The following is a 72,089-nucleotide window of genomic DNA, read 5'->3' as shown; positions in this document are numbered from 1 at the left end:
TTAGTGATATTTGACAAATGGGGAGTTGCAAATGAACATTTCTCCCCCGCTAGCAGTTTAATTGTTGACACCAGTACCTGAACAACATCTGGGCCATCTGGAGGGTCCAGTGGATGTGGTCCTTGGGGTCAGTTTTGAAAAGCAGAGGGTTAATTTCTGGTATGAAATTTTATTTAGCTGTGATAGTGTTGTTAAGCTTAATGATTAATTATTTTTTACGGGGTTCCAAATTGGCAGAAAAGTTGATAATTGGGATGTGAATAGTGGCGCTGGGAAAAGTGATGTGGCTAGTTCTCCATAACTGCTGTAAGTTCTTGTAAGTGGTTGTCGGCTGATGTTCCGATTAACAATTGTTCAAGCTGACTGAGAGAATGAGCTGTTTAACTTGTGTGTGGGGAGTGAGTTTCTTGAAGATTTCTGTGATATGTGGAAGGTGGCTCCAGGATAACTATCAATTTGGATGTTTGGGTCTGTGAATGGTGGGATGCGGGAGAGATTAGAGTCACCGATGATCAGGGTCTCCTTCCGCACCTCCAGCGACCATTCTTGCAATTTCCTGAATGTGCGTGGGTGTCTGTGTGGTTGTTGTAGTTTGTGTTTGGAGCCAGGCACCGCTGCAGAGGCCCTGTGGAAATTGGAGGTGGAAGGCTCAGATGTTGTGGCTGAAGATAGTTCATGACTGTTCATATTCAACACTCTCTTCACAGCCTTTTTCTCCACCTCCGTATATGGTGTAGAGTCACAGGGCTCTGCAGCCAGCAGCTCTGACTCCCTCTGGTGGTGAAATGATGTATCTGTGGGTGGGGAAATAGAAATAGTGCTACTGCATGGTAGGATGACATTGTTGAAATATGTTTGGGTGCTGTCTGTTGGTGGGTGAGTTGGAAATGAAGGGGATGATGTAGGGGGACTGGAGGAAGAAGGGGAGGGGCGGGCCGATCGCAGGCGGCTCAGTTCGGTTTGGGGGATCGGGTGGATCTCAACCCTCACTTGGCGTCTGGGGTTCCATTTTGGAAGTTGAATTGGGGGCTGAGCCGCCTCCCTGGTTTCCCCAGTCACCAGTCCCCCCAATGGTGTACAGAGGTCTGAGGGGATTGAGGAATGGGGAGGGGAAGGAGGAGGGGGAGGAGGAGAAAGAGGGGGGGATCTGTGGAAAGAGATTAGGGATGAGGGGAGGTTGGGATTAGGGGAGGGAGGGAGGGGGTTAGGGTTATGAAAAGAGGGGAGGGGGGGTTTGGCCTGAAAAAAGGGACGGGGAGATGGTTAGGTTTAGATAAGGGCGCAGTGCTCTTGGGGGAGCACTCCGAGGGGCACGGGCTCTCGGGGACTCAAAGGATCTTTGATCCTTGGAAATACTTAAAAGACTGGCCCAGTGTGGTGTTGAATAAAATGTGCTTGGTGGATTGGGCCACGGTACAGGCCGGCCACGGGAACTTGTGTGTTTATCAAAGTCCCCCTTCTCTCTCCAGGGTCTCTGCTGTAACATTTAAGGCTGTCATTATTTAAAAGAGAGCAAGCTTTGTACAATATAATAAAAGAATAAATTATAATAAGTGCTAAGATGTGAATGTAAGGAGTCAGACATAAAACAAGAGGGGTTAGTAAAACATAAGTGCTAAAAACATAAAATAAGTGCTTTCAAAAAAGTGCTGTTAAAAATCACAAAATACATACAAGTGCTAAAAAATAGCCGTTAAATAAGAGAAAAACACACACACATATATACAGGGTTAAAATGAAATCATGCATAATACTATTGTTCTTTGTCTAAAACCTTACATTTGTAAAAAAAAAAAAAAAAACAATTCTAAAAGGAGCTTGCTCTTTGCTAAAAGGTGTTTTTAATGATAACAATAATAATGACACCAAATTTCCCAAGGTTTTGTAAAAGACATTTTATTAATAGCAGGGATTAATTGGGGCTCAGGCTGCGGCGAGACGCCTCTTTATGAGGAAGTAATCCTTTTGTACATTTTTTTAAAAAAGAATTGATAAGAGTAATGTATATATACACACACACACACACACATATGTACATATATAAAAAGGAAGCTTAAAATTATAAATAAGAATATGTACCTATATACATGCACACAGACACACGCACACCCCCACATATACATACATGAACACCCACCCACCCCTATATACACATATGTATGTATACACATACATACACACATCAACATGCCTACACTCACATCTATGTCTATTCACATATATATCCATACATATAAGTAGAATAAATATATCAATAATTGGTAATAAATAATTTAAGAAAGGAAGTTAAAAAGTTAGCAGAGGTAAAATGACAATAAAAGTAGGTGGAAAACAGAGGACCATTAAAAGAAGAATATTTAATTCATGGATCACCGCAGCTGGAGCCCTGTCAGAAACCTGTGGGAGAAGAGGCCCTGGAAAGTAAGGAGGTGAGCACTTCTGGTAAATGCTGTAAAAAAGATTTGTTATCGAATGGAAATGGACTCATCAGCCATACTTTTCATTTAGCCCGGTGGGATCTATGGTCTTTAGTAGATGAATCCATTTCCTCTCCTCCGCCTGTCTCTGGCCCGTGGTCCAATCCCTTCTGCTCTCCAGGCCCATGCTCTGGACATTGTGTTGGCCATGGAGTTTAAAATGTGCATACAGGACACTGGTGCCACTCCCGTTGTTCATGATGTAAAAATGCTGCTTTATTCTTGTTGCAATTGAATGTCTGGTCTGCCCCACATACATTTTGTGGCAGGCCTTGCACCTGATCATATATATGACATTGGTCGTTGAGGGTTTGAAGGCCTGCCACGGATTGATGCCTACTCTGGCCTGAGGGTTAAAAATGTGGGACAGAGAAATTGTGTCGGTTTGTTTAAGTTTGAATGGACCAATATATCTCTGAGGTTTTTGTTTCTTCGGTGGGCAGAGATCAGCCGGCAGTCCCCCAGCACATCACAGTTGGATTTAGTCCCCTCAAAATTAGTTTTGATGATGGAGAGGAGGCCCCTGGTGGTCTCCGAGTAGGTGACCACCAGGGGGACGAGGGTGGGGCCGGCTGGCTGGGGGACGATATGGTGATATTTGTCTTTAAAAGTTCGGCTGACCTCTGCCTTGACACTCCTGAGGAAGCGCCTCGAGTAACCCCTGGGCCTCAGTGCACTGAAGAGGGTGCTAACGGCTTCCTCCACATGCTCCGGGAAGGTGCAATCCTGTGGAAACGTATCAGCTGGGACTTTATCAGACCTCTGTACGTGTGCCTTGGGTGGTAGCTGGATTTATGGAGGAGTGCATGGCGGTCTGTGTCTTTGAAGTGGACTTTGGTGGCCAGTACCTTGTTTTGGTCGCTGGAGTCGCGGAAGAAGACACTTGACTCTCGTGGTAAATGGCACAATATAGCCTAGTGGATCATATTGACAGGCGAGTACTTTATAGACGTTCCTCAATGTGGGTTCAGTTCTCCCCACTGGTCTCTGTTTGTACTTTAGAGAGTCGTGGAGGCAGTCCCAACGTAACCCAAGAGTTGGCTCCTGAAGGTCCATACTGGATTGAGAAAGCCATAGCTCACTGCTCTCGGATCTGGCGTTGGGTGGAAGATCTTCAATGGCAGCTGGAACATGGCTGGCCCACTGACGTATCTCAAAGCCCCCGGTGTGGAGCAGCTGTCGCAGACCCTTGACAAGGTCCTTTGCTTCCTCTTTTGAATGGATGCTATGAAGGCAGGTATCTACATAGAATGACTGCTCAACACAATCAACGAGATCACTGTTGGATTCGCTTGTGTCCTGGACATGCTGCTGCAGGGCATAGATGGCGCAGCAAGGGCTGCACGTAGTGCCAAATGGCAGGACTTGCCATTCATAGATCTTTGGCACTTCTGTCCTCTTCATATCTCGCCAGATGAGGCGCAGAATGGGTTTGTCAACTGGCAGAAGGCGTATCTGGTGGAACAAACTTTTGATGTCACCGCTCACCGCGACTGGGTACTGCCGAAACCGAATGAGGACTCCGAGCAACGACAGACCTAGGGCAGGTCCAGGGAGGAGAAGGTTGTTGAGGGACTTCCCCTTCATGCTGGAAGGAGCAGTTAAAGACAATCCTGTCCTTGTCATTGTGCCGCACCATATGATGAGGTATAAACCAGGATTCTGGGGTTGATGTAGCTACCTCAGGTGGCACCACTGCTATGTAGCCCATCTTCTCTAATTTCTGGATCTCCTGGCAATATGCCTCAGAGCGTTGTGGGTCTTTGGCAAGTCTCCTCTCAGTGCTACGAAGACTTGGCAACACTGCTTCCATAGAAGCTTGAAGAGTGGTGGAGTTGGATTGGCGAAGCAGCGGTGTGGCGTATCTTTGGACCCCGTCAACTGTGACCCTGGCAGTGGATGTCTGGAGCAGGCTTAAGGCTAGCTCATCTTGCTCCGATCGGGTCACCTGCCTCTCGCTTGTGTAAGGCAGTGTATCAATCTGCCAAAGGCGTTCAACGTTCTTGAAGAGTTCACAGGTAGGTGAGACTGTAGCTGTGAACAGGCACTGTTGCTCAGATACAGGAACTTGGTCAACACTGGTGGGGCCTTGGAGTGACCAGCCAAGCTTGGTGTGGACTGCGATGGGTCCCCCTGGTGGGCCCTGCTGCACTGGCTCTATGGGTGTCAGAAGATGATGCATGTCAGATCCGATGAGCAGCAGGGGTTGAGCGTGGTCTACAGGGGGCAAAGGTAGGTTGCGGAGGTGCTGATATCTACGTTGGAGCATTCTCAAAGGATAGGAATGTTCTGATAGTCCCAGGTTGTCAGCAGTGAATGCCTGACGTATGTGATACTTCTCTTCAGGTTTGGGCAGAGAAGACACGTAAAAGGCGACTGAAGCACCGTGAAGCTGCACGACATCTTGGTGAACAGTTCAAAGGGTAAGTGTTTCAGGCTGAGCGGTAAGGTTCAGGCGTTGCACAGCGTATGGCAGGATGATGCTTCGCTCCGAACCGTCGTCTAATACTGCATAGGTCTCCAGTACTCTATCTTGATTATGAAGTAAAACTTTCACAACCTTCAGCATCACCTTGGGAGATCTGTTTGGTCTATCCAAGTACACCTTCTCAGTAGGAGCAGTCACCATGAGCACACTTTTCTGGGTTTGCTGGACTGCATCATGCAGTACTGTCAGATGTTGCTCTTTGCAGGTATTGCAAGGCCTCTTAAGGGTGCAAACCTCGGGCTTGTGAGATCATCCGCACTTCCAACACCGCTGTCCATCCATTAACCACGTCACGTTCTGGTTTGTGTTCAGTTTATTGAACTCTGTGCAGGCATTCTGAAAATGCTCTTTATCGTTGCAGTGAGGACAGTATGGCTTGGGTTTGGATGAGGACTTCGGTTGTGCAGAGCGTCCTTTGAAGCTGTGGTCGCCACTGGCACTAAGGAGGAATGCTGTCGGCTTCTCCTTTAGTTTACTGAAAGGACGGTGGTCCCTTTTTGGTGGCTTGGGTGCTTCATAGTTATAAAGTGAAGCTGCTCTACCTGCTATGCGCTTGGCTTGGGATTTCATCTGTAGCCAGGAACTCAGATCAGGTAAAGTATCTGTACCTGTCCGAAGGATACCTTGGGTCAGGTAGTATTCAACAAACCCATCACTATAGCTTGGCGGCATCTTGCTCAGTAATCGATCAACATGAGATCCACATCTTAGTTCGTAGCCGTTCTGTCCCTCCAGGGTCCTAAGCATGCCCACTAGTGACTGAATGGACAAGGCAAATGCATTAAATGCTTCAGAGTCTCCAAACTTGAGGTTCACTTTGGACGAGCTGACGGGGTTGGCCATACTTTTCCTGCAGAGCCTGCATGGTCATTGTGTAAGGCCTTGGATCGTGCATGTAGGCCTTGGCTAGCTGGAGCGCACTCTGTAGCTTCAGGTGTCCAAGGAGCACTTGACACTTGACTTTGCTTAAAGCAAAGTCACTTTCTTTACCACTCTCGAAGAAGGGAATCATAGGTTTGGGAATGCCATAAGATGAGGCAATGAGTGGGAATGCATCTGCTGATTGTGGTTGATGTGGACCGGATTGAGGCGAAGCTGGAGCCGGGCATGATGCTGCCTGGACGGGGTAGGTGAGGGTGGAACTGGATGGGTGATGCTGAAATGGATGATCTGGATATGAGGTAGAGACTGAGTGGTAGTTCACAGGTGCTGAACTAGAAGACAGGGGTGCAGGAGGAGCATCAGAATGTAGCAGAGGAGGTGATGGATACTGTACAGAAGGCAGAGTCACATGTAGTGCTGGAGGCGAAGCCGCACAGAGTGCTGGAGGCAGTGCCACAGTCACTGGAGGTGGAGCCACACTAAGCGTCGGAGATTGAGCCACATGAGCTGGAGGCATAGCTGCACAGAACGCTGAAGATGGGGCCGCAAGATCTGGCGTCATCGGGTTCCTGTGCTTTCTCTTTAAGGAGAGAAGTAACCATCTTAGCTATCGCCAACTCCTCAAGCTCCATCTCCTTCACTCTCTCTTCTAGCTGAGCTGTTTCCAGCTCGGAGAAAACATTAGAGCGGAACCTGTTCTTGGATGCGCAAGATGACCGCATGGACCTGGAGTTGGAGCCCCTCTGAGATTAGCATGTCTTCCCACTGTGTGAGTGCTGGGATGAAGGAGCCCGTTGTGTGGTGTGGGTTTGTCCCTCAGAAGGGAGAGTTGCAACCACATAGTCACTCAGGTAGGCTGGGCGGTGTCGCTCTCTCTGCGAAGCACGTTGGGCTCCAGGTTCAGGCTGGACATCTGTGGGTTCCATATCTTGGTTGATACTCTAATCCGGCTCGAAGGACCATAAAAGGGAGAGGGGGCGTCTCCAGGAATTTAGCTCGTTTAGAGTGGCAAGGTGTAAGGAGAGTGGTGTTCCTATTTGAGAACACGGGCCCTATTCACTAAAGAAACATTATGTTGTATTAACCTTGTAAAACATTTTCTCTATTTACCAGAAATACATCCCAAAACAAAATACTGTCCCCATGCCCTGAGTTTTGTATGCACCTCAGAAATACATGGTAAATTGATATTGTCATTTTCTATTTGAGGAAATGTATATTTATATATCATATACTAATGTTTTTGATTTCTTTTCTTTCAGTGACGTGTATGTGGCAGTGCAGGCATTGTGGATGGAGATGACACGTGTGGGTGATGACAGATGAACACACACCGAGACTGGTATTACTTGATGGACAGTTGTGGCTGGAGCAGTTGTACTGGTTTTCAAGAACTTTTTCTGTGAGTGGAGCAGTCACACTTGCACGTTGGGCTCCTAAAGTTGAGATTATCTGACATTGCTTTTATAGTAAGTAATTTTTCACCATTTCTGACTTAAAAAAAAAAAAAAACAGTTCATCTGTTGATTGTAAAAATTCAGTGTTTAAAACAATAACATGCATATTTTTATAGTTATGCACACATCATATTGCATTGTTCACATTGTTTGAGGGTTGTTTTTTTACTGAGTCGCAATAATTTTGTTTGTAAAATATTCTACAAGCATTTTTGACATGGTTGAAAAAAAGGTACATGTTGAATGTTAAACTTAAATGTCAGAAGTGCACATATTTTTGCAAGACTGTAAATGTGGTTTTTGTGGTTAATCTTTTTTTGTGAAATATAAATCATCCCATAATGCTCCTTTGGTTCTGTTGAACACGCTGCTTTACTGCATGTCTTACTGATGCACCTAAATGGTCATAATCCGTGTTGTTAGTTACAGCTGTGCTTTTTGCAGCCATGACCAGTTCAGAAAAAATCATCCATCCATCCATTTTCTATACCCTTTCAGGGTTGCGGGGGTGCTGGAGCCTATCCCAGCCGTCAACGGGCGAGAGGCGGGGTTCACCCTGGACCGGTCGCCAGTTGATCGCAGGGCACAAACACACAACCATTCACACTCGAACCTAGGGGCAATTTTACAGTCACCAATTAAGTCTGTGGGAGGAAGCCGGAGTGATCGGAGAAAACCCACGCATGCACAGGAAGAACATGCAAACTTCACACAGGAGTCGAACCAGCAACCTTTTTGCTGTGAGGCATGCGTGAGCACTACCTGCTGCGCCACCGTGCAGCCCAGATAATATCAGATAAAAATAAAAATGAAAGGTGTGCTGTGCCGCGCAGGTGCTCTGCGCCGTCTGAGGTTGCCTTACATGGCCAGGTGGCTCACCTGTGCTCCCGCTGTCCAGGGGGAGGCGTCTGATTTGGATGCATTTGCACACAAGTGAGAGGAGCCCATATAACTGATGAGAAGGAGAGACCTGAAGCCACTTCCACCAGCACCTGCTAGCGTCACAGTCCAGGTGAGTCCCTGCTGTTTCTGTCTAAGCTGAAGGAGGTGAGCACGGTGAGAGTTCACTTTGTTCAGGTGCACTGGCGTCTGCAGTTTGCTTTTAACATTTCCAAAATATCCGTGCTTTAGTCTCTGCCTTGGTTAATTAACACCAGTCTTGAATTTGACATTCAAGCCTTTTAATTAGCTCCCTGATCGCGACGGGAATAAATGATTAACGGCAATTATCGAGAGTAATTGAAGCAGCTTTGCTGCCACTTATTGTGTGTTAACAAAAATGAAAAATGTTGTACTGGACTGCACTTTATTGAAATGTGTCCTCAACCTAATGTATATAAAGCACGCGGAGGAGCAAAATAAAAGTCGAGTCAGAAGTTGGGTCAAAAGTACCCGCCTTCCCTAAACCCCCAAAATGAAGTAACTTCATTGAATTTTAAACACCAAATCGACTCTGCCTGAAGAAGCAACTTGTCATTCACCACAAAGTGTGTGAATACCTGAGTTTTACCTCTTCACATGGCAGAGGACTGCATTTATTCAGGAGACGCCACTCGTTTTTTTGACGCTGTCAATTGTATTAATTTTTAATACTAAGTAATTTTGAATGCATTTTTATTTTTCCCAATAAAATAGTTTTTTGTTAAGTTCGTTGCCAGTGAACAATGTAATAAAATATACAAAACAAAACAACATAACTCAGTCAACTGATGAACACATGTAGGGCAGTGTGCAGCCTTTGCAGATACAGTTTTTCCACCTGCAGCACACAGTGTTGTGTGTGTTTTATAGTCCTTCTTTGGCGGGCAGAACTGACTCCTCTTCCTCTTACTTCCTGTCTTTACCATCGCTAATGTCAGCCAATAAAACCAATAAAATAAGCAATAAAATCGATAAAACAAACAAACAAAAACCCACGGAACATCTATGACAAAAACAAACCAAAATGCTCTGACGCTGTGATGTCACTCCATGACGCAGCAGGCCTGCGACATGAGTCCCGGGAACATCAAAGGTATCAAAGCCAGACGCGCGCATCAAAGCCCTGCGGCTCTTCAGTCCACACCGTGATGTATATAAGGACTGATCAAAGGACCCACGCATTCACAGTGTTCTGGACTCGAGGGGAAAAGTTGACAAACGGTATTTGCATTATTGTGACTTAATTTACAAACGATATTTGTATTATTTTCACTTTATAGAACTCCAACAACACAAGGAATGCCGATCTTCAGTCTTGGTCAGATCAAATCTGAACCGGAACCTGATCACATTGGTTCACTGAGCGCTCGCCCGACAGAAAGCCACGAGCCATCTCCAGATGTGCCGTCACCAGTCCGGACAGACTTCAGTCAGCTCCGCTTGCTGCATCAGAAGAACCGCACACTCTCTCTAGCCATGGAGCCTCTGGCTAGTGAACAGGGGGAGGATAACATCCCTGCATCCGCTGACTCTGTGACTTGCAGAGTTCAACGTGACAGGTGTCTTTGTCCTCTGCCTCCCCCTTACCACACGTCTCCAGCCGCGACAGGCCTGCTCGAATCTGAACCGGGACCTGATCGCACTGGTTCACCGAGCGCTCGCCCGACAGAAAGCCACGAGCTATCTCCAGATGTGCCGTCACCAGTCCGGACAGACTTCAGTCAGCTCCGCTTGCTGCATCAGAAGAACCGCACACTCTCTCTAGCCATGGAGCCTCTGGCTAGTGAACAGGGGGAGGATAACATCCCTGCATCCGCTGACTCTGTGACTCGCAGAGTTCAACGTGACAGGTGTCTTTGTCTTCTGCCTCCCCCTTTACCACACGTCTCCAGCCGCGACAGGCCTGCTCGAATCTGAACCGGGACCTGATCGCACTGGTTCACCGAGCGCTCGCCCGACAGAAAGCCACGAGCTATCTCCAGATGTGCCGTCACCAGTCTGGACAGACTTCAGTCAGCTCCGCTTGCTGCATCAGAAGAACCGACACTCTCTCTAGCCATGGAGCCTCTGGCTAGTGAACAGGGGGAGGATAACATCCCTGCATCCGCTGACTCTGTGACTCACAGAGTTCAACGTGACAGGTGTCCTTGTCTCCTGCCTCCCCCTTACCACACGTCTCCAGCTGCGGCTCACCTGCTAGAATCTGAACCGGAACCTGATCGCACTGGTTCACCGAGCGCTCGCCCGACAGAAAACCACGAGCCATCTCCAGATGTGCCGTCACTAGTCCGGACAGACTTCAGTCAGCTCCGCTTGCTGCATCAGAAGAACCGCACACTCTCTCTAGCCATGGAGCCTCTGGTTAATGAACAGGGGGAGGATAACATCCCTGCATCCGCTGACTCTGTGACTCGCAGAGTTCAACGTGACAGGTGTCTTTGTCTTCTGCCTCCCCCTTACCACATGTCTCCAGCTGCGGCTCACCTGCTAGAATCTGAACCGGGACCTGATCGCACTGGTTCACCGAGCGCTCACCCGACAGAAAGCCACGAGCCATCTCCAGATGTGCCGTCACCAGTCCGGACAGACTTCAGTCAGCTCCGCTTGCTGCATCAGAAGAACCGCACACTCTATCTTACCATGGAGCCTCTGGCTAATGAACAGGGGGAGGATAACATCTCTGCATCCGCTCACTCTGTGACTCGCAGAGTGACACCTGTTGGCAATGAGACCATAGTGTTTTCCAGAGCCAGTGGGAGCATTGCAGGAGCTCTAACCGGGCTCAGCAGAATGTCTTCCGCCGTGAAGTCAAGAATCGCAAACTTTGCCATCGTGCTAAGAAACGGGACAGCAGCAAATTAACAACAACAAAAAATATAACAAACAAACAAACAAATAACTTATTCCATTCATGTCTCAATAAAGATGAAAATGTTTCCATTCCAGCTCTTGATGTCATCTTGATGTCATTTTAGACTTTAACAAAGGACTTATTTAGCTCCTCCTGTCACAACAGCAGCCTGATCCCTGCTGAAAAAAGTCAGAGAAACCATTCGGCATATTCTAATGGTTCCTGGTGGTTTTGTAATGGTGTCTAATGGCTTTTAATGGCTACTTATGTTCTCCTAATGGTTCGGCTTGTTTTTCTAATGGAATTCTATAATCTCCTACACAAATCTACAGGACTTTAACTGGTCCCTACTAATGGTTCCTACAGAAGTCTTAATGGTTCCTACAGGCATTTCTATACCAGTCTAATGGTCACTATACAGTGGTCTAGTGGTCACTACAGGGTGTAGTGGTCTCTAATGGTTCCTAATTTGATGGAGGAACACAGATGTGATAGCCTTCTTTGGCGATCACATCTGTGATTTCCAGCGGGTCCTTGTGTAGGCTATACAGTACATTGTAAAAAAAAAAAAAAAAAAGAAATAAGAAAAAAAAGAAAAAAAGATGAAATTCTAATTTTATGATAATTGGCTGCATTTTTACAGTACTTTCTGTTTTTTTTAAATAGTACTAAACTACTAAATCTGTAAAATTACAGACAATATCTGTAACAACAGATGACAACGTGCCTGTTATTTTAAGTATTTTTACAATAATAAATACATTTATTTCTTTTTTTTTTTTACAGAAAAAATGCATACAATTTTATGTAAAATGACAGTAATTATCTGTAATTAAATATGTAGTTCGTTATATAACAGTTTATGTCCATACTAACATTCAAATGTTTTTCTCTGTAATTTTAAGATAAATCTTACTATTTTTATATTTAGGCGTAATTTTACATTCAACCTGTAATTAAACATGTAGCTCGTCACATAAAGGTTTATGACCATACTTACAATCAAACATCTTTCTCTGTCATTTTAAGACGGAAAAACACACGTACAGAGACAAAAAAATTAACAGACGACAAACGACACAACAGAAACATAACAGACAGACGACAATGGAGCCAGAGGTTTTACGACACCGGCAGCTCGTTTATCTCCGGCTGGGAGAGCGCCGTGGGGAGGTAACATTAACCGGCTATTTTAACCCATATTAATGTTCACACATTACCCGTTAATAAACGATACCGTTTAGTGACAAACGCTTGCCATATAAAATATGGACTGACATATATGTCATTTAACCATGAGTCTTGATACAGGGTTCTGTATGCTGTAATTTCAATGCTATGTTTTCAAGATCTGAAAAGTGCTTGAATAGTTAAATGTGTATGAACCCTGTAAATAACCCTGACTTAATTCAATAGCCTATGAAAATGTTGTGTTATTAAACATCAGAACCATATTGAGGAACTAAAGTGTAACAGATGGAGAAATGAAGCATTATTGGTCTAAGCTTTAACATTCATTAGAGTTGTCATATCAACTAAAATTCAGTTGCTCTTGTTTAATCCTCCTGTTCTTACCCTCCTTTTTCCATCCAGGCAAGGGCAATGTACTGCTGCATAAACATCAGTGTTCCTGTACTGCTATTATTTTTCAGTGATCATGACACCAGACAAGATTTTAGGCTGAGCAGAGAGTCCCTGGCGGTGCTGCTGGAGCTTCTCCACCAGGAAAGGCGACATGGATGGGGCGCCACAATAGAGACCTTGGTCTATCTCTTCTGGCTGGTGAGTGGGACATCCTCTAGTTGTGGTGGCAAGGGTGTTTGGGATGCCTTGCTCCACTGTTCACCACATCGTCCATCGAGTTACTGAGGAGGTGGTGGCCATTCGCCACAGGGTCATCTACCTCTCCAAGACCACAGAAGACCTGGCGGCAGTAACTCAGGGGTTTGCAGGGCTGGCAAGACACAGAGCTTTTCGAAAAGCTGCTGGAGCAATCGACGGCTGCCATGTGAGGATCAAGCCTCCAAGCGGTCCTGATGGTCACTGTTATCAGAAGAGGAAACTGTTTGCTTCAATAATCTTGCAGCACCACCAGGGACTCCTGCTCAGCCTCAATGTTCTCTGTAAATCTGCAAATCTCTGTAAATAGTAATTTCTGCTGATCTTTTGTAAATAGTTGTACATTTTAAGAATGCCCACTTGTAAATAGAAATATTCATATTGTAAATATCTGTAAATATCACAGAAAAAATAAACTAATTGTGTTGTCACTGAAAAGTAGTTCAAAAGTCTACTTATATTGTAAATAAGAAATGGAATAGATAATGTAACGAGGTTATAAGATTTTAATTTAGAACACAATATTTTTAATTAACAATTTAAATTTAACAACACAGAACATAATCAACAAAAAACATTAAAAAAAAAATCAGCACCTGTCAATCATTTCATTGTCAATCTCATTTTTTGCAGGATTGTTCTAAACATTAGTGAAGCATGACAAGATCACATTATCACAGATATGTACAGATTCACAAAAAGTGACATCAGGACAGACATAAAATTCCCACCCCCACCCAAAAACAACATTCATTTGATGTGATCCAAAGATTATATTTGTACTTTGGTCTTTGTATAGGATTTGGGTTCCTTTATGTAACTTTCACATACAAATACAGTATGTATAGAGAACAAATGGGCCATTCATTTATGCCTCAGCAGTTACCTCCATCCGAGTGTAGCCGTGTTTTTGGCCCCTAGGTGGTCGTTTTGACCACGGAATTTAATAAACTCCTCCGTCTGCTCCTTGCTAAGAAAATGACATGTAAGGCATATTTTCTGTTATGTCAACAGACAAAATTATTGTTCCACATAATAACAACAATAACAATAATAATGGTGCTGCTGGTGCTGTTGGTCCCTATTGTTAAAAAAAAACAATTCGTGTGCAACGCATCTTGGGATATGGCAGGCCACGAAGGATAGTAGCGATGCATCCTCCGAAAACAGGGAAAAGGAGGATGCATTTGTCGGCTGCTTTTGGAGGACCCTTCGAATTTGGACGAACTGGGACAGCCTTCGCGCAGAGCTATGACGTAAACGGCCTTCAAATGCATCCTCGAAGGATGCAGCCCCTGAATTGGGACACAGCCACTAATGCTCCTGCAGCTGTGTGATTCTGCATTCATTGATATTTCGCTTTGGTCTTCACAGTTGGACGTACAGGTTTAAAGGGCTCATCATGGCACACCTGCGCTGGCTGATCATGTGATTAACCTTAAAGCTAGAACATCTTGTGGCTCTAACAGGCCGTCTGAGAACTCACTGTTTGTTTTTACATGTTTACACTCATTACACACGTTTGAAAGCTAATTTTCACAATAAACACCAACAGCTGACAGAACTGTTTTTAAAACTGAGGCAACTCACCGATGATCCACAGATCAATAACACCAGACAAAAACGGCCTGGAAACATCCAGAAGATCTACACATGAAAATACTCAACAGAAAGATATTTTCTTCTTTCAAATCAAATATAAAGTGAAGGGCGTCATTTTGTGTGTCATTGCTCTGTGGAGTCTGAAATTTCAAATGGACCAATCACAATCCACCATTGGAAGCGGAGCAAACAGTAACCAATAACAGTCTGACCTGAACAGAAGGGCTTTGTTCTTTTCATGCGTGTGCAGATTGAGCCAACCGTAATCGAGTTTGCAGATGACTGACACTTTGAATAGTCAATGAAATTCTTATTTATGCCTCCAGTAAAGATATTCAGTGCTGATAGAGATATTACACACAGTTTGAAGTGATGCGCTTAGAAAATGGCCTCTATATAAAGATATATGGCCACAATAAAGGTATAGGCAGACACCTTAAATATGATTACAGATGGCCAAAATTTAGATTTCATGAATATAAATTGATATTTATGTAGATAAATATATTAGTCATTTTACCAATAATACCATTACTAACTGCAGTGTATCTTTGACTTTGCTATCTCTGGAACACAGCTGGACCAATAAATCAGTCAGACCAATGTGTTGGCTTTTTGTGGATAGTCACTGTGAAAACTATTCGAGCCCCTCAGCTACAATGCATTCTAGTGATGTGAAAACAAATGTAGTGAACATTTGGTAACAGTCTAATGAAACAAACATGAGTGATTTTTGAGACCCTCTTTGAGAATTTAAGTCCATTCCTCTGGCGCCAAAGCTTCTAGCTCGCTAGTATTCTTTGTTTTCCTTGCTGCCAAAGAGAAATGTCAGTACAGAAATGACAATATGAAGGTTATTTGTGTTACAGAATCATTACTATTGGCTCTATCAATGTACTGTATCAGCCTGTAAAACCCAGTACTAGTCAGGTTGTATATACGCTAGCAGTTTTCCCCATCTCCCCTCATTATTCTAAGCTAAGGTAAGCACCTGCATGCAGTAGTTAATTAAAAGTGAGTGGTATCGAGGTTCTCCTCTAACTCCCTGCAAGAAAGCAAATAAGTGTATTTCCCCAAATTCCCACCTGATCCTTTAAAACTGAAAGGTCTCCAGTCAGTTACAGGTACAGCCATTTGGAGGACATGAATAAACTCAGCAAAGAAATCAAGTGATCAACTTTGGATCAACTTTCGGCTGGAGTGACCTTTTAAAACAAGAGGAACTCTGTAGAATATGAGGTGCAGGCATTAGTGGAGCATCAGGGATGAAAACATTCAGAGGTGACGGTTGCTCAAGTCTGAGCCTGCAGAGCGTCTTGTTGTTTTCCTTCATATTTTTTCTTTTTATTTAAGGAAAGCTCTGCATCTAGTGTGTGTGCCAGTACATAAAATCTTCACTGAACCATCTCACCATCTAACCCTTCAACCCACCACACATCCACATCTTTGTTAACCAGATAACTGCAGTGTTCTTCAGCCTCCTGCTGAATAAAAACCTCATTTTTTTTTCCTGCACCCGAGTTGATGGAGACAGCTGGTCCTCTGCATACAGTACAGATCTGAATCACACTCATACCCAGATCTGATCTTAGCTGTCGAGTCGTTCGTGACTCCAATTTTTGGAACAGGTCCAATCTGGAGTGAGAAGCTGCAGCCCTGAAAATGGTTGTAATGTAATTCCTGCAGACAATTGTGCACCATCAAAAGAGCTTCCACTAAAATTGCTTGTTTTTGCCACTTAGAGCCTCGGATTGTTACTCTTAGTGTCTCATATCATGGGAAGGATCCCTCCAGAGGTTGTTTCTTAAACCGTAAGATCTTTTTGTTTAACCAGAAACTGCTGCTCTATCAGCCTTGCCAAAGCCACCAGATCCCATTTACAGGATGAGTCATTTTATCATCGTCAAACGCACTCCCTGCAAACTTGGCAGAAACAAAATAAAACTTACTCAAACCTTATTGGTTTGTCTTCCCGCTGTTCCAACCATCACCCGCTCTGGTTTGGTTGAAATGAGCCCTAATCAGTGAGCTGGAAACTGTTGCGGCTCTGAACGCTGTTTTCCCTGCTGCTTCTTTGATATCCGCGCTCCCTCTGGCTACAAGTCGCTCAATACCGGACCAGTTTAAAAGCCTGTTCACTCATTAGTCACTCAGACACAAGACATGAAAAAAAAAAAACAAAGTTTCCTTTCAACTGTCTTTTTAATGCTTTCCTCCTCTTATTCCTGCTCAGAGGAAATTGTTGAACATTTCTTTTCGACTTCAACTCGTCAGTAATAACCTTGTTTTTCATAGTGATCCTTCCAGGTATTAACTTTAAAACTGAAAAGATGTCATCCAACCTGCAAGCAGCTGTGGAGGGCCTCATCGCAGTGTTCCACTCCTATTCTGGAAAAGAAGGTGACAAGTACAAGCTGAGCAAAGCGGAGCTGAAGAACCTGTTACAGGGAGAACTCGCTCACCTCTTGGCAGTGAGTATCTTAGACATTTTCTACACATGGATGTTATGTTAAGAATCCAAATGTAACAAAAAGTTTTGCCTTGCCTAACAATATGTGCAGTTCAACACAAATTAGATAGCAGTAGTTTAATTTCACAGCAATGGCAACTACTAGCAACCAAGAGACAACTTTCATCACTCTTCCAGAGCTCTTTATCGAATGAAATGAAGTGTAGTGGCTAACTGGTGCAAGCATGTTCCTGTCTTGCTAAAATGTTAGCAGTTAGCTCGCCGGTCACAGCTGTTCACTAGCTTGGTGATGAGTAGTCTGGTCTATTTCCCAACATACTTTTGCTCTGTGAGGTTCGCACATACATAAATGTGCAAAGTCAGAATCACCAAACTCTCATAAATTAACTTGTTCATTGCTGGTTTCAGCCTGATGAGGGCCACCTCTTCATAAGGGGGCTTTTCCCATGAGCTTACATCATTAGCATCATCAGCTAAAAACGCCTTCCAGGCCGCCTGCTCTGCATGGTGTGTCGGCAGGTTTCATTTCAGAAAGTTAGCCAAGACTAAAAAGAACTTCAAACTGCAGAACTTCAGCCGCTGTTACGTTGGAAGGACCAAAACAATTAGAAAGTATTAATACAGCTGCCAACAAGGTGTCATCAGTGCAGCGCTGTGGCAGAAATAAAGGAATGGTTTTTAGGAGTTATGTAGGCTAAAAGCATCCTTCTGAAGGCAAGCCGTCCTTGACTGGTATGAGAAGTGATCACTGCTGGCTGCAGCAGAGGAGGATACTGGACCATGACCTCCATAAATACCCTGAGGCAGCTGTCAGAATGAGAGAGCATCTGCTGGAATACACTGGACAAATGCTGCTGTTCTGACATATGCTGAAATAAAACAGAACATCTAAAAAAACCTCTGATGATGATGATGATGATGATGATGATGATGATGATGATAATGATGATGATGGTGGTGGTGGTGGAGAGAATGTTAATTTTCTGCAAATTCCCTTAAATCCTGCATATATGCCATTCAAGAGCCAGTCTGCTGGACTGGACTGCTTGCATGCAGCTCATTGCTGAGTTCGGATGAGAACAGATTTCTTCTTCTTCTGTCGTGTTCTGGGAAAGACTATGATGATTAGCTTAGCATCCCAGAGGGTTAGGGTTAGGGTTAAGGTCTCTCTAGTTCCATTTTCATCGTGATGCTTCTGTTTTAGGCCAGCAAAGACCCCATGGTGGTCGACAAGATTATGAAGGATCTGCAATGAATTCTTCGTAGGCTACGATAAGAGCTGCAAGAAATGCAAGGACAACCCTGCTGCTAAGAAAGTCTAAATTTTCACATTAAATCAGTCACCCTGTCTTTACACAAACCTTAATCACAGTAAAAGATGCATCACTGCTGTTGTGGAAATTCTCTGCTGCTGGTGAAGAATGAAATAGAGACTTCTGCCGGCTGACAAGGTTTTATTTTCTTTGCAAAGAAAAGGTCAATCATCACACGAGCCGTAGAATGAAGACAGACCCCGAGCATGGGGAGAGCTAAACATTTATACCTTAGGAGCACCTCCCCTACCCAAAAGTATGAATACACATCTTTTGGGTCTGCTGGAGGTATCGGAGCCAACTCCCTAGGGGGTGGCTCACGCTGGAGGCTTCCTGCAGGACTTTGTATGTACTGTAGATGTAAAGGAGGTCTAGACATGAGAATTTAAAGCACAAAAGGACCTTTCCGTTTCTGGCGCTGTGTTAAGCGGCAGCCTGCAACAGTTGCTCTCTCTCTTTTCCGCACTTTTAGCTATTTTTCTTATTTATTGTTTTTGTTTAGTGTGTCTAAGTTGTGTCATGTGTGTCAGTGTGTCTCATTCTTGGGACCATTTTTCCTGACCGCGTCGCAGTCTGGGCTCAACAATGCGGCGCACCTATTGTTTACACCCGCGATCAGCTGTTGTCGCTACAACCAGCCGCGCTTTTACGGGAGAGGCCTGAAATTCCCAGAGAACTGAGGAGGAAGTACAGGGGACGTAAGGCTGGACGTAAACACCGGGAGAAGAAGCGGAGATATAAACCATCTCTCCCTTCCATCATCATGGGGAACGTGAGGTCGCTATCTAACAAGATGGATGAGCTGGCGGGCCTGGTGAGGACTCAGCGGGTGTATCGTGAGAGCAGTGTGCTGTGTTTCAGTGAGACGTGGCTACACGAGGACATCCCGGACTCTAATGTAACAGTGGACGGCTTTCAGACTGTTCAGGCGGACAGGAGTCACCGCGAGAGCGGCAAGAGGAAAGGTGCGGGACTTGATATTTTTATTAACAACAAGTGGTGTCATCCTGGTCATGTTACTCTGAAGGAGCGTGTGTGCAGCCCGGACATTGAACTGCTCGCCGTGAGTCTGAGGCCATATTACCTGCCGCGTGAGTTCTCGCATGTGATCATCCTGGTTGTTTACATTCCTCCGGCTGCTAACGCGGCGCTCGCGAGTGACGTCATCCACACCGTTGTCGCGGGGCTCCAGACACGGCACCCAGACGCATTCATCGCGATATCTGGGGACTTCAATCACGTCACTCTGGCTGCGACACTGCCCACTTTCAAGCAGTATGTGGACTGTCCCATCAGGGAAAATAAGACACTGGACCTGCTGTATGCCAATGCTAAGGAGGCCTACAGTTCCACTGCCCTTCCTCCACTTGGAAGATCAGATCACAACCTCATCCATCTGCAGCTTCTGTATAAGCCCCAAGTCCAGCTGTTTCCTGTGACCACCAGGACTGTGAGGAGATGGTCACAGGAGACTGATGAAGCTTTGCAGGGCTGCTTCGAACTGACAGACTGGGAGCTGCTCTGTGATGGAGAGGACCTTGATGATCTCACGGACTGCATAACAGGGTACATCAACTTTTGTGTGGACAGTGTTGTCCCTACAGTGACTGTACGCTGTTTTCCTAACAACAAGCCATGGGTCACCAGAGACATCAAGGTCCTGCTGAATGAGAAGAAGAAGGCCTTCAGAGGTGGGGACAAGGACCAGATGAGGTGGGTCCAGAGGGAGCTTAAGGAGAGGATCCAACAGGGGAAAGACAGCTACAGGAGGAAGCTGGAGCACAAACTCCAGCAGAACAATTCAAAGGACGTTTGGAGCGGCATGAGGAGCATCACTGGCTACAAAACATCTGGCAGCCAGACAACAAGGGGCAGTACTGAACGAGCCAATGAGCTGAATCTGTTTTTCAACAGATTTGATGAAAGGGATCCAGACTGCCCCTCCCCCAGCTCCTCAGCAACCATCCACCTCCAAACCTCCAGCCCTGCTGTCCCCCACCGACCCCCGACCCCCACCGCCACTAACACCCTCAACAACACACACAGCGCACAGACCTTCACTACAGAGCAGGTGAGGAAGGAGCTGCGCAGACTCCGCCCAGGCAAGGCAGCAGGTCCCGACAGTGTCAGCCCGAGGGTCCTCAAAACATGTGCAGCCCAGCTGAGTGGAGTCCTGCAGTACATCTTCAACCTGAGCCTGAGTCTACAGAGGGTCCCTGTGCTGTGGAAGACATCCTGCCTGGTTCCAGTACCGAAGAAGGCGTGTCCAAGCACCCCCAACGACTACAGACCGGTGGCTCTGACGTCCCACTTAATGAAGTCCTTGGAGAGGCTCGTCCTGTCACTTCTTCGGCCCCTGGTCAGCTCATCACTGGACCCTCTTCAGTTTGCCTACCAGCCGAAACTAGGAGTGGAGGACGCAATCATCTTCCTGCTCCATCGCGCCGGCGCCCACCTGGACAGACCGGGAAGCACTGTGAGAATCTTGTTCTTTGACTTCTCCAGTGCATTCAACACCATCCGGCCTGCCCTGCTGGGGAGAAAGCTGGAGGCGATGCTGGTGGACCCTCCCCTGGTTTCCTGGATTACAAACTATTTGACAGATCGACCACAGTATGTCAGACTGCAGGACTGCGTGTCTGACACTGTGGTCAGCAGCACTGGGGCTCCCCAGAGAACTGTTCTTTCGCCCTTTCTGTTCACCCTGTACACCTTGGACTTTCAGTTCCTCTCTGAGTCCTGCCACCTGCAGAAGTTTTCGGACGATTCTGCAATTGTTGGCTGTGTCAGTGAGGGGAAGGAGGAGGAGTACAGGGGCGTTGTGGACTCCTTCGTCGAGTGGTGCAAGACTAACCATCTGCATCTCAACACCACCAAGACAAAGGAGCTGGTGGTGGATTTCCACAGGAGGAAATCGGCCCCCACACCCATTTCCATCAACGGTGTGCCTGTGGATGTTGTGCAGGATTACAAATACCTCGGAGTACACCTGGACAATAAACTGGACTGGGCCAAGAACACTGAGGCTGTCTACAAGAAGGGCCAGAGTCGACTCTATTTCCTGAGGAGGCTCCAGTCATTCAACGTGTGTAACATCATGCTGAGGATGTTCTACCAGTCGGTGGTAGCCAGTGCCATCTTCTATGGTGTTGTGTGCTGGGGCAGCAGGCTGAGGGCAGCAGACACCAACAGGATCAGCAGGATCATAAGGAAGGCTGGCTCTGTCCTGGGGGTACAATTGGACTCCTTGGCAGAGGTGTCTGAGAGGAGGATGCTATGTAAACTGCATAGTATCCTGGATAACAATGCTCTCCCTCTCCACAAGGTGCTAACTACGAGCAGAAGCACCTTCAGCAACAGACTCATTCCCCCCCAATGTAACACTGAAAGCCAGAGGAAGTCTTTCATTCCTATGGCCATCAGTCTGTTCAACTCATCTACCTCTGGCCACGAGAGGGACTGTAGAGACTCTGTGTCCTGAGCCAATGTAGAGACTCTGTGTCACCTGTCACCTTACCACTGTCACTTTATTCAGAGACTGGATTCATTATTGAGAATAATGACATTCTGTCTTATTGCTGCTGTATTTTATTTTTATTTCTTATTTTTATCTACTACCATATTTATCACTGTCATCACTTTAAACAATCACTCACTCACTTTAATTCTTGCTCATCACATCACTTTATCACTTAATTTTATTCTACTGTGTTTAGACTGTACTTGTTATTTTAGACTGTACTTGTTATATTTCATTTATATTCAATTTTCATATTCCAGTTTATATTTCAATTCATGCAACTACCGTCACAGTGTGTATTGTTGTATATTATATATACCTATGTTAACTGTCTTTTGTTACATTCAGTGTTGCATTTTAGTGTGTTTAGTTACTCCGTTATTCTTCACCTTATTCATGCTATATTATTCTAATTGTGCCTTGCACTTTGTTGCATTTAGTTGTGTGTTTTATCTATCCTCTTATTCGTACTACTTCTACACTTTGTATCGCAACTGCTGCACAGCAATTTCCCTCGGGATAAATAAAGCTTCTTGAATCTTGAATCTTGAATATTCTGGTGAGGAAATGGGAGGTGGGGTGTCTCAAGCAGATCAAGCACAAGGAACTGAACCATTGCATTGCTAACAAACTCTGTTTGTCTTTGTGCTTAAACTCTTCCATCATAATAAAGATGATATCCTGTTTTCACATGTCTCTTATTTTGACCTGTTCACATGTGGACTCTCTGAGCTTACTGGTAACCTCAAGCAGCACCCAGTATCTGATGGGGTTCATTCACGTCGGCCTGCTGGTTCATCCCTTTGTCCCGGTCCAACAGTTTGCTGGTCATCCAGCAGCTCTGCTCAGGGCCGGTTCTAGAAAATGATGACTAGGGGTGCATCTCAGATCAGAGGGGGTGCACATGCCTGGCACTTTATGCAACACTAAATTATGCATTTTCCCGTCATTTCAAGCCGAATGATACTAGCCAAACAAGAATATTTAAAGTGTCTTTCAAATGCTTTATTGCAGCAATATTGTAGCAGAACAACAAAAAAGGCTACATTTAGTCTGGGCTACCTCACCCATCAGACAATCTAGCAACAGATGTTTCTTACCCTGAAAATAAAACATAGAAATTCAAACTAATTTTATCTATACAGCTCAAAACCATCACTAAACATGACAGTCATTTCAAGTGGAATGATACCAGTCAAACAAGAATATTTAAAGTGATGTATACTTCTGTAAACGCACTTGAAGTGGCTCCTCCATACCTAGGTCGTCAGGTGGGCCAGGCGCCTGCTTTGGGTCTTGCAGTAAAGGGGTGGGGGGGGGGCTGCGGCGGCAGCGGTTCGGGCAGGAGTGAGCAGCCGGACGAGGCTACTGCTTGCTCCCCAGCAGCAGCTAAGCTAACTTCACGAAGTTCAAGTTCAGATCGAGTCTCTGTCTCACGACCACTGTCTGACTTGCTGGCGTGGTTGTGCTTGAACCACTTTCGAATATCCATTGTTTACTTTGTGTTAACGGTGCAGCAGAGAGCAGCGTCTTACTGATGCAGGTAACTGCGCGCTGGACACAGATGAGTGACGTGCCCTAACGCCGGTGCACTTGTCTAAGTTTTTTTTTCCTCTTTTCAACTGAGCATGCAGACACATAAACGGAGGGTGCAATACATGCTTATGCACCCTCGTAGAACCGGGCCTGGCTCTGCTCCTTCTTCTCTGCTCTGAAAGGAAAACGCTGGAGACTCTGAAGCTCATTCATCAGACACATGATGGCTGTGCATTTCAAAGAAAAGTGTAGGGTCACTTTGACGATGCACTGCAGGCAGGAAGGCTTCATTCAATCAGGAGAGCGTTTGGAAACCATTTGAGTTCGTCTCTGAATTGGTCCCTTCTTTGTAAAGACAGGGTTGCATTATTTGTACATCAGGTGCTTGATTACTCCTGGTTTGACCTTTTCTTCCCGTGTGAAATGAGATGTTTACCAGTCAGAATAAAAACAATTCTGTGCTGTCGTAATTAATCATAGAGAAAAGCACATGCTCAGCTCTTGATCCAGCGTTTATTGACTCAGTTTAAATGATGAATGCACACAAAAACACCAGATCTACCTTATGATCAAAATATTCATGGAGCAATATTTCATTTTTAGTAACACATCACAAACTTGGTTTAAAAAGCAGCAAAAGTATTTAAACCAAAGGATCTGATCTTCAGTCAAACGCTTACAATACAAGAAACTGTCAATTCTTCAACATGTGGGTTTTTCTTTTCAGATATTAAAAGAGAAATGTGTAAATTTCAGAGCTCTTTGCTGAAGACTGAATGTATGTATGCTAATGCTAATTGAATGTGACACTGAGGATGTTTCACTCCAAAAACATGTAAATTAAAACAAAGTCACGGCAACCCTCACACACACCATGACCAAATAATCAACACCCCAACCTCCAAAGAAGCTATTTTAAATCACAACTTATCAAAATACGAAATAACAAGATAATTCTAAGCAATAAGTCAAATATAACCCAGAAAACTAATCAGTAATAATTCACAAAAGAAACAATAACACATGGAAAAGCAATAAACAGATAATTGCTCAAGGTCTGCCACGCTGATTGGACTAAAACCAGCTTCCAAGGAGGGGGAAGGCTCGGCGTCTGTGAGAGGGTCAGGACGCCCTCTCCAGGCGCACGTGGCACTGTAGGTCCCAGCTGTACCACCGCAGCTTTGGCCACGGATAAGGCGACAATCAAAGGTAAATACACAACTGACGGCCACGCACTGCAAAACAAACAAATTAACCTAATTAGAATTTGGTTGTAAAACCCTACAAAAAGTAACAAAAAAAATAACAATTTATAAAAATAATAATTCCTACCAGAGGGCAGGAGCATGAAGCCACACGCGGCATGAGGAGGACGCCCGCAGCCCAGACTCCACCAGCGACAGCTGAGAGATGACAATAATCAATACACCTCACCCGACCATCCGCAGCTTAATATAAAAGGCAGACAACCAAGCGTCTTACCCACAGAAAGCGCATCACACACACACACAGCCCCCGGGGAAACAGCCCAGCTCCCGGTAACACCACACTGTTAGAGGGAGCGAAACTGAAGTAAACACAAGGCCCATAGCACTGAATGAATCGAGCAGGCGCAAACCTGTTGTGAAACCTGACCTGGGATCCAGCGAGACGGCTGTTGGCTCCGTGAAGGAGGAAGAGGAAGCGGAAAGGGAGAAGAAGGGTCCGACCAGGCCTATTTATGGGTGATCGCCAGCTAATTGCCAGCCGCACTGCCCCTCACGGTGAGAAGTGTAGCGCTATCCTGTCACATCTACCCCCAGATTTTGCATCGTCGGCCCGACGATGAGACAAATTAAGGATGCTAACACCAGGGCCTGAAAACGGTGGTGCTGGGTTGCTCTGAGGGGGACAAGGGATAACCAGATGGTACAACGCCCCTCGATGATGGAAGTGCACGTGAGCTAACCTGAACCTCTGAATGAGTTCCAGCCGAAGAACTACTCGGACCCCCAGAGGCAAAGGTGTTTCAGGTACCAAGAGCTACAACTCACCATCACTGAGGGAGTCAGCCTCCCCCTGTGCGGATCTACAAGGTGGGTGGGCCCTAGGAGGGGCTGCTAGAGACTCAGGGCCACGGACGGCTTTCAACATGTCTCGATGGACTGTTGCAGGTTATGCACTGGAGCGACAGTGTAGACTGCTCCCTGATCTGCTGGGGCGGTTAACACCTGGTGAACAACAGGGCTCCAGATATCCTGGATTTTGTGCCGACCCCTCGCACTGTGATCTTTCAGATACACCAACCGGCCTACTGGTAAAGGCGCCTCCCGAACCCGCTGATCGTGGCGCTCCTTCCGGCGACCTGCAGCAGCCAGCAACCACTCCCGAGCACCCTCAAAGGCCACACTAAGTCTGACTTGATGCCCAGCAACCCAATCTTGTACTTCCCCACGTGCAGGATCCTGAACTCGCCCCAAGAGGAAATCAATGGGAAGACGAGGTTCTCTACCAAACATCAGGTAGAAAGGTGACTCTCCAGTACCCTGATGAGGTGTGGTATTATATGAAAACAACACTTGGGGCAGACAGGAGACCCAGTCCCGCTTCTTAGAAGCTGGGAGAGTGTGCAAGAGGTTATAGAGGGTTCGGTTAAACCGCTCGCACTGTCCATTGCCGGCTGGATGGTACGGGGTAGTGCGAGATTTAGCGACCTCGTACAAACAGCAAAGTTGGTTAATCAAGGTGCTCTCAAAGCTCCTACCCTGGTCTGAATGCAGACGGCTTGGAACACCAAATTTGTAGAACCACTCTGTAAGGAGGACCTGGGCCACAGTGGAGGCCCATTGGTCCCGCGTGGGGACAGCAACAGTGAACTTGCTGAAGACATCAGTCATAATCAGGACATTCTCAACTCCGTTGCAGGCAGGCTCAAGCAGGGTAAAATCAATGGCCACAATTTCATTGGGCTCCAAGGCAAACAAATGACCCATAAAACTGTGTGGAACTGACCCAGCGTCTTTAGCGACATGGCAACGCTCACACTCTTGGACCCACCGTTTAATGTCTGCAGACATCCCCGGCCAGTAGCAGCGCTGCCTCACCAAGTCGGTGGTCCGATCCATGCCCTGGTGGCCATGCTCCTGATGCAACCGATTTAAGGTCTCATGCTTCAGGACAGCAGGCAAAATCAGCTGGACAAATTCACTTCCACCATCAGGCTGAAATACCCGTCGGTGGAGTACACCCTCTCTTTCAACCAAGCGGTCCCACTGACGCAACAAAGCCATTGCTGGCTTTGAAACCTGTGGCCTCTCGGCGGGAGTTGGCTTAGCCTGTCCCAGCCAAAACACCGAAATTTCACTGATCAGGGGATCTGCCTCCTGCAAGGCACGAATATCAGCCGAGGAGAGAGATGGAAGAACAGATACAACACCCTGGGTTGCCACAACTCCCGGGTCTGGATGTGCTGCAAGCTGGAGGGCAGTGGGGATTGAAGTGCCTGGCACAACACCCTCAGCCAAGCCAGAACCAGACAAATACTGCCGAGCTGAGCGATTACTGCAATTACTGTGACCTGGGAGTAACCCATTTGGCAGACCAGAGTCAGGGGGCTCAAACAGCACAACCTGGCCTGAAAAATTTTATGCGCAAGGGCTGGCCACTATCTTCATTACCCCACCAGGGATGCGAAGAGCCCGCTTACCTTGCACCCTAACTGAACCAGTAGGGTTTTTGGGAACCTGGGCTGCAGCCTGGTGACATTTCTGGAGGGCCTCAATGACTGGGCCAGGGGCCTGTAGCACCGTTGGTGCCTTGAACAGAGACTGGCCATAGACCCAAAAAGATCGTGATAACAGCGCCTGATAACGTTCATCCCCAGAACTCCAGGGACTAAGGTCACAGCTTCAGGGAGGTCCTTAACGACTAAGATCCCACAACGGGACATCTCCTTATCACTAAGGGTCACATCCAGCTCTAAATAGCCAACATACGGGATGGCTAGGCCATTAGCTGCCCGGAGCCGCAGCCAATTACAGGACTGCAGGCGATCCTGGTCCCAAGATGCGAAATGCTCCTGAAAAAAACTTTCCGTGATGGTGGAAACCATTGACCCGGTATCCTCCAAACACGGCACTGAGACATTGCCCATCGACACATTTATAGTTGGACAAGAGGACATTCACTTTCCACAGAGCCTGGAGGTGCCCCCACTGAGCTGTGGCTCAAAAGCTCAGCGGGCTTCAGTTTTCCGGCCGCTGAGGGGACAAAGCAGACCTAGACAGATGGGAACTTAGTCCCGTGGCAGAGTGGGCACGAGCACAAGGTGGAACGGGCTCACCATCACACTCACAGCTTTCAAGGAAGCTACGGTGCAGGTAAGATGGTTAAGCTGCTCTTGCTGTCTCTTCAGGAGGTCCATCAGTTCCACTAAACCAGGCCCCTGGGGAACAACCACCGGGGCCGGGATGGGGCGACTCTGGACACTAAACTGCAAGCCATGAGCAGATGGAAGAGAGCAGCTATGCCCACAAGAACCCCCAGGAAGACCCTCCTTCTCCCATCTAATGGCCTCCCCACGCACCTCCAGCAATGAAGAAGAGGGCTGGCGCCAAAGCATTTGTTTGACGTTGCCGTACCAGGGGCCGAATGAGACGCAGCACGCTCCCGGAGCAGCCGCTCGTTGTCTGCCTTAAGCCGCAGCACAAGCACCTTGAGCTGCTGCACCTCCTCCTCCATACCGACACAAAACCACAACACCCAAGCCTCTGATAGGAAGGGAGAGAATAATGATTTTGGGTATAAAAAAAATAACTGTTGTGTCACTGCTGTCTTGGCTCTCTCACAAAACCTGGCTCCACAGTTTAAAACACAAACACTACAAAATTTAAAACGGGAAATCACGTCTCTGTCCTTTTTAATTGTGGATCCTGCCGACAACGCCAGATTGTAACAAGGCGAGCGGTATAGAGAGTTGCAGACAACGCCACCTGGGGGCTTCCACCCCAGGATATAAACGGGATTTCAAAGTTCCCAGCTTTCAGTTGAGACAAAGGCACACAGTTCGAAAAATCCCACAGGACAAGAGCGTGATTTGGTCATGATGACAGCGCAGCCAGTCAGCACCTCCAACACTGAGGTGTGACAGAGCCTGACAAAGGTGACCTTAAAGCCTCTGTCCTCATGAGCACATGCAGGGCACAGAAGCATTTAAGGTTAAACGCAGCCCTGATGAGGCTGCATTCATTGCAGTCTGGAGAAACTCAATACAGGCCCTTACAAAGTTGTGAAGCTTCTTTAATAATGAAACAGCAGCTTGTCTGACAGCCACTTATGCAGACAGCCAGCAGCCGGTAGACAGCACAGGTTTGTCTGCTGCACTAACAAAAGCCACCATCAGACGGCAGCAGAGAGACGCTAAGACTGCAAACTTATTATTGGCCTAAAAATGCTGATTTGGGGAATGAAAGCTTCTCCATTGGTTATAGCAGTTCTGTCAAAACCAAACCTGCTCTACCAAAGAGAGACTGTAAAGTCACTTTGACTCTCGTACAGTAATGACGCTACTGTTTTTAGCCCATCAGGTTACACCCGGCCATGAAACAGGCGCACACATCACCCACCGTAAAACCTCGACTTTCACACTTTGGTTTTTATACAAATGAAGTTAACAAGATGTAATTAATGAGCTTTAGAGGTAATGATTGGCGGATTTTGTCGCCTTGGACTGAGCCATGCTCTCCTGATTGCAGTGGTTATGCTAAGCTAAGCTAACAGGGTGCTGGCTGTAGCTTCATTTTGACAGATTTGAGAGTGGTAGCACGTTCTCATCTGACACTCAGCTAGAAAATGAGTCCTGTCCTCAGTTCAAATCTAAATTCTAATCATTGGGGTTAACACCAAAGTCTCTTCTGTGTTCTTATTCACTCAATGCTGTGAGCAATTGCATTTCACTTTAAGCTATAACCATAATAAAAGGTATAAAAGTCTTGCACTGCTTTGGCCTCTCTGACACTTTGTAGGAAGCTGTTTCAGAGTCGAGAGGCAACAACAAGGATGATCTCTGCTCTGAAGATCTCAGGGGTCAGAGGGAAAAACAACACAGGGCCTGACCTGCTTGCTGTGCTGAGGGTGCACATTTAAAATCAATCTCATAAGTGACAGAAAACTGCTGGAGAAGCTAAAACTGTGTGTTATTCCACATCTATTTATAAAGGAGTGCAGTTCACTGCATTCACACACACACACACACACACACACACACACACACACACACACCGTGAAGCTTCTTCAGTTATGTAAAGGCAGCTTGTCTGACAGCCTTTTATGCAGAAACTCCTCCAGAGATGTAAAACTGGTGGAACAATTCTGCAGCTGCTGTAAAATGCAAAGCAGAAAAATACATTTGTTCAGAGAAGAGGCTTTGCAGAGCAGCTCTGTAACCACACACCAATAGCGCCACCCAGTGTCTGCAAGCAGCTCCTTCAGGCAGATGACTCTACAGGAACATTTTTAGTGATTATATTTTAACAGTTTGATTCAGTTCAAATTCAAATTGTAAATGTTTTCTCCTGTATTTTATGTGGTTGGTTTATTGACCTTTAAGCACTTTGGGACTGTTGTAAAGTGATATGAGCCTCAATTGTTCATATTTATATCAATGTGCAGTCATATCAATGTGCAATATCAGTACTGTTTGTTCATATTCATTATTCCTTGTCCATATTGTTTATATTGTTTGGTTTGATATTTAATGTCCTTTTTACTGATGCCCTCTATGTTTGTGATCCACTTTTGCTGCTGTAATACCTGAAATTTCCCCACTGTGGGACTAATAATGGTAAATCTTATTTCTCTCAATGCAAAACAGCAAAAAAACAAAGGAAAGGAAAGGAAGGAAGCAAGGAAGCACAGTTCAGAACAAAGTCCCAAATCTTTAATGCAAAGTCAAGCAGATGTCAAAACCAGGATGGCAAAGAAGGAGGCATACATAACCAGGTAATGGGCATAATCACAGTACTGACACACCTTTTCTCCTGCTTTTCTCCATAAAGTATCTACACACTGTCAGGGGAAAGATGTTTAAAAGAAGAAGAAGAAGAAGAAACGTACTTTATTGATCACATCACACAGAGTTTAGTTGCACACTACACATCATGCTTCTCGTGAAATTGTTCAATTAAAATTAATTAATTGATTAAAATAATAACTAATTGAAATAAGAGGGGCTTGCATTTAATCTATTAATTGGCTCATTATATTTCTGTACATTTCAGTTCTCAGCATGAAGAGATACATTTAAAATCACAGGAGAAATAATCCTTTCTTTGATCTAAAAGACAATCAAATTTAAATATATTGCCAAAAATTACTGGAAAAAGGTCTTCTGGTCACAGTACAGCGACTGACCAGCAGATGGAGACACAGACTTCATGTTGCTGCTGCCTTCACATCCTGCTACCTGACTGAACCGCTGGACGTTTGTTATCACGGCTTCAGGTGAGCGAGGCTCATGAAATGAACCTTATATTTAATTAAAATGTTAACTCAGCAAAGGTGGGAGAGAAGGCACCAATGGGAAAGAGTTCCATGATTACAGCTTGGAAGCTTTCAAGCCGTGGTGATTGGAAGTGAGACTAATGACAACTGTACATTAGTGTGAGTGTATTTATGCTGCTGATGGGCACAGATGGCACACACGACCAACAGTAATTTATCAGTTGATAATAACACATAAACAAAATCTTTTCAAGGAAATGTGACAACAATATGTGCTCATCATGTCATTTTGTAGCTGAAAAACAGAATTTGTCACAGCCCTCTGGTGGACAAACGATGTAATGTTGACACTGTTTATAAATTACCTCAGACTTTGTCTTTCTGTACTGCAGTTTCTTTTCATTTAACATCTGACATATACACTGAAGCAGAAGTATCTGCAGCAGCTTTCATTCAACATAAACAAAAAATATGCACCACTGGAAGCCTTAAAAAAAAAAAGAAGCTCTGGCCCCTGAAATGTTTTTACCAACCACCTGTAAACAAATGATGTGTTTAATTTCAACATATTCTAACCTTTTCTTTTCCCTGCACGTGTCTCATGTATGGAAGCATGACAGGCCTCTGCTTCATATTCCGGATTTGAGTCAATGAGCATTTTTCTTTCCTTCCGTGCCGACTCAGTCCATCCTGAACTTTAGGTGTCATTTTGCCAACCACGTATCCTCGCTAACGTCGGCTCTGAGCCTCTGGTTCTTGGTTACAAATGTGCAGATGTTTTCTCCCCCCGTTTGTGTCATCTGTCATTAAACTGGACATTGCAGGCCTTCCGCACAGTGCTGTGTGTGTTTGCTGCTGAGATGGACAGGAAATGTGCTGTATGCATCAGTGAGAGTCACAGAGAGATTCAATAACCTGACTTTATGTGTGGGGCAACAGTTGTTGGAATATGTTTACACACGCATGCATGAATGTGTGTTCTCTGGCATCGCTGTGTAATAAAGCTGTATTTAAAGAGATTTATGTGTGGAACCAACCATGCAGCTTGCATCGATATCGTAAACATTACCGACACGTGAACTTAAATATCATGCTTACAGATTGAATATAATCCTCTGAAGCCATTTGATTGGTAAATGGGAAAGTACTGAATTCAACTGAATAAGGAATGTTAAAGAAAGCTAACTGGAGATTGTGGAGTGGCCATTTCACTCTTATGATGATCAATTTGTATACAAATGCCTTTTTTATGTGCTCATGAAGAAGGGCAGCATTCATGGACTGATTCAGTTAGCCATTAACAGATGGGTCATCTTGTATTACCTTCCTTCTTCCTCCTTTTGTTTGAACTGAAGTAAAACCTTCTCCTGTGGTTTTACTGCTTCATCCTCCCATTTTCTTTTCCCCGCTCCCTTGATCATGTCTGCCCACTGGAGCTGCTCGATCTCAATGTTTATTGGGAAGAAACCAAAGGACAGTAACTGCAGGGATTTTTTTTTTTTTTTTTTACTGTGACTAGTTTTTAGCTTTGCAGAGCAAGTTTTCCTGTAGAGTTCGAACCCAGGAAAACCCAAATCTATCATGCTAGAGAACCAATCTGAGACGAGCCAGAAGACAATTTGACCCGGTCGAAAAAGTGGTGGACTTCAACAGGCCCAAATAGAGAGAGGAAAGTAATGGACATGACACCATGTGATCAGAGCTGACAGTGACTCCACTGATATATTGAACATATTGACACATAGAGCTGAGACATTAGGCAATTTCATCCTGCCTGGTGGTGCAAGATGAAAAGTAAGGGGATCAGTGAAGTCATTAGGGTTCATCCTCTGGGAACCAAGAACATCTGTACCAAATTCCATGATGATCTTTGTTAAGATCTTGCAGTCTGGCGCTAGCATGGCTGAAAACTACTTGGTAACGGTTAGTCAAAGATGGTGGTCAGGGTTAAAAGAAACCAATGTTGACATTTTTTTTTAAGGACAGGATGCGTAGAGTGGACTTAACTGTCAAAATTACATGCTTTGGGAACCCAAACATGTATCTGGACCCCCTCTCCAAGAGGTTTTGCGGTGCTGTAACACCGTCACGCTACTTTACTGCTGAAGAGGACAGTCAGTATACATACGGCCACAGTGGATGTTGACTGCATGGAAATTCAGCAGCAGGAACATTAAGATGCCCCGAAAAAGAAAACCCTTAAGTGACAATAGTGTCAGCAATCCCACAGCATCATACCACAGAATTTGCTGAAAACACCCAATAATAGAAGGTAAAATATTAACGCAGATTGCTCTGAAGTCGAAAATGGTCTACATGGATTGGTTTTACCCAACTGCCTTTGAGGAAGGTAGAAACTGTGACGCCTGGGGTCCGCTCCTCCTTATCAGATGATACTTAGGGTTACTGCTTGGAGTGAAATAGAGTTATCAGTGCATCCCTGCTGTTTGCACAGTTTCTCAAGTGGAAGATGGACTTGGACAAGCAGCGATAGGACTCAGGTCAATGTTTACCTCTCACCTTTCTTATCGAGCTGGGAGTTTGCCCTCCACCCAGACAGAAAGCCCCTCACCTCTCCCCTCAGTGTTTCCTAGCTTCTCTTCATGGCTTCAGCTGTTGAGCAACAGGCCGGTTACAACACTGACAAAGTGAGAGCTGTGAGAGCCGAAACCACAAAAACACGAGGCGCAGATGGCGTGACGTTTACCTCCACAGCAACAAAGCATACGAAGGGCAGTCCCCGTGGAACAATGTCTACTATGATCTGTAAAGACTGAGTGCTGCGTTGTCGACCATTAACCTTTTCAGAAAGGTTAACCCTAATCCTAAATGTAACTAATATTGATGACGGGCTTCTTATCAGTCTTTTAAGCCTCCAAGTTCACCCTCTGAACTGTTTTCCTCTTCCCTCTCCTTTCAAAGCAGGTGTAGTCATTCAACCCACCTTAAAACTCCATCAACGCAGAGTACGTTCTTTCCATTTAAGAGCTTAATGTTTCGTGTCTCATGTTTTCTTTTCCGTGTCACGTCCAGGGCTGCCAACAGCCAATGAGAGTCCGCTTTGTAAAGAACTGCCTCATTCTCTTCTTTAAAGTAAAGATCGACCAATTAGGCACACGACTGGGCTTCATACAGCCAATGAAATTCCAAAAATGAGGAAATTCTGCTTTAATGAGTAATTTAATAAAATACTAATTTAATTCCCCAGTGCCAACAGGGGAATTACACAGGGTCTGAAAAGATAAATACAGTGAATGGACTCAATATAAAGATACACAGCTTAAAGGCAAGTATCCAAAATATGAATATAGATAACCCGAATATAGTTTGACATACAAAAAATAGCCAAAACATTTATTTTCTGTGGTATTGTTGTCAGTTTTTATTGAACTTGGACAAGGTTCAGGCGTCGTTCTGTGGTCCCATTGTGTTTTCCATCTAATAAGGCCCAGATATAATCATCTGCAGGCATCTATTAGCTAAAAAATATATTCAGGCAGGAATAAAAACCTCTGCCTCACTGTGTTCAGACTTACAGCACTTACAGTCAGTCTGACTGCTGGAGACTAAAGTTGAGAGAGTTACCTTTAAAAAGAGACCAAAACCATATTTGTGCTCAAAATGGTTCAAGAACAGCTTTCTATTTATGTTGAGTTTACCTCAGAAAGGCGTTTTAGGCCAATTTTACAGGAGGGGAAACGATAATTGCACTTTTCTAATACAGTTGGGACTTGGACATTATTCCTATCAGTCATCAGTTTTCCATCTGAAAATAATTCAGAAACTGACGATATTTCCAGACATTCAATGAGTTTCTGAAAGCTTACTTAAAAACTTAAAAACTTCTCCTTATAGACACAATCAGCTGCTCCACCATACTGCTCCATCATCTCCGCCTGTATCGTGGTTAAATTACATCTAGACTCCCCAAAAATTGGCCCCCATGTTTTGGGGCCCTCAGAGCATGTGCAGTAGTGTTGCCCCCTGTTGGCCAAAACACTTTAAGAAGTCATAAATAAATGCAACTTTGAAGCTGCTGTATTAAATATTGCTACATCAACAATGAGTTAAATATTAAAAATGTGAACGTAAAAGCAGTTTCTCATAGTCACAAACCCACTTTTCAAGCCTGAATCTTTACCGTTTCAGTTCACTGTCATGCCTCATCACACACCGTCCTGAAGCGGATCAGCAGGTCTGTTTCCTCTGATTATTACTGAGACTGGGCTGCGCGAACAAGGAGCGTTTGGCAGCTTGTGCTGAAACAGATATTTTTCAGAAAAGAAAGACTGAACTCCAAATGAAAGTTAACACTGTCGTCGATGTGTAAAGATGCATTCAGTGAAGCATTCACCAAATTATTTCTATAACTTTATGTTGAGTTTACAGCATTATTTAATGTTTGTATTTGTCAAGCTGTGGAGGAAATTCTGAAAGACAAATAAGCACATTTATTAAAGAAACGTTCATTCATTCTCCTTCTTTTTGAAATCTATATTTAATCAAGAGAACCCACACACAGACAGGAATAAAGCATAAACACTGCTATCAAAACTATTTTGTAAAGGAAACCAGATATGCATGAGACTTTACATTAAGCTCAGACAATGCTCAGCACAGCGCAACCACAGAAGAAGAAGACGACAAAGAAGAAGAAGACAGTGACACGGGGAAGGGTTATACTTAAAGGGATGTGGGACGTCGCTCGAGATTTGTCAACGAGATGCATGACCTGTACAGGCCGTCCTGACAGAGTGATTAATGTGTGTGTGTGCCTCATAAAGAGCTAATGAAACGACTAGAGGAAGACTGTTTGGCAGCATTATCCATTCAGAAAGGTTCAGTTTGTGAACATCCTGTTCTGGAAATGCTTTCATTTTCTTGGCTCTTATTTAACCGCTGAGGCTGCAGCGCTGCTGTCAGCAGACTAACCTGACCCTGGAGCTGTTTATGTTCAATACCTTGCTCAATGGCAACGTGGACGTGTTGCCAGTGATGTCAACATATGCTGCTGAAGGGACATTTTGAAGTCTAGAACTTGTTTTCACAGCTTGCTGTCCTCATCCTCAGTTGTCCTAATCCTAATGGCATGCAGGGCAGAAATAGAGGAAGTCAACAGTAGAAGACAAATGCAAAAACACTCAAAATCAAAAGTGAAAAAGCAATGAAGTCTGGCATGTTTGGACACAAGACACTTGATCAATCTAATCAAGTAAAAATGAACATTTATTGTCATATACAGTACAATGCAATGTGAAATTAGATCTCTGCGTTTAACCCGTCCTGAGCAGCAGAAGCAGCAAACAAACTGCACTTATAAACATGTGCTTTGGTCAAAAGCTCTGGTACGAGAACAAACCCAACATATCTGCTTTTAATGAAATCAGGCTGGAAATTTGTCATGTTTCCTTTCAAAATGTGCCAAAGAAGTAAATCTCAGGAGATAATAATCATAATAATAGACACTGGTCCTTTGAAGCCCCTTTTTAAAGTGTGTGTGTGTGTGTGTGTGTGTGTGTGTGTGTGTGTGTGTGTGTGTGTGTGTGTGTGTGTGTGTGTGTGTGTGTGTGTGTGTGTGTGGGTGGGTGGGTGGGTGGGTGGGGGGGGATGTCAGCGAGCAGCAACAAACACACTGAAACTGTTTTCTTATCTAAAGAGGAAAAAAATCCAGCTTCCTTCTGTAAATGAGCAAACTTTTACCTTTGTGTTTACCAAGTAAAGACTATGAGGACAAACAGTGAACTTGTTTCCAGAAACGCCTCCCTGATTTCAGTGCATTCCTACTGGGAGCCACCCAGTATTACCAGTCTGTCGCTGGCAGCCTCTGTCCATCACTAGCTGTTGTGAGTCCATGCTGACTGCAGCCTTTGTGCAAAAGTGTAAAAGTTCAGGGCAGCGGCACCGAACCGATGGAGCATCACGTTTTCTGTCGTCATTGTGACCGATCGGTGGGACTCCTTTTCAGGGCAAAGTGAGGACACTGATGTCCCTGAGGGTGAACTGTGTGTGTGTGTGTGTGTGTGTGTGTGTGTGTGTGTGTGTGTGTGTGTGTGTGTGTGTGTGTGTGTGTGTGTGTGTGTGTGATAGAGATGGTTTTGGGGGGTTGTTTCAAGACTGATGGTAGCTGTCAACCCTCTGCAGCCCTCGCAACCCCTGGCAGAGTCCTGTGTCAGTTATAACCCTCACACACGCTCTGTGTTTATGTGTGTGTGTGTGTGTGTGTGTGTGTGTGTGTGTGTGTGTGTGTGTGTATTATCAGGAACGAAGGGGCATCCTAATGAATGACCTCTGAACCCCAGAAAGGGGATCCGGGCAGAGGGAGCTGAGAGGAGAGGTGAAGAGGGGAGATGGAGGGCAAGGGGACGCCCGGCGTCACATTATGTCACCTGTCAATCAAACAGACACCCCCAGCAGCCTCGCCCACGGAAAAGCATTGGACCATCAGCCAAAAGTGAGCGAAATTCAACATCAACGAGTCCAAGATGATGAGGCAAAAACACTGACGCACAACTTCTGTGAGAAGCCCAGAGGTCAAAGGTCACAGCTGGTTAGTCTCAGCTCCCATATGAAATATGAAATGTCATCATTTTAAACGGGTGGAGCTTTGATTACAAAGCTAATGACATTTGTGCAGTTTTCCAAGAGTGTAAGAGAATTTCTAAGATCTCCAACTTAACAAGTGACCAGTGCAAAGTACACAAAACAGTGCGACACAACGGAGTATCACAGAGTGAAATGTAGAGGAAGAAAAAAGCCAATAACGTCAACCACCTGTAGTAAGTATTCTCCTTCATGTGCCCCCAACACTGCACACGCTCAAACCAACACAAAGCCCACTGGTTACACTAACGTTACTGGTCTGTAAGTGCATTTGCCAGTAACATTCAGTACCTGATCATACTGGGATTAATGTCTTAGAGGAAATGCGGTTTTTGGCAGTGATGCTGGACCTGATATGATGTCACGTGATTCGTTTGTGCTTAGCCAAAGACTGTGATCAGGCTAGTAGTTGTAGCATGTTTTAAAACGTGTCCTAACAGAGACTCTCTGAGTTGAAATGCGTTGATTATCCATAATTTAAAAAGAACTTTTGTATTCATAGTCAGAGTGCCTTGGATTCCTTTCAGATTGCCAACTAATACCGCAGACCTCCATGATAGCATCACTGTGTTTTCATTTCCATATGTTAGCGTTCTCGTTGTGAGCACGTCAGCATGATGACATGCAGCTTCACTGCACTGCTGTCGCTCACAGCATAACAGGGCTGCTAAAATGGCTCAAATTCGCAGTCTAGTTTTTCCAGCTTGACCTCCTCGACTGCATACATCAGAAGTGCTGCAAACATGCTTCTTTTGCATAACGCTGTTCAGGTCCTGACATGCCGTTGAAAGCCAGCGGGTCACACAGAGTGTCTGCATGCAGAGAGATTCTAAAACAGAAGATTTCACTGTGCGGTTAAAGCAGAGCTGTGGGCACAGAACGTGATAGAATAAGTACTGCTTGGGGAAGATTTCCTGTCACTGAATGAATAGGTTTTGTGCTCTGGGCGCTCTGACGGACTGCTGTGACAGACAGGTTTTGGTGCGGGGAAAACAATTGCAAATAATACTTTTAAGGCACCAGAGCAGCAAGAGGAACACACACTTGGAACCTGTCCCAAATGCACCAACTGGGTGCTCAAGTCATCTGTGATTGGCTGAAGCCTAGCATAAGCCCCACCCCTGCAATGACCCCTGGGTCGGGGTTTTTAATGCAGCTTCAGCAGGGTCAAGGCTGGGGTGCCGCAGAAACCTAATGACTACCTCCTAATAAAGACTTGATGTATGAGTGCTGTGATAGGCCCCTGAGATGACCAGCAGGTAACCCCGACAGCCAGAGAGACACAGAAAGGAACGCTTCATACACTCACAACCACAAATTCATCAGTTAGAAATAAATTAAATAAAAAGAAAGTCCATCACAGAAAAACTGGTGTCAGGTCAACGATGTGCAGACTCAAACATCATCAGCTGTCATTTCACATGTCGGTAGTCCTCCAACCATACGCTTCAAGACAAAGCAAGAGAGTTTTAACTCTGTCCAGTTGAGCAGAATTACTGTTTTGGCTGAAAGAACACCAGAAATTAACAGCAAAGACTTAAGTTCAACAGTTCTGACCTTGGAGGAACAAAACAAGCCAAAAATAACAATATTTTTAATGGGGTTTGGTGAGGGTGAGGCATGAGGGTTGACTCGATATCAGCGTTCTCATACTGTGAGTATGACTTCACAAGAAAGAGTGAGATGGAAAAAGTGTAATGTGAGGAAGATGAGAAGAATAACAGGATGAGAAGAAAAGGAGAGAAAGAGAGAATGTTAATTAGTAAAGGAAAGACAGAAGCAGAGCATACACACACACACACACACACACACACAGACATATATATAATGGGCGGTTTTATATATATATATATATATATATATATATATATATATATATATATATATATATATATATATATATATATATATATATATATATATATATATATATATATATATATATCCGCCCATTACCGCCCACCTTTATCAGGCACCTTTACCAGTGTCAGGCGGGATGACACTTGTACAGTAGGAGACTTACCATATGCCCTTAAAAGCTAGAATTACTGCAGCTGTTTTGCATTGTGGCCAGTCGCTGTGTGTGTCTCTCACCTCTCTCCTTATATGAAAATTTAGCTGCTGTGAAGTCTCTTGGCTGTGTTGGCACACACACACAACTCAGCAGCCTGCATGCACTCTTTGTACGTTGCAGAATGAGGACAGGGTGAGCTGGCACTTTCAAAGAGTTGGACCACTGATGCAACCTACGTGACCAGTGCTGTGAACACACAGACTCTCTACGTGCTCTCAGTCCCCTTAGTGATGATACGCTTTGGTGAACAGCTGAGAAAAGACTCGCTGACCTTGATATGCTACCACTAACACACACACACACACACACACACACACACACACACACACACACACACACACACACACACACACACACACACACACACACGCACACACACACACACACACACACAGGAGCTTGATGGCCAGTTTTTCTCACAGCCTTGACAATCAAGGTTCCTTGGCCATTTCGGAACTTGATTGGTCATAATGTGAGGTACACCACTGTGATATAATGTTCTACGAATACTGGGAATGGAGATACATTTAATGATACTGGCATTAAACATCCATCCATCCATCCATCCATCCATTCTATGCCGCTTATCCCTTTCAGGGTCGTGGGGGGGCCAGAGCCTATCTCGGCTGTCGGCATTAAACATCATATGATGTAATCAAGTGGGTGTGGATGAATGAACATGTGACAGTAAACCTGCATCAAAAAAGAAATGCAACTTCCATTTACTGACAAAATGTTGTGTTAATTCTTGTTTGCAGTAATAGTACATACATCCTTACAAGTGACTTCTGAAAGAAGGTGTCTGCTGCTCAGGGGTCTGGTGGTCCTGGTGTTGATGGAGCTGAATTTGAAGTTTTCTGAAGAGGAAGTGAGTCGATGGGTCTGACATGAGATGAGGGAGTCTCCCGTTTCAGGTCGCCGGCGATGGTGGTACCCGGATACTTCACAGGCAAAGTTAAGAATATGTATTAGAGAGTACGAGTGTGTGTTGAGGTGAGAAAACTGAGCTGAAGCGACTGTAGTTTGTTGCTCAGTCTGTGATACTCTTTGAAGTCGTATTAGTAGTAGTAATATTGAGGAAGGTTTGGAAAAACACCCATAAATTTAAGGATTAATTGAGGTAATTGAGACGTTTGCACAGCAGATTTCTCAATGATAATTCTAATTTCTTAGCCATGGATTTCCTAACTGGGTTTGTAATGTAATGTTTAATATCTGTGCAGAGGGAGAGCTTCAGGGGTGGAAGCGACAACAGGGACGTACATAATGTGAGACGGAGACGCCTCCTGTGCTCTGTGTCTCAGTGTGCTGACAGAAAAGAGCGTATAGAGATAACTTTGTGGACATTTGGTTCACCTGGTACAGCAGGTGCTGTGTATTAATGCTGAGTCGCTGCAGCTCAGGCTCTTCGCTGCATGTCATTCACTTTCCCCGCCGCCTTTCTGTCTCATGATCTGAATTAACACTGAAATGGACATTTTATTTGTTACAGCTTGAGGTTTTTACTCGACTCTCACCTGGCTGCCGGCTCACGAACAGTTCAGGATGGCGTGACGAACATCCACAGCCAGAGGGAGGAGTTAGAAAGTCCCCGTACCCTCCTCTGCCTGTGATTGGCTGAGAGGGGGCTCATCAGTCGTCAGTGTCCGTCGAGACGGTAATTACTCCTGGGGATGTTTGTGTGTCTGCAGGATCCTCCAGCGACAAAACATGAAACCACAACAGAAAGGCTGTGTGTCTCCTCCTCTCATGTTATTTATAGGCCTGTTTATTAGACACACACACACGCACACACACACACACACACACACAGTTTCTGTTGTGTGTCTCTGTGTGCAGTTTTGTGCATGTGTGGGTTCACATGTGTGTGTGCGCACACATCTTTTGATGGGCCTGATGAATGAGTATGTTCACAAAATCTATGTGTGTGTTTGTATTTGTGTTTGTGTGTTGGTGCAGCAGAGAAGTGGGATGATGTTCCTGAAACTTCAAAGCAAAAAGTAGAGAGGAATATTCAGACATCCTACCACACACACACGGAAACACTCTCACTCTTCTATAGTTGTGGGGACCCTCATAAACAAAATACATTCCCTTAACCGTTAACCTAATCCTAAACCTTAACCCAATGACCGAGTCTGAGCCCTCAAACAGCTCTTTGAAGGAGTGAGCACTGGACAAAATGTCATCACTTTCCAAAAATGTCATTACAGACAGACAGACAGACAGACACACACTATGGTACACTGTAGTAAATATCATTACAAGATAATCAGGAACAGTCCAAATAAGCTCTGCAGGTACATTTCCATTCATATCTAAATCTAAAGCAAGGTCCAGTTTTAATGTAAATATTATGCCTGAAGTACTCCAATAATTTAGTACTGTACCTACATAAGATTAAAAAGGAAACAAAGATGGTGAGAATGTGAGGGCTAACTCCAAAAACACTGAATGTTACAGTTCATAATGCAACACCATGCTTCATTGTACCCTCCCTGCCTGGTAAACATGTCGTTCAATCCAGTCATATCTGTTCTTCTCCAAAAAATGATATCGTCAGGGTTATTTTTCCAGACTTTACAAAGCTCCCTCTAGAGCCCCGGAAGCTATTATACAACTGTTTTCTGTCTGAGTAATATTCCTCGAGACACATATGCTCCTTGTGTAGAAACCTTTATGTGATGGCCAAGGCCACACAGGACAGTCTATAGGAATACTGTGCACACTCACCTTATTTTCAGTATATGTTTTAATTTGCAGTCAACCACAATACACAGGTTCATTTGATTTGCTGTCAAACACACCCCAAACAATTCATGTCCACACCACACCACACAGTTTATTTGATTTATAATTTCTTTATTTTCATTTAGCTTTACACTGTTTAAATGGAGTGCACACATTTTCACATTGTAGGGCTAGAGCGAGTATTTTTTGGCTGTTATGTTAATAGTTTTTACTTTCTTTGAGTTACCGTGCTGCATGTGGGAGGTGTCATCTGGGAGAGGCAAAAGGTGTTGCCAAGGGGCTGGCCCCATTAAATCCTGTGGCAAGCTCATCAGGCCAGACCATCTCCAGCCATGTCAGAGGGGGATTTGGGTTTAGTTTGGTTTTCCTTTATATTAGTTTTAGTTGATGCCCATTTTGTTTTCTCCTTTTTGTGTTAGTTGGTTTGGCCAAACAAGTATATATGTTCCCTTGTGTTTCATTTTGTTAGGTCAGTTTGTTAAGTTAACACCCTGTTTTGCTGCTATTATTTTGAGTAGAGTTATCTTTTGTTGACCTCTTTTATAGGCCGTGTTTTTTGAATTCTTGGTTTATATTGTTTGCATCTTTTTGGGTAAATAAAAACCCCTTTCTTTTTCACCAAATGCCTGTTTTCCTCATTGCCTTACTGCTTGGTCCCTGACACTTTAATATGAGACTGTTATTCCTTGAGCTTTCTTTAAGTTTTGTCCCTTTTACTTCTAATGCTAGTCATCTTCTGTCCTTTAACACTGCTTGTATCTCTGTTTGACTCACAGACAAGGCGAATCAGGACGTTTCTTGGTGTCTCGTGTCATGGTTGGCTGCTGTATGTGCATATATACATATCACAGCATTTCGATGAACAATGCTTGTGCTCAGACACAGCTCCAAGAAACGCAGAAAAAGGATTTGCTAACCACTTTGTCCTCCTGTTGCAATTCCATGAGAGCAGGAATGCAGCAGAAAGAAAGAGGGAGTCAGATGGGGAAGGGGGAAGAGAGCAGAAAAGATAGGGAGAGAGAGATTGTGAGTGGCATTAGTAGGTCCTGGTAGTACTGTCACATACTCCAACAGCAAAGGATTGGATGGCATCGCATAAAAACACTCAAGCTCATGATTCAAATTTAAGCAGTCTAATACTAAAAGCTTTGGTTTAGTCTGTGGGGAGGATTTTACAGAGGTTAGTTAGGCACTGGAGTGCCACATTATACAAAAGCAGCAATCAGATTCCTTTATGGGAGAAGAAAAGGAAGAACAGTTCCCTCCAGTGGTGATATAGAACAACTGTAAGTTACAGTAAACATGAATAGCAAATCAACTGCTGTGAATCACATGTGTGGACACAATTTAAACACAGGCATGAAGAGGAGAGTCTCTGGAGTAGATGCTGATAATCTGAAAAACATTAGTTGCCATTAGAGACACTGTTGGCCGAGTTCCCAGATTACGATTTCCCTGCAATGTTTCATAACCTTGGATTTCAAATAGTAGCCTGAGGGTGGGACATCTGCATGTGTATGTATGTGTGTGTGTGTGTGTGTGTGTGTGTGTCCTTATAAATACAGAGTACCTAACATGCAAGCCAGCGTTACCTTATTTGACCGCAGAGACACTCGTCCTCCGCACCGAGCACAGAATTTTGTTTGGCAATATGAACAGAGGTGGCCACAGCCATCGGCAAACTTGGTTTTGTGGCATATCCCGCAGGTCGGGGCTTCGCTCTTCTGGTCCTGAGTCGGCTTAGTCTCCTCTCCCATCTTCTTAACCTGGTCCTTATACGACTCAAACTGCTGGTGCAACTTCCTGCAGGGCAATAGGAAGAACAGAGGTGAGGAAAAAAGAGAAAAAGTTTGGTGGCCTTTAAAAAAAGCAGGCTTGTGTTTGATTTATTGATTTATTCCATGTTCATTTGCAAAGGGACAAACATATATCATGAAGCAATGCCACATACCACAGCACTTACAGCCTTATAGCGTTATTTTATGCAGAAAGTGCTGTTTTACTTTAAATGACAGAGTGAGACAACTGCACACAAACTCATATATGCAGGATTTTTTAATGTTAGTCTTGACATAGAGCAAAGATTAATATTTATTTTTCTGTTGGATCTTTGCAAACCTTATTGCCACCAGCCTGATATGCGTTCAGTCCTTGTCTCATGAACACACTGGCACAATGAGCTCCTACCATCGACAGACTAACTGATATATCCTCAGACGTGGGCAGTGTGTGAGGTTATGAAAGGAAACGCAGACACCATGACCTCAGAAGCTTCAAAGCTGAGCTCCTCCTTTGATACCGCACCTCTCCAAAAACAGGGGGTGTACGTATCAAATTTGCTTTGCAAGTTTAAGAACATCACTTAATTCCACTTTCTCAGGTTCCCCTGCGTTTAATGAATCATTTGCACCTGTGTTTCTATATCAGGACAGTCGTAAGGCGAGACACCCCAGAGCCGTACAGTTAGATAATGATATTCTAAGCACACACAAGTATGATCTCTCTGTTGCGTTACTTTCAGGAAATCATAGGTAGTCAAACAGTAGAGCCCATCCTTTACGCATTCATCAGTGCAGCGTCTACTGTGTTTCTGTTTGCGTCCTATAGATGGCATCTGATCTTGTATAGTAGATCCTTAACTCCAAACAAGTCCTCAGAGGCCACTGAAAAAACCTGCATGGACTCCTCACATGCATTTTGTATGACACATGTCAATTGAGCGTCTCCTTGGAAACTAAACACTGGGCTGACTTCATAATATGGCGATTAGAATTGGTTTCGCCCCACATATCCCCTGCAACATTCATTAGCACTTGTGAATTATTGAGCAGCGCTATCCTTTTACCACATACAGCTCTGTGTTTGAGATAAACGTGCTTCCTTTACCCACAACCACACCTTTAGAGCCCAAATGCAACGGCCACACACCACCTGAAGACTGCATGTGCGTGTGTGCTTGTGTTACAGAGTCTTTGCGCCATCTAAACATTAGACAGAGTGCCACTCGTTGTACCCACTGAGGGATTAAAGGGCTAATTGTGTCACAGCCTTTGTGTGTTTACCAAGCAGAGATTAGTATGTAGCCTTGTTTAACAGATCTCACTGAATCTCATTTACTGACAGAGGGCCTGATAACAGAGCGATGAAGACTGTGATACAAGAGGTAAAGCCACTGTCTCAGAGGATCAAGGACATAAGACTGCAAACAATCATGTTTTATTCTCACTTAATCTCCCCTCACACTCAAATGTTTACAGGGATATGCGCTCGATGCTGTGTCACTACGTGGACGAGGGGCCACTGCTCTACTGACAGACAAGGTCACTGAGCAGAGCTGTTTAAGATAACCAGTGATTACTTTTCCCTTGGTTTGTATGAAGTCCCTTCTTCTGATTCTCACAGGGAGCTAAATAGAGGTGTTAAAAAACATTTTTAAAAAGCCATTTTCACTGGTGAGAGTTCTACGAGTTTGACCACAGTCTGCATTAAATGTGTTTATTCTAAGCCGCACACTGAGAGCGATATCCAGGAGCAAGAACCAACAGTTTAAGTAGAGACTAAAGAGACAGAGGATTTAGACACAACAAATGAGTAACGCATGAAGAAAAAAACAAAGAATAAATGTGGAGCAAGGATAGACTGAAGGGGCAGCAGGCAGTTGGTACACTGTGCCCATTCCAGAGGGGTTTACTTATTCGGTCAAACACGGTCAAATGTAGGTGACACTGCTGACGAGTAATCATACGCTGCTCATTGTCCCATCCCATGCTAGCGTATCGGAGCTCTCTTACCTCTGGGCTGCACCAGAGCAGCTACACACAGCCGGTAACCTGAGCCTCCCTCTTGGACACATGACAGACCCAGCATATCAACAGTGAGGGTGAACTACAAGCTCTCTACAAGCTTCTGGATTCTAGTTCTGCCGCAAACTGAGCTCAATTTGAACTCCTCCATCATTTTAACGCACCATGTTGGCACTGAAAGCATGGACATGACGGTGTATTAATTGGCTTGCACAAGCATTAATAGCATCCATTAAAAGATGTTCACACCTTCCTCAAATTCCTCCATTGTGAAATTGAAAATGATGAAATTCAGGTTGTGATTCTGTTTTAATCAGTCATGTTACATATACCAAAGTTTTCCAGCTCTTGACCTAAAGCTAACATTAGCTTAACTACCTAAACCCACAACCCTAACAAGCTGATATGGCTAACAAGTTTCCAACATTTGTTTACTTGGGCTACACATCCAGCAGAAAACAACATTACCATTCATTTGTAGACAAGTTCCTGACTTTGTGACTGATTATCAGTACATTATTCATCCTCCTCTCTGCTCTGCTTTGGTCTCCATGAACTGTTAGCTTAGCTTGCTAGCTGCTTTACTGTTTGCCCAAGCTAGTTGCTAGTTTTGTCTAGCTGCCCTTTCACATTACTCATAGCCATACACAAATAGCAGTTTGGGACAATTTTGCTATGTACATTAGGTAAACAGTGGTATTGAAGTTGCTAAGTTGTGTTCACTCCAGCATAAGTCTTCTGCCGTGGCCTCTCACAACCCTTTGCCTTCCTTCCACAACCTTTCATAGGGCACACGTTGTGACTCGTTAAAGCAGGGGAGCGCAGGTGTAGCTAATAACATTAAGGATGCCTCAGCTCCACTTAAGTACCATAACAGTTAGCTATCATGCACAACACTGGGGCTCTGGAACTAGCCAAACTAAATGGGATGCAGCCCTTGGGCCTTTTACACAGCTGACATGGAAAAGCTGGAGAAGGTCAGGTGTAATTAATAACACTGATAATGGTTAAATTACACTCAAGTGTGCATGTTCCACAGTCCTGGTGTTGGTCATGCTGGCTCCTCCGTGACACACTGGGACATTTAATGGGACAGGGCCAGTGTCAGTGTAGTGGATTACACTATCCCTTCCATGTCAAGTCAAAATGTCTGCTCTGAAAAAACTCTAAATCACTCCCCAGTTTACTTATTCACTATTCCATACATGATAAACACCCAGTAGTTTACAGTGAAATGCGGATTTTGGACACTATATGGTATATTGCACAGATTTTACACTAAGAATTTGGACACTCATATAAAATGGTGGAAAGAAACAAAGTGCACAAAGTTGTGAATGGATGCAGCTCAATTCCTCAAAACCTTCTTATTAGCTGACTAATTCACTCTGTATTCTGGGAAACTTGTTTAAAACTATACAAGATGACTGACTGAAGCTACTCACTGCCATTCGCTCCAGCAAAAATACTAATAAACCGATTGCTATGTAAGCTATTAATAAATGAATTTTAAGAGATTACATTGAGTTTCCAACAACTCCTTCCCCTGTACTCTCCAGCATATTGTTAGAAAACCACAAATTACAAGCCAGGTTCTCCTCTTCTTTGGTCAGTTGTCTGCAGTTACCATTGTCTGCTCCAGTTGAAAGACAGGTTGTTGTTCTGAGGTTGCTTGGGATGTGATTGTTTTTATTTAGGCTTAAAATTCATCAGTCTTTATACTGTTCTATATCTGTAGTAGACTAGGCACTTTAAACTAATTTAACTCCATAGACCCGTCTATCACACAGCAGCCTGGGAGTTAACTGCAGTCACCTGCTGTCCAAGGTGTAAATAAGTACCTGAGTGGACTGTATGAGAATAAATAGAGCGCTGAGTGCTGAGTAGAACAAAATATGTAGATAAATATTATCGAACAACCTGAACCACCCAACTCTAACCATATTGCGTTACCTTAGTTGGTCATGTGGTTAGTTTGGCAGCACTAGCAGCTGTTGAGGAGACAGGCTGTTGGAGCTCCATATGACTCTTTGTCCCCATTAAAGTGTATTGATTTGAAATATAATTAATTGAAACAAAAAGCATTAATAAAACAATGTACTTGTTGGTGTTTTAATCACAGATCAAATAATGAGAGTTAAGAAGCATTGCAGTATATAACACGAGGTAATAAACTCTATTTTATGCCATTTTCTCATCACATGAAATGCATTGCATTTCCTCTTGAGTTTAGTATATTGGTGCTGGTAGCACGGTTTTATGAGGCAGGTCAGATTCTAAGAAGTTAACAATAGCAGGGACATTCACTACAACCAGCGCAGAGAGAGAAGAAGGCCGGGACACGGGCAGAGCGGCGATTAGTGGAACACTGACAACCAGACACAGTGTCAGAAATACAGAGAGGAAGATAGAAGAAGAGAGGATGATACAGACAGGCGTATAGTTGAGGGAAGGACAGAAGAAGCAGGAAAGCTCTACAGCCAATGGAAATGAGAGCTGCATCCAACGCTGAGCTGAGGGTAACTGGAGTGTCATTATTCCAGCCTGGTGGTGCAGTGGGGGTCAGGTTATCAGACGTGGTGGATCTACAGATGGATTTAGTCAAAATGCAGCTACAGTACAGTGGAGCAGGGCTGGTGCATCTAGTCCACATGTGTGATTGAATTACAAGTCTGCACAAGCCAATCAGAGTGCAGATGACACACTGGATGAGAATGGGCAGCCAGTGAGAGACCAGGGACAAGGGGAAAGGGTTCTGGGGCCTGGCTATAACAAAGCTGATAGAAAGGGAAAGCCGTTGTCATTGATGTCATGGAAGCCGTCTGTTTAGTGTCCAGCGCAAAACTGAACAATCTGGGCAACGCTTCTCCTTCAGAGCTTCTAAAAAATAAAAGGCCACTCTGCATTCACAGTGGCTTTCCATGACATTAGCGACATTTCTTTCATTTTCCTCCCAGACAAAGAGGAGGAAGCCACATGAAGCACACAGCACCGACTGACAGGAAGAAGTGTCAAAGCCTTGAGCACTCTGGGTAATGCAGTTTACTTACTGTGCTGGCTGAGGCTTTGGTTCTTCTTTGATCCTAAAACATAAAAAAATAAAAAAACGTGTGCACAGCTCAGTGCATACAGAACACAAAGAGATGAGGAAAACAAGCTAAGACACAAAGTACTGACACAACTGATAGCACTGAAAATGTGTATGACATAAATAATACTTCAACTATAATATGAATAATATTCAGGATATTATAGATGATGCTCTGATGAACATGACAGTGGTGATGAGGTAAACAACATGAAAAAAATGAACATTCACCATGACTTTAAAGATGACTTAAAATAAGAGATTGACTTAAACTTAAGCTTAAAAATGGCCGCTTCATGCGAGTAACACCCTCTATCATGGTGTATGGACGGGCGTGACAAGCATCTTATTCAGCACTAAGAGTTGAAGAAATTCAGAATGAGCAGGGGTCTCTGTCAGCATGAGCCTTCCAGCTCCATGAAAGAATAACCACGCACAAGTTCAGAGTCACCAGCAAGAAGAGCAATCCAGCTGAGTGACATTTGAGCGCTGCCTTGAATTGCACGCTGAGCTGAAGGTGAGGATGGAGGCAGTGGCTCGTTTTGTGTAAAGTTCAACTAAGTCAAGCAACACATGCATGATTAGACCCATTATGGCTGAAAGCCTGGTTAGCCGAACAGCTAACTGCAGCATCCCTCATGTAAACATCACTTCACTTTGATCATCTTGATTTGATTCACGAATAGAAGTAGCCAAGACATAACCAGTACTCAAACACACACACACACACACACACACACACACACACACACACACACACACACACACACACACACACACACACACACACACACACACACACACACACACACACACACACACACACACACACACACACACACACTCACTCACTCACTCACTCACGGCATACCATCTAACACTGAAGCTGCCAGTTCAGCCATTCTCTCCTGGTTTAGGTGCAGATGTCACCATCAGCAGAACTGAGACCAGTTGCTGCCAAGAATCACACGTCACATCTTCACACACTTCATCGCCACTTATGTAAAGAACATCGTCAGTGTTATACAGCTGTGTGAAATGGAATGTGTTAATTGGATTTTGTCTGTTTGCGGCCGAGATGTTGAGCGATGTGACACCTTAAATTCTTATATTTGTCAGCTCATATCAACACCAGCACTCAGGTTTAGCATGAGGGCTGCAGCTAATGAACATTTTCATTAAAAAATGCACATCACAATTTCCCAGGGCCCAATGTCCACATCACATATTGCTAGTTTTGTCCAGGTAACCGTCCAAAACTCACAGATATTAAAATTATAATATAAAACACAGAGCAGCAGCAAAGTGTCACATCTCAGAAGCAGCTTTCAGGTCATGTGACACTTAAACCCTCCATTAAAGACAGTTAAAGCTCCTCAAAGCAGAGTTACTATACAAACTACAGCTAATAGTTGCCTGATATTGAGGAATTCATTCACAAAATCTATTGGAAAGTGAATAAAATGTCCACCAAAAACTATATTCCATCAAGCAAAAATCCAATACTTGTAATTGTACACTAAGTGGATGCCAAATGAACTCCCAAACAAATACTGAGGCTAAGACAATTCTCATGCAGGGCCTCAGAATACACCGAAGCCTCCCAACAGAGGTAAAGCACACCAGAGTGAGAAATCTGTCTGTCTGATCTGCGTCAGATGGGTGAGAGAACATACGAGAGAAGATATAGTCCTGTGTACCCATCAGTCTCGCCGCTCTGTTTTCCGATGAGCCAGTCCATATTTATCCCCTCGCTGTGTTCTCCCGATGACCTGCAGCGCTGTTCTTTATTGATCCCATCAGCCCCGTCTCTGTGGTCGCATTACAAGCCTCATATTTATCTGATCGAGCCTGCATGCTGCCTGCCTGCCTGCCTGGATGGCTGCCTGCCTACCTGCCTGGACGGCTGCCGGACAGAGTGTGTGCGTGAGTATCCATCTATGCATCCAGTGTGCGTGTGCCCATATCCATGTGTGTACTGTACTTGTGTGCATATGTGAGTGTGAGCGCACAGTATATTATTTGACATGGGGCAGTAAAATGAGTGAGTGTAAAATGTCACAAGTGACGCATTCAGTAAGCTGGCTGCTGAGGAGACCTGCAGGGCAGACACAGTCTCCTTTTTCCAGCTCTTTAACCTGCACTCTGCTTCCCATCACCCGATGACTGATGTGACACTGCTCTCTAGTGGACAGATGTGCTGCATAAACTTGGAGGATCTAGATTTCTGGTGTTCCATGAAGATTTTAAGCCATTTTTGATTCTTTTTCTGTGCTGCTGTCATGTCTTTTGGAAATTACGTATTAACAGAAAATAGGAGAAGGGAGTTAAAGGAAATGAAATAGTGAAACTGACCTGCAGCCTTTTGTTAATTCAGTGAAGGACGGAGGATATAGCATGTGGTTATGTTAACAAAGTAAAGCCAAAAAATCAATTAGTCAACTGACAAAAAAATAAATCTGCAACTATTCGTGGTAACTGACTAAAGGTTAGAGTTATCTAAATCCTGGAAAAGGCTCAAAAACAACTGCTGAAAGAGAGAGTAAGGCAGGTCAATTTCACAATTGAAAGCCTAAAAGTGAAATTTGACAACCTACAGCACAAACTTATATCATCACTACCTGAAGATATCTGTAAGAAAGTCATAGAATTCACATTGAAAGCCCAACTTTCCCAGCACAACAAAACTAAAGACAGACAAACAAAGAAATTTCAGAACTTGCAGTCAAGACATAACACTTCCAACATACAACTGCTCACCTGGAGGCAAAAAGGTGAAGACTCAACACAAAATGAGTTACAGAATAGATGGGTTAAGAATCTGTCTGACAGAGTACTTACCCAGCTGGAGAAGGAGGTTTTAGCTAGAGGATTGAATTTTGCCATGACACCACAACAAGTCCCAATAGTTGATCTGATCACGGCAACAGAATCAGCTATAAAGAAAAACATCCATCCATTATCTATACCACCTATCCCTTTCAGGGTTGCGGGGGGCTGGAGCCTATCCCAGCTACAATGGGCGAGAAGCGGGGTACACCCTGAACCGGTCGCCAGCTGATTGCAGGGCTACATGTAAGGACAAACAAACATTCACACTCACACCTACGGACAATTTAGAGTCATCAATTAACCTAATGAGCATGTTTTTGGTCTGTGGGAGGAAGCTGGAGTACCCGGAGAGACCCACGCATGCACGGGAAGAACATGCAAACTTCACACAGAAAGACCCTGCCTGACCCGGGGATCGAACTGGCAACCTTCTTGCTGTGAGGCACGCGCACTACCTGCTGCACCACCGTGCAGCCTAAAGAAAAACAACCTAACAGAAACAGAAGGTGAACAGCTCAGGCTGAAAGTGTCGGCAGCTCTCTCCAATGCTAAACCTCCCCCTTCAAACCTCACCTATGAGGAAAGAAAAGCCGTGGCATCACTGAGCAAGGACGAAAACATCACAATCTTGCCAGCAGACAAAGGGAGATGCACGGTAATTCTAAACACAAACGATTACCAAGACAAGATTCTTTCACTACTCAATGACAGTAACACATATGAATGCCTGAAACGAGACCCAACCAGTGGGTACAAGAGAACAATCATAGAATATCTGCAAAGTTTACAGAACGATGGAGCCATTGACCGTTTGCAATATCACAGGTTATACCCACAAGAGTCCATCCCAGGCATCTATGGACTCCCAAAAATACGCAAAGAAGGAGCGCCTCTCAGACCTATTGTCAGCAGCATCAACTCTGTGACATACAACATTGCTAAGTTTGTGGCCAACATCTTAGCACCACTGGTTGGCAATACGCCACACCACATCCAGAACTCTATGGACTTTGTAAATAAGGTCCGGGACTTAAAACTAGACCCATCAGAAACAATGGTTTCCTTCAATGTCACATCGTTGTTCACATGCATTCCAACTCAGGAAGCAGTGGAAACAGTGAGGCGGCAGTTGTTACAAGACAACACTTTGCAGAACAGAACTACCCTTAACCCAGAGCAAATATGCAATTTACTGGAACTCTGCTTAAAAACCACCTATTTTCAATTTAGGGGGAGGTTTTACAGGCAAAAACATGGGTGTGCGATGGGTTCACCAGTATCCCCCATTGTGGCTAATCTGTACATGGAGAAAATGGAAAGAACGGCCCTGAACTCTTTCAAAGGAACAACACCAAGTCATTGGTACAGATATGTGGATGACAAATGGGTAAAAATCCAAAGCCAAGAAGTGCAAGCCTTCACCGAGCACATTAACTCAGTGGACAAGAACATCAAATTCACTCGAGAGGATGTCAAGGACATGAGTTTGCCTTTTTTGGACTGTGATGTCCACATTGGAGAGAACAGGAGCCTCCATATTGGGGTTTACAGAAAACCTACTCACACAGACCAGTACCTCCTTTTTGACTCACATCACCCACTGGAACACAAACTAGGTGTTATCAGAACTCTCCAGCACAGAGCTGATAATGTTCCAACCAGCCAACAGGCCAGAGACAAGGAACACAAACACCTGAGGGATGCTCTCAAAACTTTTGGTTATCCCAGCTGGTCTTTTGTGAAAAGTTCAGCCGCTTCCAGAAAGAACAGGGTGACAGAGGAAGAAAAGAGAGACAGACGGCATAACATTGTCATTCCATATGTGTCTGGTGTGTCAGAGAAACTCAGGCGAATCTTTAACAAACACAACATCCCGGTACATTTCAAACCTGGGAACACTCTCAGACAAAGGCTGGTGCACCCCAAAGACCGGACACCTCATACTCAGAAAACAATCTGGTGTATGCAGTCCAGTGTAGTGAGGAATGCACAGACTTATATATTGGGGAAACAAAACAGCCACTGAGCAGACACATGGCACAACACAGAAGAGCTCTTCAGGTTTAGACTCAGCTGTTTACCTGCATCTCAAGGAGGAAGCACACTCCTTTGAGGATAAAAATGTGCATATTGTGGACAGAGAAGACAGATGGTTTGAAAGAGGAGTGAGAGAAGCCATCCACGTCAAGGTTGAAAAACCATCTCTGAACAGAGGGGGAGGCCTGAGACACCACCTATCTCCCACATACAATGCTGTCCTTTCATCTCTTCCAAAGAGATTCAAAAACTTAGCCTCTGAAAATAAACAACAAAGCCATTCACACATGGCTCAAGGAGCCTCCCAATGACAAGAATGGGACACTAACGAGGCAGACGACTCTCGTTGACACCCAAGGGTCGCACCCTACCCCGCCTTAATGGGGGATCGTTTGCCTCACAATAGAGTGATACCATCCTTGGTTTTGGGGGTTGGCCTCACTCAGAGGATAAATACTTGAACCTAACACCATTTCATTGGACTAGAGCTGTCCTATCTAGTCCGGTGCGCATGAACTGATGAAGCCTGCTCGGATGAGAGGCGAAACGTCTTCCAAGACAAACTGACAAAGTCCAGTTGTGATCGATTGAATGCCCTGAAGCTCTTCATTGTCAGTTTGTTATTATACCCATTTTAGCACAATTGCAGCTGAAACAATAAGCAGAAAGCTTTCCATAGCTGCTTGCCACCACATGGACCTATCTGTAAAAAGTCTCATTTGTACAGGAGGTGATGCGTGCACCAGTAACAGCAGTAACCCCACCGTGGTGAAGGAAACTAACAACACTACAGACAAACATCAACAGCAAGCGACCATTGCTGTCCGTCATCTGGACTGTCCTCAACGAGTTACACTGCTGAGCACCAAAGATGTCTACAAAATCCACTTGAAGCTCATGCATTGGCCCTTTAAGGAACGACTTGAAAGACAACACTGATTTTTCCATCCATCCATCCATTTTCTCCTGCTTATCCGGGGCCGGGTCGCGGGGGGAGCAGTCTGACCAGGGACGCCCAGACTTCCCTTTGCCCAGCTCTTCCGGGGGGATCCCGAGGCGTTCCCAGGCCAGCTGAGTGACATAGTCACCCCAGCATGTCCTGGGTCTTCCCCGGGGTCTCCTCCCCGTGGGACATGCCTGGAACACCTCCCTAGGGAGGCGTCCAGGGGGCATCCGATAAAGATGCCCGAGCCACCTCAGCTGACTCCTCTCGATGTGGAGGAGCAGCGACTCTACTCTGAGCTCCTCCCGGGTGACAGAGCTCCTCACCCTATCTCTAAGGGAGTGCCCCACCACCCTACGGAGGAAACTCATTTCGGCCGCTTGTATCTGGGACCTTGTTCTTTCGGTCATGACCCAAAGTTCATGACCATAGGTGAGGGTAGGAACATAGATTGACCGGTAAATCAAGAGCTTCGCCTTTCGGCTCAGCTCCTTCTTCATCACGACAGACCGGTACAGCGACCGCATTACTGCAGCCACTGCACTGATCCGCCTGTCAATCTCACGCTCCATCCTTCCCTCACTCGTGAACAGGATCCCAAGATACTTAAACTCCTCCACTTGAGGCAGGAACTCTCCCCCAACCTGAAGGGAGCAAGCCACCTTTTTCCGGTCGAGAACCATGGCCTCGGACTTGGAGGTGCTGACTCTCATCCCAGCTGCTTCACACTCGGCTGCGAACCGCCCCAGTGCATGCTGAAGGTCCTGGCTCGAGGGAGCCAACAAGACAACATCACCTAAAAATTCTGTCCATAAAAATGATGAACAGAACCGGTGACAAAGAGCAGCCCTGCCGGAGTCCAACATGCACCGGGAACAGGTCCGACTTACTGCCAAGCTCCTGCTCCGGTTGTACAGGGACTGTACAGCCCTCAAGAGAGAGCCTCCAACCCCATACTCCCGAAGCACCTTCCACAGAATGACGCAAGGGACACGGTCGAATGCCTTCTCCAAGTCCACAAAACACATGTGGACTGTTTGGGCAAACTCCCATGAACCCTCAAGCAGCCTGTGGAGGGTATAGAGCTGGTCCAGTGTTCCACGGCCTGGACCAGCTGATTTTTCTCCCCTGGGAAATGCCAAAATCCATGGCTCTCTGGCTGAGGATTTTGTTGAACTTAGACAGGAGTGAGATCCTTAGTAGAGCTGGATTGATGCAGCTCCTTCTGTACAGACAGCAGGATAATTTCACAGCAGGCTGTCACAAGGACCTGAAAACTTTAGTAAGATCCCAGAGAGTTAATTAATCTGAGGAGGAGAGGAGAGGAGAGGAGAGGAGAGGAGAGGAGAGGAGAGGAGAGGAGAGGAGAGGAGGACCTTTAAAACACAGCCTACCTCCCTCTAAACTGTGCACTCTCCATATCTCTTTCACCATAAACTATTGCTTTGCAGCAGTTGTGTTCAGACAAATGCACTGATGTGACAGCTATACAACAATCCCTGAATCATCACATTCCCCCACACCCGGAACAATGCTGGCAACATGTCACGCCCACCACAGCAGGTCCAGCAACAGCTAATGTGCATCTAACAACTTGTGATGGGCAGCAGAAACAGACGCCCGCCCACTCCATTGAACGAGATGCCAAGTAAAGGCCTGGCACGGAGGACGCAGTCGCTCATTGATATTGTAGTCAAAACATTTGGGCACTGACTGTAAAATCAACTGACAAATTACAGAAGAAACATTTGGAAACATTTTATCAGCCGAGCCTGCAGGTCCCCTCGGATCTACAGTGTGTTTTAGCATCTCTCGGCTCATTGTTTTGGTCTTACTCACTTATTGGCTCCACTGACTAATTCTTAGGAAATGATAGTTTATTTATCTTTATGATAGATATCTAGTTAAATGCATCTACGGGTTCGGGTCTGAAGTGTTGTGTGTTTGTGAATGTCAGCAAATCCCATGAAAACACTGAAACCAACAATCTGTTAGTCTGTCTATTTTCAATGAAGGAAACATAGTGCAACAATGTAGGTCACTGATGTGGTTTTAAGACCCTTTGGACAACATAGATCTCTATGAAACAAGAAAATAAGGCTCATTATTGAAACTATCACCAGAAAAAGATATTTAGGTGCCAGGTAGCAGCTACGGGACACAACAATTTTCTTATGCAATCTGCTGTATCGGCATCAAATCTATGTAAAAAATAACAGGAAAAAGAATTTCCACCAATTTGTTGGCTGCAGATCAACAGTTACTATCTTCTTCTGTCCATTTTAGGCACTAACAGCAGCCCCACACACTGTAGTCTCTGTCACACTGTACTGAGCTTCCACACATGCCACCCAAGGCATAATTACTTTGCAATTACACCACCTCCCCTGCCCAAAGTGTGCCGGGTAAGCCCAGCCAGTCACTCTGAGGTCTCTCTCTGTCTTTCTAATCCTGTCTTTGAACAAACTGCTGCTCAGGACCTTTCTTTCTCAAACGTCAGCCGGATGTTGTTGGAACAGCTAAGAACAGTAGGGATGTGGTGAGATCTACGGCGGCGGCGCACTCCTCTGGGAAAAGTGTGACTTCTCACATATTATAATGAGCAGAGGAAAAATCAAGCCTCAACATGGCTTCCAACTCATCAGCTAAACTTCAGTTTAAACGTTAATGTGGGCTTCTACAGAGCCCTGTTACACTGTGACGAAGGTGTCTGCGCTGCATGTCTACATCCATAGGCATCTGTGTATTGATTTGCTGTGGATTCTTTGCAGAGCTTCTTTGCAGAGCTTCCTTGCAGAGCGTACGTCAGACTGACTTGACAGCACTTCCCAGCAGAGATGCTACATTGAAATGCTACACGTGCCTCCGGAAATGATTTTAGTGTAGCACATTGGCATCCCACAATGCTTGGCAGTTTGAACAGATCAAGAGATGCAGAACCGTCTTGGCAACAACACTTAAGTAGAAAATCTGTAATAGAGGATCTCATGGCTAAGCAGTGACCCTGCAGGCCCTCTGAGTCCACTACAGACTGAGTGATAATTGGATCATAAGGGAGTAATCTGGCTCAGTGAGTAAATACCAACTACATACATCATTAACACCATCCCAGCTGGTCAGTACTGCCAGGAGATGAGGTTAATGTCTGTCAGAACTCATTCAGAGGCAAGTGACCTACAGGGGAATGTCTCACTGGAGACTGTGGCGCTGCTAAATTCTGTTTTTGCCTTGGTTGTAACAGGACGATACAAATTGCATGTTGGTACAGTATGGTATGATGTTCATGCACATGCTGTGATGATGTATTTCGTGAGGAAGACTCATAAAAACAGGCCACACCATAGTCACATTTCTGGGTGGTCTTAGTTTTAAATAGAAAAATAAAAGTTTCCTGACAGAAAATGTTACGTATGACAATAGTACAATGAAGAACTACACATGCAATGCAGGTCATTTTAAATGACACAATGGTTAATCGTTGCTAACGGGACCCAGCATTCAGCAGCAAGTCACGTGTATAAATGCCTAAATGGTCCAGCAACAGAGTATTTGCAGGTGTTGAGGCACACCAGAGACCAGCAGAGGTATAATATTATGTATACAACTTTCAACACAGGTGTAAAAAACGGTTATTAATATACGTTATGTGCAGGTTATTCATGGCAGAGAAAACTCCACTAAAATGTAGTGTATACAGCATGTAATGAAGCCAATATTTATTATATACTTGTAAAGAAACGTCCAAAATGTGGGAGCAACACTGAATAAGCAGATGTTGGATAGTTAAGAGGAAGAAAAATGTAATTACTGTAAAATCGAGCAGAAACTCCAACCACATTATACAAATGTGTTACTGTACTCCACCCAACCAGATAAGGAAAATCAACATGCACTGTGTTTGACTGTGTCAGCATTATTCCTGCAGAATATAGAAAACAGAAATCTCCCACTGTACCACCTCTACTGTACATTCCCTGCAAATCTTGGAGTGCACTAAAAATAGCAGCTCATTTAAAGACAGACGATTAGGTCTTGAGACACCTGTTCATTCTACCTCTCCAGTAAATGCCAGAAGAAGTGCTACTTAACACTTTCTCTCCACCTCAGAGAGGATTAGGGGCAGGGGATAGAGCGCTGATAACTTCCTCTGGCACGGGGCGCTGGCACAGCGCAATAGGCAGGGCAGGGGGGACGGCGAGAGGGCAAGCGCCTCGGTGTGGAGGGGTTGGCCAGCTACCACAGCTGGGCCTTAGAAAGCACAGATAGGATTGAATCCGCGGGGCGCACTCATCAGAATAGGCAATCTAACAGCGCACAAGCCAGACCTCCTGACCAAGGACTAATATTCAGATTGTCAAACAAGAGTTGGCAACAGCAGATTTTCTGAGCAACGGGGAAGTGGCTAATCTGCTGCCAAATATAACTAAAATCCATCTGTTTCCTTAGATTACCTGCCAGGATTCAATTGAGCTGCTCTATATCTCCCCTCCTGAGAGATTTCCAAGTGGCAAAGAGTCAGCTAATCACCCAGCAGCCCACACATTCACAAGTGTATTTCCATGCAAGGCTTGCAGGAAACATATGCACAATATTCATTCTAATACAGACAGTTTCTTGCACAGTGTCAACTATATGAGCAACATTTAGTCAGAGGCATTGTGTTATTGCACATATGTGCTTGTTTGCTTTGGTAATGGTGTGTGTACGGACATGTCTCTCTCTGGATGTGAATGCTTGGTTACTTCTCCTGTCAGCCCATTTTATTCACCCTGACACAGATACATTTTATTCTGGCTGTGCTCAGCACTTTCTTGGCAGCTGACATTGTCGCATGCTAACGTCACAGCTCCTCCCATACACGGCTCAACAGCTCCACTGGGAATAATGCAGAAACTCAGCCCCAACACCACAACGGCTAGGTCACCGCCCTCTGAGTTAGCCCAATCTCCAGCTCCAACGGCCAGACAGAGATGGCTGAATGCAGCTCCATGTCCTCCTCTAACCCTTTACCACACACACGGTGAAGCATCAAACCTCGAGCACCAATTCTGTCCACTCTCACTATTGCCTTATTATTTCCAGTCGCATAGTCAGCAAAAGCCTAGCCTCTCCTCCTGGTCTCTTTGGCGAGGGAATATCTTGTAACTGGAGCATCTCAGGTTTCATCTTTAAAAAAAAAAAGTGCATCAGCTAAAAAAAATTCAACTGTAGTAGAATTAGTGATGATCACACTTTCAGCTCTCTGCTGCTCAACTCAACTTCCATTAGTGTCATCCTCAAACACGTAAAAAAAACCTTCTGTGATGTTGTTGTTCTGGCTGGCAGCAGTAGGTGGGCTGTACTGAAACTGCAGTCAGCTGTCTGTGTCTCACTCTGGGCTATAATAATAGCCTGGCCATGGCTAACAATAGAGAGGTAATAGATACCCTGCTCTACTCCTTCCTGTCCCAATTCAAAGCTACAGCACGTCACTATGAGCTTGCTTAACCAAACTACATACAGTGTACACAGGCAGACAAGCACAAGAGCAATCTGATACCGCCTCGCTGCAAACAGGTTACACCCATCACTTCGCTAAAATACTGCTGCTATAATGCTTCACGGCTTGGAAATGAGGCACCTGCTACCTCATCAAGTCATACACAGCACGGACCACATAAGACACACCATAGGGGCTTTAAAGGTCGGCACATTCAGCCAAATAAACAGATGTGACCACAGTGCTGTACGGCTGAAATTAACTTGAACTTGTTGTCTCTCAACATCTGTCCGATGGCAGAAAGATCTGGTTGACGTTGGCTGCTGTAAAATCCCAAATCAAAGGATTCCCCTGCATTAGTCGCCTCTCCACGCAGATTTAAAGCCAACCAGCCAACAAACCATCCAAGCAGCCGCCCACTCGAGGATAAGGCGACCAGCTTTTACTCGCCGTCTACAGCAAACACAGCCAACCCAGCAACCCCCCCTTCCTCTCCTCCCTCTGCTCCTCCTCCTCCTCCTCATGGCCTGATGCCTGGTGACTTTAAATGCCTGCATTTCCTGCCTTGAGACACTACTTCAAATGACTGTATTTATGTTTCACAAAGGAGGATTTCTACAGTGGTGTGCAGTAATGCCCCACCCCCCACCCCCCTCCTCGTTCCACTAGTACACATCCAGGCCATCTCAGCATCACCATGGCGATGGCAGCAGTATCTCAGTGGGACAAGTGATATTAAGGGATTAGCAGGAGATCCTCCATCAGACTTCGGTCGAGGGGCACGATCCTGGGATCACACCATCGGCTCTCTGTGTCTCTGTCCTGATCAGTGTCAGATGATGGTGATGAAAAAAACAGGCCTCTTATTCCTCACTCTTATTTTCATGGTGGATACTGCAGAGCACGCAAGACTACACAAACCAAGCAACCGTGAATACACTAAAGCGTGCTCACATACAGATAGTGAATCTGTGGAATAATGCATTTAAAGCTCCCACTTTCAGCCCTAGGCAGTGTGAGCAGTGGTCTATATGCTGTACAGTATGTCCTTGTGTAGGTTACATGGTAGCGCCTGTGTGTGGTGCTCAAACAGTGGGCTTATATAAGGACCACGGCTGCATTAGTGACGTTATAATAACGGTTGCTCTTTATCCTCCCCTATTTATGTCAGTCGGCTGCTTTTGTAATCTACCTACAGCAGCATCTACGGTACATGTAAAGCGCTGTAATGCTGCTAAATATCAAACCCCTTATTCCTGCCAGACCTTTAACAACAGTAACCAAATCAAAGCGATAGAAGGAGAATTACGACGGCACGAGGGAGCAATAAAAGTTGGAAAATAAATTATGTGCAGGGCAAACAGGAAATAAATTCTAAAAGAATAAAGCAAGCCATTTCAGAGCAATATCAGTGATATATCATGTGATCAGTTATTGTGTTTTCTCCTTAAAAAAACCCTGTTATGATGTGAGCAGGGATTGCATAAGCAACGTAAAGTTTTCCAACAGAATCACTGAACCAATCATTACATAATAAATTCTACTGTCTGGTTGTGAGGCCTCCACGGAGCGGCTGTGTGCGAGTGTGTGGGTGTTTCATTGAGAGTGTAGTATATTTGTGTGCGTGCGTCGGACGAATACAGGGAGGCTGTGTTTGTTTATAGAAAGCGCTGGATGGTTTGAGTTTTGGGCCACACAAAGGCGTATTAGAAGGGCCGGCCAGGCAGCTTGCACGTGTTTGAGTCACCGGCTTGCACCTGCTCCGACCAGCTGAGTCTTGAATGAGCAGAACACGATCAGACACACAAACAAACACACACAGGGAAGGAGAGATTAGAGCGCCCTGTGTAAACTACCGCTAGTAAATATACCAGGTCACACACAGAGCTAAGCATCTGGGGCTGAGGACAATTAACATTTGGGTTCACAGCAGCTCTTACACCCATGAAAAAGTAAGCAAACTCATTTCAGGCCTGTATCAGTACACCCTTCTGTTGAGTTTCTCTCACTACAGGCACAAAATCTAGGACAAAAATCCTTACAAGGGTTGTGTTGTGTTTCTTTTTAAGAGTCTGCAACATGAAAAATAGCTTATTTTGGGTTTTAGTTTACCAAAAATAGGACTTATTAAGGTGGCCCATATGAAATGTGTGAGCTTGCATTCTGGGGTGAGTCTAACTTTACCTGAGTTGTCCAGGTCTAAAAAAAACTTCAAGAACTCCTTTCTCAGGAGCAGCAACATTCACCTGCTGGTATCAAAGGCATGCATGAGGGACGTTAGTTTAGCTGTTAGGACAGTGTTAGCTGTTAGCTTGCTGCTAGGAGTGGGCCTTTCTTTAAGCTTAAATGTTCAGCTGCTTGACCGCTTGGACAAAGACACTGGTTTTATGAAACAGTTTAGACATTGAGGAGGGGGAAGTGGACATCGTTGCTTTGCCTGCAACCACTGTGACCTGAAACCCAGACAAGGGGCAGGAAATGGATGGAGGGATGGATTAATAGTCAATAAAATTAAAAGAATAGAATTATGCTTTTTGGCTTTATTGCTGAGAGATGCTGTAGTTAAGAATCAGATGCCACTCTGTCTGCTGCATAAATGCAACACATACATCACCAGTCCTGTCTGTGGTTAAAATCATAAGTTGTCACTTTATATTTCTGGTTGTGTGCAGAATAAACAAACAAGATCTAACATATTGAACATATATACCAACGACTAATCAATCCCATTTCTCCAAATGTAACATTATTCCTCTCATTTTCAACGGCAGGACTGTTCATTCCCCTGATGCAGGACTTTCTTTGTTGCCTCAACAGCTACCACGCTCGCACTTGGCTCTGTTTGAATGCTACCAGCCTGCTTCCTTGTGACAAATCATAACAAATTATTCATAATTTATTATTATTCTTCATTTCAACAAGCAACAACATTTCTGCAAAGTTTTTGTGAGATAAATTTTCTCTTGTTTTCATTACTAGCTGCTATAACATCGCTTGATGAATACACTAATAAGTGAGCATGCAAACAGCCACTTTACAAAAAGCGTGTTAATGTGCATCAGAAAAGTGGGATGAGGTATTGAAATATCGAACTATATCGAACTACTAAGTCATCTTTATGTCAGAATGTATTAAATGGTTCTGTTGTTGTTAAAGTAATATAATATCAAAACTAATTCACTTCTTCAGCAAAGCACAAAGTTAACAATAGATAGAATAGATCAGCTGTTCTATCATTAACTCTGTTGATTAACTCAACGCATTCCCTCTTCATGAGGATGCCCTCTGTCTTATTGGTGGTTGGAGCTTGTCCTGTAAGCTTGCCTGCTTTGCTGCCTGGCTTTCCTGGATGCCTAAATGGCCGCAGGCCTTGCTGCCTGTTTTGATGTCTGGCTGCTTGCCGGCTTCTGCAGAAAGCTGAATGCCTCCACTATTAATAGTCCAACTAACAGCATGAGGGTTCTCTCGCTTTGAGTGCAATCAGCTTGAGATGACCTGGTGCCACGTTCCACCTTTAGTAACGGGCCATTCAGCAGCCTCATAACTGTCTCTCCCTTTCTCTGTCCACATGTCTCTGTCCCTCTCTCCTGCTTTCACTCTCTTGCTTACAGTACATGTACACAGACTTAAACAGTACATATGCAGTTTGCATGCTGTACGGCAGACCCTCTGTCACAGGTTTGTGACTGTTGGAGACCTCTGCTGCACAGAGTGGAGAGATGTCTTTTTCCTGTGACCTTTCAGGGTTCAACAATCATAAAACAAACCCTGAGGGAATGTCACAGGAGAGAGAAAAGACACCACACCTCACGATAATATCTCCACTGACACAGCACCTGTCCCACAGCCTTCCCTTTACACAAATCAGCAGCAAACATGCTTCCTGTTTGGCCTCCTCTATTAGTGAGCGTGGTGTAAAGCCCATTAGTGTGCTGTGCCTGATTTGTCTCAACTGTATCGTCGCACAAAAAAAGCCCCTTATGAAAGAAATCAAATCAAGGAAGCGTACGTCGCCCGGATTGGCGTCTCCGGGGCCCCGCCCTGGAGCCAGGCCTGGGGTTGGGGCCCGCAGGCGAGCGCCTGGTGGCCGGGTCTTTGCCCACGGGACCCGGCCGGGCACAGCCCGAAGGAGCGACGTGGACCCGCCTTCCCGTAGGCCCACCACTTGCAGGAAGGATCAGAAGGGGCCGGTGCTATGTGATATGGGTAGCAGTCGTGGGCGGGGGCCCCGACAACCCAAACCCTGGACAACGACTCTGGCTATGGGGACATGGCATGTCACCTCACTGTGGGGGAAAGAGCCTGAGCTAGTGTGGGAGGTTGAGCGGTACCGGCTAGAGATAGTCGGGCTCACCTCCACACACAGTCTGGGTTCTGGAACCCAACTCCTTGAGAGAGGCTGGACTCTCTTCTACTCTGGAGTTGCCCACGGTGAGAGGCGGCGAGCTGGTGTGGGCTTGCTTATAGCCCCCCAGCTCAGCCGCCATGTGTTGGAGTTCTCCCCGCTGAGCGAGAGGGTCGCTTCCTTGTGCCTTCGGGTTGGGGATAGGTCTCTCACTGTTGTTTCGGCCTATGGGCCGAACAGTAGTGTAGAGTACCCGGCCTTCTTGGAGTCTCTGGGAGGGGTACTGGAAAGTGCTCCAACCGGGGACTCCATTGTTCTGCTGGGGAACTTCAATGCTCACGTGGGCAGCGACAGTGACACCTGGAGGGGTGAGATTGGGAGGAACAGCCTCCCCGATCTGAACCCGAGTGGTGTTCTGTTATTGGATTTCTGTGCTAGTCACAGTTTGTCCATAACAAACACCATGTTCAAGCATAAGGGTGTCCATCAGTGCACGTGGCACCAGGACACCCTAGGCCGGAGGTCAATGATCGACTTTGTAGTCGTATCATCTGACCTTCGGCGGTATGTCTTGAACACTCGGGTAAAGAGAGGGGCTGAGCTGTCAACTGATCACCACCTGGTGGCGAGTTGGATTCGCTGGCAGGGGAAGAAGCGGGACAGACTTGGCAGACCCAAAAAAGTTTTCAACTCCCACCTCCGGGAGAGCTTCAACCAGATCCCGAGGGAGGTTGGAGACATTGAGTCCAAATGGACCATGTTCTCCACTTCCATTGTTGATGCAGCCGTCCGTACCTGTGGCCATAAAGTCAGCAGTGCCTGTCGTGGCGGCAACCCCCGAACCCGGTGGTGGACATTGGAAGTAAGGGATGCCGTCAAGCTGAAGAAGGAGTCCTATCAGGCCTGGTTGGCTCATAGGACTCCTGAGGCAGCTGATGGGTACCGGCAGGCCAAGCGTGCGGCAGCTCGGGCGGTTGTAGAAGCAAAAACTCAGGTCTGGGAGGAGTTCGGGGAGGCCATGGAGGAGGACTACCGGTTGGCCTCGAGGAAATTCTGGCAAACCGTTCGGCACCTCAGGAGGGGGAAGCAGCTTTCTGTCAACACTGTTTACAGTGGAGGTGGGGAGCTGTTGACCTCGACTGGGGATATTGTCGGGCGGTGGAAGGAATACTTCGAGGATCTCCTAAATCCCTCTGTCATGTCTTCCGTAGAGGAAGCAGAGACTGGGGACTTGGAGGTTGATTCATTCATCACCGGGGCTGAAGTCACTGAGGCAGTTTGTAAGCTCCTTGGTGGCAAAGCGCCGGGGGTGGATGAGATCCGCCCTGAGTACCTCAAGTCTCTGGATGTTGTAGGACTGTCTTGGTTGACACGCCTCTGCAGCATCGCATGGCAGACGGGGACAGTGCCTCTGGACTGGCAGACTGGGGTGGTGGTCCCTCTTTTTAAAAAGGGGGACCGGAGGGTGTGTTCCAACTATCAGGGGATCATACTCCTCAGCCTCCCTGGGAAAGTCTATTCCAGGGTACTGGAGAGGAGAATCCGGCCGATAGTTGAACCTCGGATTCGGGAGGAACAATGTGGTTTTTGTCCTGGCCGTGGAACACTGGACCAGCTCTGTACCCTCCACAGGGTGCTTGAGGGTTCATGGGAGTTTGCCCAACTAGGCCACATGTGCTTCGTGGACTTGGAGAAGGCATTCGTCTGTGTCCCTCGTGTCATTCTGTGGGAGGTGCTCCAGGAGTATGAGGTTGGAGGCCCTCTGTTGAGGGCTGTACAGTCCCTGTACAACCGGAGCAGGAGCTTGGTCCGCATTGCCGGCAGTAAGTCAGACCTGTTCCCGGTGCATGTTGGACTCCGGCAGGGCTGCTCTTTGTCACCGGTTCTGTTCATCATTTTTATGGACAGAATTTCTAGGCGCAGCCAGGGGCCGGAGGAGGTTCGGTTTGGGGGCCGCCAGATTTCGTCTCTGCTTTTCGCGGATGATGTTGTCTTGTGGGTACCTCGAGCCAGGACCTTCAGCATGCGCTGGGGCGGTTCGCAGCCGAGTGTGAAGCAGCTGGGATGAGAGTCAGCACCTCCAAGTGAGAACGTGAGATTGACAGGCGGATCGGTGCAGCGGCTGCAGTAATGCGGTCGCTGTACCGGTCTGTCGTGGTGAAGAAGGAGCTGAGCCGAAAGGCGAAGCTCTCGATTTACCGGTCAATCTATGTTCCTACCCTCACCTATGGTCATGAACTTTGGGTCATGACCGAAAGAACGAGGTCCCGGATACCGGTCTCTCCTCTCATTTTCTCTCTGTTCTCTTATCCTTTCCTGTCCTCTCATCCCTTCTCATTTCCTCTCCTCTCTCCCACGCTAACCTGTCCTCTTGTCCTGCCCTCTCGTCTCCTCTTATGTTCCATCTCAACTTATCCTGATTAGTCCTCTCCTCCCCAACACTAATCCCACAAAACAACCAAAACCAACAATGAACTGATCCTACTAACAAGTTTTGCCTGGGTAGCCAAAGCGTGATTGAACCTCCTCTGTGACGCAAGAGCTGCATGGTAGTCCAGAAACTATTAAAAACACATCAGTGAGCCACATTGATGTCCCTGATGACACTTTCCTTTATTAACCTGAACATAAGCACTGTAGTTTATTTTGAGTCAATCACACATGCACCGCACTGCTGCCATAAATATTCTCTTGTGCACCAACCCTCTGATAAAAATAGTCCCCTACAAATGCATATTTACTCCTGTTTGAGTGGAATTTGCTAAAATTATGACTCCCAGCTGAAATAACCCAGCCTTTTTAAATATGAATAAATCAATAGTTTTGTGTGGACAATTGGTCAAATGCCATGCGTAATGCGAAAGGGGCTGTGTGTAAAAACCTGCAGACAACTATCACACCACACCACATCGCCACCCAGCTTTATGTAGCATTTAAGCATTTTCAACTCGTAGTATTTGTTGTTTTAGGCCCACAATCTTACCGTTTACAGTCTCATAGCTCTCATTAACCTTGTGTGTCTTTGTTTCCCACATAAAATCTCTGATAAACTCACCGTACACTACCTACCCAGCATCAAATGGCACAGTGTATTTGTCAGTGGTTGGTGTAGACAAATACAGAGCTGGACAGACAGTGGATATTAAACTCACATTCACTATGTGGCCCAAAATACAGTTCTGCTGAATGCGTATGGTGCATTCAGTGTTAATGACAAATCAATACATTTCTGCAAAGCATACATATGAGTCTGGGTCTGAGTGCCGCAGAGCAGGGAGGTCTGAAAAGTAGCGAGTGACAGACTAACACAGGGCCAGTTTTGGTCGATTGATGGGAAGAAAAATATACAAGAAAAACAACACCAGCCTTATCCTACAAAGAAAATAATACCACTGTGGTTCAGCCAAGGCAAATCTGTAGCATCATTAGCCCATAACCATCATTACTGTACTGCTCAGAGATTCACTGATGCATGGAAAGCAAAGACAGCTGATAGCGCCTGTGCATTCAGTTTAATGGAACACATGCACCTGGAGCCATGCTTAGTTGTACGTGTCTTTGTATGTAGAAATATTAAGATTATGAACTAATTATACTTCTATGGCTGCAGCTTTGATGAGCTTTCTAGGACAGAATTCTAAGAATGAGCTTTAGATGTGTAGAGCGCCGCCTTATGGACTTTAAGAAATGGATTGTCATTGGCGCAGCACACTCTCTACATGCAGACACGCACATATACGGGCCTGCTAAGAACGAGCAGTCTAAGAGAGGGTAGCTAATTACATGCGAGTCAGCAGCACTGGATTTCCATCCACGCTCTCTGTAGCACCTCCAGTGAGATGACAGCAAGTTGGCAAGCCCTGCAGCTGGAGGCTTCTCTCTCTCCCTCCCTCTCTTCTCCATACCTCCATCCTCCCAGGATTCCCTCTGTTAGATTACACACTTCGATGTTCAAACTGCCACTTTCCCAAAAAGCCATCCAAGCCACTGTGGGATTGGACCGTGACCGCGACAGCACAGATGCACGGGCTATAGGGTTAGATGTTGCAGTGTGGGTGTTTGTTTCCGACACTGCTGAAAATGCTAGGAACCATCCAATGACAAGTTAATCCACTGCAGTTGTACCTATGCCAGGGCTGAGCATATTAATGCTCCTTTAGGATATGTTATGCTTGTGTGATTCATAGGCAAAGAAAGTGGGGATTTACTCTTTTGATGACTCATGATGAGTCACCTTGCACATATAGACTGAACACAGGAGAACTAACCACAGTCTTGCCGTGAGATATATTGAAATAAAACTTTACTATCGGGGCAAAAAAGGGGTCAAGAGGTCCTTCCTGCACACCAGAATCTCTCAAACACAACAAAATGGTGGCAGCCAGCCCTTAATATTAACTCCATGTCTTTTGTCAGTGGCTAAGCATCTGCATTACAGCCCTGCTGGTGAGATAAAAACCCAGGTAACCAAGACATGCAGGAGACATGCCATGCTGGAAACATAATTCTTATGCAAATTAGCATGCAAGCAATCGATACAAAGGCCTCTTTGACTGCCCGATGTCTTGTATGCTTTCAGCTTGTGTGGCCTGAAATCAGAGTTATCTAACATTATGGTCGGTCAGTCAGTCAGTCAGTCAGTCAGTCAGTCAGTCAGTCAGTCAGTCAGTCAGTCAGTCAGTCAGTCAGTCATGTCCCTGGCAAAGAACAGCCTCTTCTGCCCATGCTCAGTCATGATAAGGCTTTGACATCACTGTCAGACGAAGAGTGACTAAAAATGACAATCCCCTTTACCTCAGAGAAAGAAATAGGAAAAACACTCAGCTATTGGGGAGGAGGGGAGGACAGTGAAAGCAGAGGGAAGGCAGAAAAGGCCTGGATGATTCACACAGCACACACCGCAGCGGCTGAGGTAGCCATGTCTTAGAGTACATGAGTCATGTTTGTCATGCAGCAGCACTAGGTAGGGATTGCACAACTTTCACTCCATTAGGAATGCTGCCTTGGCCCAAATATTTACCTGATGATGGAGGACTTTTACACTAATGTCACTGGCCATGCTGGGAGGCTGCAGCAGCAGTAAAGCCATGCCAGAGATCTCCAGCAGAAACTTGGATAGACTTACTCATCACTACGTGGTTTTTATGCTGCATTCAAATCAAACAGTCAGGTCGCTCGTCACCTGCCTTGTGAGCATGCAAGCATCTGCATCCTTTTCATTGAAGAAGAACACTACAAGAAAATCAACAGGATGGAAACATTTAAGGCCACAGCCCCGAAATCCCTCTCCTCTCATTAGCACTTCCCTAAGCAGGTCAAACCAATTTTTTTAATTAACACTACATCAAGTGAGTGTGTTTTTACGACCCGGGCCAGCCCACAGAGTGTAATACTCCACCATAAAGCAGAGTTATGGCTCACGCGGTAAAGGTTAAAGCGACGATGGCGGAAACAGTCCGGTCCACCTTAAAAACTAAAAGCCTACAGTGGACAGCGCCGTGGTGCTGAAACAGCTCCGAGCGACATCTGTACACAAGAGGAGCGGGGGGGTCCACCGGGACTTTAACGTTGAAATCACACACACCCCGCGTGCGCCATCACCACAAAGGACACCTTAAATGATCTTTCCAGTGTCATATTGTGTAATCTCGGTGACGTTCGTGGGGAAAGGTTAAGCAATTTGGCGTGATTTTTACGTGAAAATGGCGCCCGCTGCTGCTAACCCGGCCCACTGTAGTACAGCTCGAGCTACAACAAAGTGGGGGGAAAGAGGTTGGAGTGTATGCCGCATTATAAAATGATACTCAGCCATTCAAATAGAGTATCCTCTAAAGGGGGAGTCAAGAGACGAGAGGCAGGCGAGGGGGGGATTCGCTGTCAAGAGGCAACATGATCCACCTGCATCTCACAGAGAGACGCTTACGGAAATTCACATTGTAACAGCAGCCCACAGACACCCGGGGTTATTCACCAGCAACGACAGCAGCCATGCCCGCCTTTTCTTACTTTAACATCGACTGTTCCTGCGCTTCCTCCTTCTTCTGTAGGTCCATGGCACCGAGGATGATCTTCCTCTCCTCCTCGGTGAGGTGGCTGAGGTCCGGCAGCTCCGGCATGGCGCCGGCCGCTGAGGCGGCAGCAGCAGCAGCAGGGCCAGGGCCGCCCCGGGGCCCGCGTGGAGCAGACATCTTTTACACACAGTGGCTAAAAAAAAAAATTAAAAAAAAAAAAAACAAAAAACGAGAAAAATCACCGTCAAACAGCAGCATTCTGCGCGATATTTTTCTTACATTTCATGCTGTCAAAATGCAAAGCGGCGGTGGGATTTGCTGGAGGCACCGTGGCTCAGACACGGCATGACATCTTGGTTGGGGGTATCATGCGCGTAGTACACTGTGCTGCAAGAAACAAGCGTCAAAATATGAATTACAGGCTTCACCCTCTTCTATTAAACGCTCATAATGGGCTTTATCAAACGTGCTGCAGCCCAATGAGCGCTGCCTGCGAGCGGGGAGTTCGCAATATTCAAGCTGTTGCAGGCTGAAACGGCGAATTAACACATGAAAACGTCTGAAACAGAAAACACTCGAGATTAGATACAGATGCCCTGAAAGGCTGCGAGAGTGCACGGGCTGTAAGGCTACAACCTTCAGGTATTCCAAACACACGCCTCCGTCCATCCATCCATCCACAGAGGAAAAGTAGAAAAATACATTTAGAGAACAACTCTTGCCTTTTATTTCGCAGTCATGTTAAATCCTGTCTAACCCATCGCGGCCATCCTTTAGAAAGCTTTTACTGGCATGTTGGAATAAAGCCGCCCGCTCCGTCCTTGTTTGTTTTCGTTTGGAGTCCTTAACCCTCCTCTGACACTCCGGTTAGCTCGCTCTCCTCCAGGTTGGTAATTCTTGGAGATTTCTTAAATGCACAAAAATGGATGCACTGAGAGAGAGAGGGTGGGGGGAGGGGGGAGGGAGGGAGAGAGACAGAGAGAGAGAAAGATAGAGAGAGAGGAGGAGGGAAAAAAATCCAGATAGGAAGAAGAGGCGGAGCGATGGAAACACGTAGAAGAATAAAGCCGAGAGGACGCTGGATGTTCATTGACAGCAGGCACACAGCAGCCGCAAAAACACGGAGTGGAGGGACTGTGAGCAGCTGGAGCAGCGCTGCCACAGGAGCCTGATGCATATTTCATAACCAGATCATGACACAGTGAGAGCAGGGGGAGCTGTGGGGGGAGATACAGAATGTGACTGGTAGCGCAGGTGTGGCTGTGGTTCCAGTCAGCTCACACTGGCTGTG

At 45.3% G+C, this 72,089-nt stretch overlaps 1 protein-coding gene and 1 pseudogene across 1 annotated transcript; one reads left to right on the top strand and one right to left on the bottom strand.

Moving 5' to 3' along the window:
• Positions 1–16,847: 16,847 nt before the first annotated feature.
• Positions 16,848–18,309, top strand: LOC139334498 (protein S100-A1-like; annotated as a pseudogene).
• A 24,069-nt stretch (positions 18,310–42,378) lies between these two features.
• LOC139334067 (regulating synaptic membrane exocytosis protein 2-like) lies at positions 42,379–71,716 on the bottom strand. Its single transcript, XM_070966809.1, has 4 exons — positions 71,521–71,716; positions 70,794–70,991; positions 43,853–44,063; positions 42,379–43,189 (listed from the first exon to the last, which is right to left on the bottom strand). Exons 2-4 carry the CDS (start codon positions 70,973–70,975, stop codon positions 43,136–43,138), a joined length of 447 nt encoding a protein of 148 aa, XP_070822910.1. The 5' UTR covers positions 70,976–70,991; positions 71,521–71,716; the 3' UTR covers positions 42,379–43,135.
• Between the last annotated feature and the right edge of the window lie 373 nt (positions 71,717–72,089).

This window comes from Chaetodon trifascialis, chromosome 7 (genome assembly GCF_039877785.1).
Source record: "Chaetodon trifascialis isolate fChaTrf1 chromosome 7, fChaTrf1.hap1, whole genome shotgun sequence".
Lineage (NCBI taxonomy): Eukaryota > Metazoa > Chordata > Actinopteri > Chaetodontiformes > Chaetodontidae > Chaetodon > Chaetodon trifascialis.
Note: the sequence above shows the minus strand (reverse complement) of the source record. Positions and strands in the feature narration are given on the sequence as shown.

What these genes read in the sequence shown, in the direction of transcription:
- LOC139334067 (XM_070966809.1), bottom strand. Translation starts at nt 70,975, where the DNA reads ATGTCTGCTCCACGCGGGCCCCGGGGCGGCCCTGGCCCTGCTGCTGCT. An exon ending in CAGGAACAGTCGATGTTAAA is followed by an intron (nt 44,064 to 70,793) that starts GTAAGAAAAGGC and finishes ATTGCCCTGCAG; the next exon opens with GAAGTTGCACCAGCAGTTTG. An exon ending in TGTCTCTGCGGTCAAATAAG is followed by an intron (nt 43,190 to 43,852) that starts GTAACGCTGGCT and finishes GAATTGCAACAG; the next exon opens with GAGGACAAAGTGGTTAGCAA.